Genomic DNA, 72,089 nt, shown 5'->3' with positions numbered 1-72,089 from the left:
ATAATATTCCTACCTCTTCTAGACTAGATTTCCCACAGACGGCGCCAATTGTAAGTGCACAGTTGCACCTGGCCCCAAGAACAGTTATGGGCTCAGGCCCAATGAGCCTTAAACAATATGAATTTGTAGAGTGTGGGCTTGAAACCCAGGTTAGAAGCGTGTGAGGATTAAATGACAAACTAAAGATTGCAAAGACTTGGAAACAACAAGGAGTATAGTAAATTAGCTTCCTCGGACATAAGCCGAGAATTGTTCTTATATTATCTCTCTCTTTGTTTCTTTTCTTTTTAGGTTACAAAAAGTCCGTCTCCCTTTTCTGTCTTCGATTGCTCTTTAAATACTACTCTTTTGAATACTTTGTACACGTGTTGCCTCACCTCCCCCTTAGCCTAGATATTTCTTTTCTCAGTGCCTTTGAATAGTAACCAGAAGTTTCTCTTCCACTGTTCAGGTGTCACTTCCCCATAAATGCGGCCAGGGTGGTAGGTGCAGGGTCTTTAATGTGGAGGTGGCAGCCTTTATCTTTGACATTTCTTCAACACCGGTGCTTCTGGGGCATTCTAAGGTTTACCCCTTTTAACCATTGGCCTTAACCGTGTCATCCCCTAATCTTTACTACGAAATCCCGAGTTCTTCGGTGTCCATCCGAGGGTAAGTTCACCCTCGGCTGGATCCTCGGATCCTCGGCGTATGGGCCGACCCATAGTATTAACAAATTCTAAACCCAGGAGCAGGTCGACCTTCCTTAACACGGCCTAAAAGGCCCACATTCTCATCAGGATCTTTTTGCCCCCCACACAAGGGATAGAAAATGAAGTTATAACATAAAAACACACCACAAATTTTACTTAAAAGTCATAGTAACTTTTAAGGAAAGATAGAGTGAGTTATATTACACACAACTCATTCTGTTAAGTGATGTGAAAAAAACAAGAGAGTAAAAGTGTAAAATCTTGCGCGTAAAAAATCAATCAATTGGCAAACATTTCTTGTTTCAGATCCAAAATAGGACAGTTTTGACTTGTTAGCTGTAGCCTACTAGCCAAGTATAAAGTGACAAAAATGTCATAATTTTGAAAATGAAACATGTATCATGTATGTATCTGGCATCATAGAATAAATAAAATGTACAAGTGGTCCAATATATAATTGAAACGTGATCTTCTACCAAATTCTGACGAGGATATCTTCAACATAAATTTGCATAATAGGAGAATGAGAAATGATATGTCCACAATATTTTTACAACAAATCCTAAGTGGCAAGTTGTTACTGGTTGTTATTGTTGGGACAAAAAAGTAATCTTAGTGTTATATTCAAATTTGAACCTATAACAACTAACCACCTATGATTTGTTGTAAAATTGTTGTAAAAATGTTGTGGACGTAGCACCTCTCAGAGGAGAATAGTATAAGGCCGCCATTAATGGCATATCCAGCTTGCATATAACTCTATATGACTATATATCCAGCTTGTACACAAATAATTTTTTTAGCCTATAGAGGACCTATATATAAGATAAAATATTAAAACTAGAAAGAAGGATTTCAGGTCAATTTTCCTAAAAAAAGAAAAAAAAGAAAAAGAAAAAAGATTTCAGGTCAATCTATCTGCCGGTATCTCGAGCTCGTTGTGCTATATTATCGGAGTTTCCAACTAATAATTTCCCAAGTGAGACCCACCTGTCTAATGCTGTTTATTATAAAATCTACAAGTAAACTTCGGGGTTCGACTCATTACTAAAGAAGCCTCGAGTAGCATATTATCGTCAACTCTTTTCCTTTTTTACTTTGTTACTTTATTTTATATTTAATTCATTAATGAATAGTATATATCTAAAAGCGCAACAAAAAAAAAAGTATTTATCTAAAAGAAATTCATTAATCAATATACATTGAATGGTTCAATACTCGCCATCTTTCATTAGGATAGTAACAGGTGGGGTAAGATTAGATTATGGGTGTCTAGTCTACTTTTCGAAGGAGAGAAAATTTGTACATAGTGGGAAAACATGGTTGTAGGTTGGGATGGTAGAGTGGATTGAAAATATTTTACCATTTTTAATGAAGTGGTTTCGACAAAAGAGATAAAAATAATGTTTAAAGAACGACATTAAAATATCTATAAAAAAATAAATTATAAATAGGATATATATAAAATATGTAATCAATTTATATTTATTTTAAATAATAGATATACAAGTAAAACTTGTCTTTGTTCTATCACTTCTTCAAGGTGAGAGAAACCCGCACATGATAGGATGAGTTAGATAGGGCAATGCATTCTTGACATCCTTAGTTAAGAACCATATTCGCAATGCAAGAGAAAATAAATGATCTTTTAAAGAATTTTAACCCTCATTTCTTATGGGGTATTTTTAAGTTTTTAACCCTCCGCAAATATGCCATTGGTACTACTGCATTATTTGAACAAATCTATAGGTTTATTACTATTATGTCAATCTAAGAGGGGAATTTGCCAAACTACAAGGGATATTAAATATAATGGTAATAGCATCATTTATGAAGCCTCATATTTATGAGTGGAATCTCACCTCCCCTTCTGCATAGGACCACAATCTACCCTCTCGTAATGCCTTATGAAAATCTTTTAAGGAACTGCCATCATTTATTAGTTATTATATTAATTTCACTAAATAATTGTTGATGAGGAAAATGATAAAGACTATTAAATTTTGCTTTAAAAGACTTACAAATTTTTATAAATATAAATTTATTTGGTATCACTTCAGCAATATAATAGTAAATAAATACATGCTTGAATTATTTTTTTCTTTTAGATGATTGGTGACACAAATTAGGTTGTAAAGTTTATGTAATAAAATTTGTAAAATTTGTAACATTATTTGTGAAATCATTTAATATACCTCGTGCATACATCTTTTTTTTACATAAAAGTGAAGCCCACATGTGAATCTAACATACACAACCCATATTTTTGTGAGAAGAATGCGTAATACATCGAATATACTAGAATAAAAATTACATGGAATGCATTATACTCTACTAATTACGACCTCTTCTATTTGTCTGATTTTCTTGTTTTTATTTTAAACTTTAATTAGTTTATAAAAAAGAAGGAATACAACCGTGATTAACGAAGTATAAAGTAAAATACTATAAAACAAAATAATTTTATTGAATAATTTATATCCTTGTGCTGATAATTCACAATTGTCAAGCTCTGATTGAGAATAAATGTGAATCATATCATAATTCAAAAGCAACTAAATGTGAGTTCAAAAAGTGACATCTGTCCCACAATTTGCCTCAATTTCTCACCTTCACCAGTTCACCTAACACACCACCTAAACTTTTGGCTTTTTAAGTGTCTTAATGTGCTGCCACCATTCATTATATATGAAAAAAAGTTAAAACGAGTTGCAAGTAAATCTTGCCCACGATTAATTTATATAAAAAAGACAGATCTTTGCCCGCAAGAAATTATCATTCAGCAGGATTTGAATAATGTTATTGTTTACATCAACATGTATTGGGACTTAAATTCGAATATAATTAGTCGAAGACTAAGCTAAGAAGACTTTTTAGGCCTTGATATATATGTGGTTTTCGTTACATAATATGATTTACAACTATTCTTTTCAACTCTTATTTATTTATTTGGTAGCAGAATTTATGTTAATACACCAGAAACAGTGTATTGAATCAGTCAGATCATCTTTATTTATTTTTTTTTTCTCTACCCCATCTGTTTTCTTACTTTCTTTATGGTGCTATATTGATTAATGGGTTCTAATGTAATAAATATAGTAAATATGATATGTCATACTCACTACAAAAAAGTTGTTTTCTTTCAGGGTCAAGTTTTCTGTAGTCACTAGATATCAATTTCAAACTACTTTCAACTTACAGTTATATGTACTATATATGCAAATAGAAGTAGGATTAGTTTCTTCAGGGTAATTTTAAAATCATCAAGCAAAGTTTAATTCTGTGGATGCTGCCAGTTCTTTTGTGGAATACCTTTTCTATTTACAAGAAATTAGATTTAGAACCTAAACAATTTTTTGAAAATAATCAAGTCTTGTTGTTTAATTGATGATACTGTCCATCTCTCCCAGGGAGAGAACTTGTACTCAAACCATAGGAAATTATTTATTTATTTTTTTAAAATAGTTATATTTTGTCAAAAAATTTGTAGTTCAATGATATATATAAACTTTATATATAAAGTTTTTATCTTTCTCTTGTTGTCATAACTATTAAATTATCAAAAGAAAAAGAAGAAGGGCACATTATTATCATAGTGTAGAATATATTTAAAAAAATATTTTTACAATCTAGGATGTCTTCTTCACGCTTAGAAAGCCACTTGTGACTAGACCTTGGTAAAGTTTTCCTACCAAAGAATGCAACCCAATAAATAAGATTAATTTGGATTTTGTGAATCTCCTTAAAACCTAAATTAATCACCAGAGCCATATGGTGCCCTTCAGTACCAATTCAATCCCAAGTGACCAATAATCAAAGTGAAAGGAAAGGGTTTTCTTATAAAACTTGGAAAACCAAAAGATAAAAGGACAACAAATTAAAAAGAAAAAGAAAACAAAAAAAACAAAAGGAGAACTTGGAAAAGGTGATTAATAATATTTTGGAATGGGGCCAGCTATATGGGCTCACTTTTAACATAGTGGAATCACATCAGAACATGTTAGTGGAGGAGTTGGTATTAAGGCTGTAAAAGCTAGCGATTCTTACTTTAAAATAAAATCATAGTAATAATATAAGATACTCATGTACACATGAATATACATAGTACAAAGATATTTCATCAAAATGGTTCTGTAAATTCGAGCATGCTCGGTTGGCAGGCTTGATTCGGAATCAACAAAAATGATAAAAATACAAAACAAGACAAAGAAGAAAGAGTATATCCCTTATTACAATGATAGGAAAAAAGAAAATTCTCCTAAGAAATTATCTAGCTCTACCAAAATATTTAGATTCTTAAATTAATTTGTTTGTATCTCTGAGAAAGTTAAAGAAGGAAATAAATAATCACTACAATTTGTTGTGCCTTGACAATCAATTTTTTATAATTAGAAGAATGCATGGTTGGAAAATTTGTGAAAAAAATTAAAATAAAGGATGCGTATATAAAAAAAGAAAAAAAGAAAATTGAGGAACAATATCATCCATAAATATCAAACATATTCTTGATTCAGTACCATGAAGTCAATTTGTCTAGAATAAATCTTTATTGGATTTCATTTCATTAAATAAAAAAAAAAATCTTGGAAATACCCTGAAATTTGCACATCACTCACTCCTTACAATCCTCCACTATTTTTTTTTTCCTTTTTCTTTGGGGGTTCCAACATGACGAACTTACAAGATTATTCAACAACATAATTAGAAATTAAGAACATGAAAAAAATAAAAATATAAAAGACTTAACCTTTTATTTTGTTATCAACAGCAATATATAGGAATTGCCAAATATATATTTATAGCCGTAATAATAGTTATATTAAAGCTGCCTCAACATTCTTGCCCGAAACCTTTTCAACAAAGAGTACGTACGTATGTACGTACATACCTATGTTGTAATATAGTACTTCAGTTTTGCTGCCTCAACTCCTTGTAAAACTTCTGTATAAACTCCTCGGCAGCTTTGTCCACATGGGAGTCTTCATCAATGTCCCTTAAAGGAAAGGGAGAGTCTGTAATCCTCAGCTGTCTCACCATGGGGCTTCGTCCGAAGCCCGGAAGCGCCGGGGAGGCTTCCACCACCGCTTCATTGTTCAGCATCTCTAACACCATGGCCTTCACCGCTTTAACCGAGGCCACATCATCATCTAGAGTAGCCGGAGCGTGAGCACATGTGAAGAAGTGGCTGTGGTGGTTGTTGTGGTGGTGATTGCGGCGTTTATTGTTGACGTGGAAGGCGTAGTTGGGGGTGTTGCTGCAGCTGAACTCGTACTCTCTCGGAGCCGAGAAGGATGTGTGGTGGTCGGGGTGATGGTGGAACATGAGGTTGCTAATGGCTTTTCCGGCGACCTTGCCACGTTTCATCATCATGTTGAGGTCTAGCATTAGCTTTCTTTTTGATATGCCTTTTCTCAGCATGAAAAAAGCTACACGTACTATGCTCCATATTCTCTTGGCAGCTATTACGGGTACATTAGCTTCCATTTCTTTCAATCTATTTTTTTGATTGGAGAGTGAGGTTTTTATTTTTTGTTTTTTATATATGTTGAGGGAGAGAGAGAGAGAGAGAGAGAGAGAGAGAGAGAGAGAGAGAGAGAGAGAGAGAGAGAGAGAAGAGAAGAGATTTGATTTGGTTATGAGAGTGAGGGGGGGAGGGGGTATTTAAAGGGAGTTGAGTGTGAGCGTGAAAGAGGAGGGTATAGAGTGTAATAGTTTTTTGATTCTTTTGAATATGCACTATTTTATTTTATTATTTTTGGTGATCAACTTTTGAATATGCACCAAAGCATGAGCAGTGGGCGCATAGATATTTAGGGTTGCTTTAAACTTTGTAGTAAATGGGTTCAATCAATAATTATTGTTCGATTGGTACTTGGGTGGGCTCAACCTCATGTAGCCTTTGGAATTTCAATGGTACAGATCGAAAGTCCGGAATGTGATTTTTTTTTTTTTTTTGGGTTCATTGATCACGTTTAAAATTGGAATCGTGTAGAAAGAAGAACATGAAAAAGATGTTAAAATATACTATTAGTATTTAAAGATACTAAGCGAGTCATTTTAGCTCTTAAAGTTTTAAATGAGCACTATTGGTCATTTTATTAATTGATTTTGGTCTCTTTATTTATGTAGTTAACTAAGTAATAATATTATATTTTCTAGGTGAAATGATAACATTTTTAATATTAGAAAACTCTGTGTTAGCATTGCGACAACAAAACCTGTGTCCTATCCCAAATCCAAACCAGTTAAAAATGGGTCTTTCCCAATTCAAGACCAAATTAATTTAATCTAAGCCCTAAATTGAAACGAGGTCTCACAATTTCTTCATCTTAAACATCATTTTCCACACAAGAACACGCTTAAGCAACTCAAACAAGTAATTAAGAACCATCATCTTCATGACCTAATAACTCAATTAACTTCAAAAATAGTGTCCAATTTGGGCATGTAACTAAAAATACTATTGTTTTAGTCATACCATCAGAATAGCTATCATACAAGATTGTGCAACCTTCTTTCTTCCACTCATCTCTATGTTTCTTGTAACAGTTATGTATATCACCTTTTACTTTCTTTAAAAGAGTAGATCTTAGTTTTCATAACTAGGGCCTAAATTTGTAGCCAACCCCACACTCTACTTTAGTATTTACCATTTTTGATATAATTGGATTTTTTTTATAATAAATGGATTTAGCAGCACTAAAAGGAATATAATTGTGAGCCTTCGTTTGAAAAGATTCTATTAATTTGGGTTTGAATTGGGGAAGACCCATTTCTAATGAATTTAAGTTTATATATATCTTTATAGCACAATGGGTTTTTTATTTATTTCTTTATTTATTTTTTTATATATGTGGCAATACTAAATTGGATTGATTTAATATTTAAAATGTTGTCATGTCACCTAAAAAAATAACATCATTGCTTCATTAGCCGCATTGGTAAGGAGACTAAGGGCAGTTAACAAAATAATTGGGCTTTTTTTTTTTGAAATTTCATGGACCAATAACTCATATTGAAAACTTCTAAGACCAAAATGCTCATTTGGTAGATTTCAGGGATTAATAATGTACTTTGGCTTAAAAGCTATTACAATATAATAACTAGCTAAAAAAAATAAAGACATTACAATTTTTTACAATTAGAAAAATTAACAAAACAATAAATCGAGAAGCTTAAACAACTTTCAAATGTATTTTTGGTATTTTTAAATTTTTGTTATAAAGCTAATAGAAGATAATAAAATATAAACAAATATTGTGTTTATTAATCCTTCAAATAGAAAAGCGTTTTTCATCAAAAGATTAAATTGCAATTTGTAACCTCAATATTTGGGATATTTTGATTTTTCTCCTTTAAATTTTTATAATTTAGATCCATATCCCTAACATCACGTAAAACTTGGAAAAAAAAAATCATTGGATAAAAACTTTACCCTTTATCAGATCTAGAATGGAAAAACCCCAGACATTTGTAGCAACTGATGGGTACCATCACTCCCTAACTTCACCCCGAAAGGATCCAAGGTCTCATTTTCCAGCCTAGTATCCATTGGGTAAAAGACATCATAGATTCAGATAGAAGCACATAAGCAATGGAATGGACAATTAGTTCAAAGCTTCTTTAATGAAGCATCAACTGATGACTTCCTAAACATTAATTCATTTGCCTAAAAATGAAGGTGAAGATTCTCAAGTTTTTATTTTTATTTTTTGTCAACAGAAAGGGTCACTTCACTTACAAATTAGTCTTCAAATTAATACAATAAGAATAAGTCTCTTCTGCCCATTATAATTCCAATGGCCTCGCTTCAAATAAATGGAATTAGTAATTGGGTCATATCACAATACATCAATTTGGGCTTATCTAGCTTTAAGTCTTGAACGGCCTCCCTCATATATTCATTAGGCTACAAACAAATCGGCCCATAACATAGAATTCCAAAGAAATCCAGACCCAGCAGCAATAAAAATACACAAATGACAAAACCAAAGCAAAAACCACTAACAGCGGCATTTCATTTATAATTTACTCAGTGCTATTGCTATTGCTTTACAATCTCTCAAGAATGGAGGGGCCTGGGCCAAAAGATTTGGAAGATTCTCTCTCTGAGTTCACTCTAGCTGAGGTATAGTCATCCTTCTATTTGTTTTACCACTTATGGGGCTGTCATTTTTCATCTTAATTAATCTGCAGGATATTTAGGGCAGGTTTGATATGTGTTTTTAAATAATTATTTTTAATTTTTTTTGAAAATACTTATAGATGAAAAAGTGTATAAAAATACGTGTAATATTATTTAAAAACTGAAAATATGTGTTTGAACACATGCACCAAATATGCCCTTTAACAACTTAGCCGTAAACACTAAACACCTTTCTAGCTTCAATTTTGCTGCCTCAACTCTTTGTAAAACCTCTGTATAAACTCCTCGGCGGCTTTGTCCACTTGGGAGTCCTCATCAATATCCCTCAAAGGAAAGGGAGAGTCTGTAATCCTCAACTGTCTCACCATGGGGCTTCGTCCAAAGCCCGGAAGCGCAGGGGATGCTTCATTGTTCAGCATCTCTAACACCATGGCCTTCACCGCATTAACCGTGGCCACATCATCATCAAGAGTAGCCGGCGCGTGAGCACGCGCGAAGAAGTGGCTGTGGTGGTGGTGGTGACGGCGTTTATTGTTGATGTGGAAGGCGTAGTTGGGGGTGTTGCTGCAGCTGAACTCGTACTCTCGTGGGGTAGAGAAGGACACGTGGCTTTCAGTGTGATGGTGGTGGTGGAACATGAGGTTGCTAATGGCTTTTCTGGCGATCTTGCCACGTTTCATCATCATGTTGAGGTTTAGCATTAGCTTTCGCTTTGATAGGCCTTTTCTCAGCATGAAAAAAGCTACACGTACTATGCTCCATATTCTCTTGGCAGCTAATACTGGTACATTAGGTTCCATTTCTTTCAATCTATTGTTTTGATTGAAGAGTGAGGTTTTTTTTTTTTTTTTTAAATGTTGAGAGAGAGAGAGAGAGAAGAGAAGAGATTTGATTTGGTTATGAGAGTGAGGGAGGAGGGGAATATATAAACGGAGGTGTGTGTGAGTGAAAGAGGAGGGTATAGTGTTTTGATTCTTTTGAATATGCATTTTTTTTTGGTGATAAACTTTTGAATATGCACTACTAAAGAAACAGGAGAGGGTGCATTGGTATTTAGGGTTGCTTTCCACTGAAGTAAATGGGTTCAATTAATCATTATTGGTCTATTGGTACCTGGGTGGGCTCAACCTCATGCTGCCTTTGGAATTTCAGTGGTACAGATCAAAAGTCCGGAAGGAAATTTTCTTGTTTTAGGGTTCATTGATCACGTTTTAAAATCATGACCGTCTAAGAAAAAACATGATAAAGATGGTAGAATATACTGTGTATCTGCCAACTGCCAAGCCTACCTAGTGAAAGCTTTTAGTTATTAAAGTTTTAAATGGACATTGTTGGTCATTTTATCAATTGACTTTAGTCTCCTTATTTAATATTTATGTAGTTTTTTTTTTTTTTTTTTTTTTTTTTAGAAAAAGGTAAGTAAATTTTATTAATTTAAATTTTGAAATAATGGAGGGTAATATGGGTTTCAGGGACTTAGCTTTGTTCAATGATTCTTTATTAGCGAAACAATTGTGGCGGCTTTTGCAAAATACAAATTCTTTGTTTTATAAAGTCATTATGGCGAGGTTCTATCCCAATTGCACAACAATGGAGGCTAGAAATTCAATAGCAAGTTCTTATGATTGGACTAGTATTTTATATGGCAGGGATGCCCTTTTAAAGGGTTGTAGATGGTGGATTGGGAATGACAAGTCAATTAGTATATGGCAAGATTTTTGGCTACCTCGAAGGCACACTCCTTAGGTTCGGTCCACTTTGATTGAGTCATTGGCTGATGCTAAGGTTGATATGTTAATTGACACTTCTAATCGGCAGTGGGATCATGGCCTTATTGATGAGATTATTACTCCGAAGGAAGCTGAGCTCATCAAACAGATTCCTTTGTCACAAGTTGAGGCGGTGGATTCTCTTTTTTGGCCTTTCACATCGAGAGGGGAGTATATGTGTAAATCAGGTTATAGGTTTTTGAAGGATGAAGCTGCTTTCGAGCTTAATGGCATACCTATTGACAATAATAAAGATTTATGGAGAGGAATTTAGTCTTTACACGTACTAAACAAAGTGAAGAATCTCATGTGGAGGGCTTGCCGAAATTCTTTTCTAACAAAACAGAACCTAGTGCGTCGAACAATTATTGAATGCCCCCTCTGTGATTGTTGCAAACAAGTTCCGGAATTTGCCTTGCATGCCTTTTGGACTTGTCAGGAGCTCGATGTTGTTTGGGAAAATTAAATGAAGATTTGTGGTTGTGTCGATGGAATAATTTTTTTATGGATTTTAAAGAATTACTGTCACAGCTCATTGTGGTGGGCCTTTCTTGTAATGTTGAGCTGAGCTGCCTCCTCCTGAATTGGGCCCGAATGTTCTGGATTTGAAAGTTGAGACCAATCTAATTGCAACCCATCTTGGTCCGGCTTGTGCACAAAATATGCCCCATTTTCAAAGCTTTAATCGCATGCCCACAGCAGGCGGAACTGTTATGGGAAGTTTTGGTAGACAGATATAATAAAGATAACAAAGGAAATGCGTTCACTATTTAAACAGAATAAATAAAAGGGGTAATAAAAGACACCTCATACATATAACAACTGGAAAGTGGGGGAAGAATAGTAATAGATTTATTGAATCAAAGAGGAGAATATCAGTCTACCATGCCAAACTACAACACAGGGCTGGAATCAAGAAGGGAACCATTTCCTCAATGCAAATAATCTCCCTTGAAAAAAAAAAATTAATTGCTTTGAGGGAACAGGGCTAAAAGGTCTATGCCTAGAAGAAGCCTTTTTTCCTTTAGTAGAGAACAGGGTCTTAGAGGGAGAGAGGGGATCAACCTATTTGGTGCATGTCTGTCATTCTATGCTCTCTATTTTTCTTTTCTTTCTAATTCTTCTTTCCTTTTTGTTTTCTTTTTCAGTGCTTGCTTCTTTGCTTTTGATTCTTTCCTAGAGGTTACTATTACTATGCTCGTGATTCTCCTCCCTTTTTATGTGCACGGCAAAGGTCCCTTATATAATGCCTACCGTGGCTGACTTTTACCATTTTAACTTTTAACCACCTTTGTCTGGTGTGGGTGTCCTTGCCGACCATTTAGTTAGTTGTCTAGCCAGCTCTACTTACCTATGCTGGTTGTGCCACTCCACATCACTAGACAAAGAGGATTATTTTGTTTGTTTGCTTGTCGTGACATTATTACCTGCCACGGTGTGGGTGCTCTTTCTCTCCATCCCTCATGGTATGCATATAATGGTTTCAACTCATCCTTACTTCTTTTGGATGGTATGTTATCCCAGCTGGACATTTCCCCCAAAAGAGCCTGAGCAAGAACCGCAGAATAAGTTTTCCCATCTCCCCATCGCCAGACCATGCCCTCTTACCTCTAGCTTATGACCCACCACTTCTTGTATTGGCAGGGTACATGCTAGTGGTGTCTAGGCTTTGCGCGTGATTCACTTCTATGTTCATCCAAAACTTGCCTGCTGTTCATGTGTTCGCCGCAGTTTAGAGGCTCGTCTGCACATTCTACTGTCCAACCTTGACTTCTTATGGCGTGAGCTGTTTTCTGATTTCTCATACTTTATTGGCTTGCTCCTTTTAGGGGCTGAGTTTTGCTTGATTGTGGGCTTTTCTTCCCTCAGGCCACTCTTTTGCTCTTTCCTGCAGTCTTGCTATCATTTCCTACTGCATCACTCTGCTATTCCTGTTGTGATGCTATTTGACCCAAACCTGCTGGGCCTCTTTGGGTCAGCAGCTTACCCTTCTTTTAATGACTCAATATGATTATTAAGCCTTTTACTGCATTACTTGTGGGCTCCTGTGTCCCATTTATTTCCTTTTAGGCATCCTTGGCCCATTTACTTGAGCATCCTTGGCTCTTTCTAATTCTGTGTTCTCCATGGGCTTTTACTAACCCCTTGGGCTTCCCTAGCCCAATTACTCTATCTTTCATCCTTGGGGCTTATGGACTTTCCATCAACCCCTTACTTTCTTTACTTGCATTACTTTGGGCCTGCTGTGACCCATTCTCACTTTTCTACATCACACACTGCCCATGAATTTGCTACTTCTCTCTCTCCGGGCTCTTTTAGGCCTGTTTGCTTCCTCAAAGTCCATTTGTTTGTTTTATGGACCTATGATCCATTATTCCTACTGCTTGGGCTTAATGGTTTTTCTATCCAATTACTAACTATTTTCTACCCATGTTGCTTGGCTTCTTCTTTCTACTGGGCTTCCCAAAATGAGCATCAAAACTCATTAATCATCAACAGAATGTGGAGTTATTCTCTATCACAGCATGGTCCGTGTGGACTTAACGAAACCAAGTTCATTTAAATCAACTGAACTGTAGCTCCCATTTGATAGCTTTTTTGGAGAAAGAGCATCTTGAAGAATTTCTTGTTGTACAACCTCTCCCACGGCCTCACCCTATAGTTGTTCGATCTCAATGGCAACCTCCTTCACTAGGCTTGGTTAAAATTAATTTTTACGGTGCCGTTTTTAGTAAGGAGCATAAATCGGGCATTGGGGTGATGATACGTGACAATTATGGTTCGGTAATGGCTTCACTATCAAAGCAGCTTCCTTAGATTCACGGTCCTTTGGAGATTAAGGCATTGGCAACGTCAGCAACACTTCGGTTTGCCTCAGACTTAGGCTTCACTCAGGCCATTTTAGAGGGTGATTGCCAGGTACTCATGTCGGCTTTAGTTAATGATAGTTTGTTCTTATCCTCGGATGGTTTGCTTATGGATGATATCAAATTTGGGGCTAGGTGTTTTCCATCAATTGCATTACTCTTATGTTAAGAGAGAAGATAATAAGGTTGCTCATAATTTAGCTAGACATGCTTTATGTATTTTAGACATTGTTGTGTAGATGGAGGATGTTCCACTGCCTTTTCTTTCTTTTGCCCAAGCTGACATTGTTAGTTTTTCTTAATATTATGCATTTATGTCCGCTCAAAAAAAAAAAAAAAAATTGAAATACAGTCTCAAAATTAGACAGTAGCTTTGCTGCCCAAACATCTAAACCTATAGATGAAATTGCTCTTCTATCAAGGGTATGGGCTAAACAATTGCCCTTCCTTTTAACATGCCTAAAATTGAACCATTGTAAAGAACTCGCTAGTAATTTAGTCTCTTCAACAGTGTGACCATACAAGGTAAATGAGGGTTTGCTATCTTGCAGTGTAGAAATGACCAACAAAGAGTCACCCACTAGCAGCCAACCTTCAACTTTTCAACCGAATGGGGGAGAGGAATTTTTTGGTTCATAGCAACGATGATATTGCATAGGTGACATGATTTTTTTAATATTAAAAACTCCACATTGTATTAAAAAAATAAAAAACTCCACATTGGTATTGCCACAACAAAAACCTATGACTTAACAAAATTTCAAATCCAAACTAGTTAAAAATGGGTCTTTCTCAATTCAAAACCAAATAAATTCAATCTACGCCTTAAATTGAAACAAGTCCATCTTTCAACAACATTTTCCACTCCAACTTTTAGAAGAACACGCACCATCGTTTTCATGACTTGATACGTCAACCAACTTAAAAAATAATGTCCTCTTTGGGCGTGTAACTGGAAAACACTATAATCGTTTTAGTCCTACTATTAGAGCTGCTATCTCATAAGATTGTATAACTTGTTTTCTTCCACTCCTCTCTATATTTCTTGCAACAGTCATGGATACCACCTTTCAATTTTTACAAAATAGTAGATCTTAGTTTTCACAACTTAGGGCTTTGTAGCCAACCCTTCACTCCACTATAACATTTATCAATGCCTAATAATACATGGTTTTAGCAGCTTTGAAAGGAATAGAATTGTAAGTCCTTGTTTCAATTTAGGGCTTAGATTAAATTAATTCGGCTTTGAACTAAGGAAGACCCATTTCTAATGGATTTGGGTTTGAGTCTTTATTGGGTCATGATGTTTTTGATCTGACAATACTAAATTGGATTTATTTAATATTTAAATTGTTATCATGTTATGTAAAAAAAAGCTATATCACTGCTTTGTTAGCCACATAGGTAGGGAGACTAACAATAGTTAGCAAAATGATTAATATTGCTCTTTTTAAAAATCCATAGGTCAATCGCACTCATGAAAATTCAAAGATTGGCCTAAAAAATATTACAATGACAAGCTAAAATTAAAATTTTAAAAATTAGTCACTAGCCTGTGCGATGCATGGAAATAACTACTGGATGAGTTTCAAGGGAAAAAAAGAAGTAATTTTTATTTATTAGCTTTTTGTAGGAATGAATAAGAGACATAATTATATATATATATATATATATATATATAGACACACACACACACACTAAAATGTGCCTATTGAAAGGTCATAACTATTCAAATTGAATATATCAAAAGGTGCCTATCAAGGTTTTCAGACCTGGACCGTTCAATGAACCGTAAAAGAAAGAGGTTCAAGATTTTTAAGGTCGAACCAAGGTCGAACCGTGATAACGTCATAATTAATTTAATAATTATTTAAATATAAATAAATATATTAAATTAGTATAAATAGAAAATTTAACTAAAATAATCCAATTAAATATAAATATCTATATTTCAAATATATAATTTCATACCATAATTTTTACAAGACAAATAAGAAATATCAAATCCTAAGCAAATTTAAATACAATATCTATTTATTTATTTATATATTGATTAGTTAAACTTGTAATAATAATAATTAGAGCAATAATAGTACTATAACATTTTATTCAAATTTTGACACAATTTGTCACGTGACGAGATATGAATAGTAGAGATGTAGACCTATAATTTTTTTTTTCATTACTCACACTTTGCCATATGTCAAATTATAGCAAAAAATTGTGTAAAATATTGTTATACAACATTACTCTTAAAAAAGTAATGCTATATATACAAATTATTTTACAACATTTTTATAGACTGTTGATGTGACTTTAGTATTTTCTAAATAGTTATTGCAAGTAAAAATGTAATATTAATGATAAATTCATATTAGAACTAGTAAGAATTTGCCACATCAATAATTTGTAAAAATTTTATAAAATAATTTGTGTTTATAGAATTTCTTTTCTTGGAAATACTTAATTTATTTAATGCACCTACCAATGCATCTATCAATGCATGTCAAGTCAGATCACGTTGGGCAGCTGAAAATTGAAAGGGGGATGTAAATCTAAGGGCTGAAATTTGTTTGCTTTTATTAAAAAATTAATACCTTTCTTCCGCTCCGTTTGTTTCAATGAAAAACTTTGTATAAAGACAGTTTTTCTTATTTTCTAATGTTTGGTAGCATAAAAAAATATGAGTCAAAGGAAAACTATCTTTGGTCAATATAAAAAGTATGCCTTATTTTTAGAGATTGTTTTCCATTAATTTTTTTTGGAAAACAATTCTATCTCACAGCAAGCTAAATAAGGGAAGTTAGGAGGTTGTTTTTCAACTTATTTAAAGTTGCTACCAAACATTGGAAAATGAGATAGTTTTATAAAAAATAATTTTTAAAAAATGACTCATTTTCTAGAAAACATCATTATTGAAACAAACAGAGCGTTCATTCCCAATGTTAGCCACTTGAGGGACTTAAGGAATTCAAAAGGTAACAAAAATCTAGAGAAAGAAAGAGAAACATAGTTCAGCAAAAAAAGAGGCAATTACAGAGCTCCATTAACGGAAAAAAGAAAGAGAAGAAAAAAAAAGAAGAAAGAAGAAGAAGTAGTAGCAGCAGGAGACAAAGGCATGATCGGCGTTGGCAACCTGCTGACTGCTGCTTCAACTAGACGCAGACCCTGCTTCGTTGTGTGTGTGTGTGTGTGTTTTTTTTTTTTTGAGGAACTTGTCTTCTTCTTTTCTTGTTCTTTTTTTTTCCCTTACAAATCCCTTTGTTCAAGACCTGAAATTATCAGATCTCCTTTCAATCTTTGTTCTTCTTCGTGTTCTTTCATTTCTTCTAGATTTGATCATAACTTCATACCGATTTATTGGCCCAAAACTCACCGGAAAAGCTGGAACAAAAAGAAACCGTACGAACCTCAAAAACCGGTCACGGTTCTTAGAACCGAACGGTTTGACCACGGTTCGCACGGGTCTTTGCTTTTTTCTATAGAGCGGTTCTTGATGCTAAAAAAACCGCAAAACGGAGGGGTTTGCGGTTTTTCTGGTTGGACCGTACGGTCCGGTCCGAGTTTCAAAACTATGGTAGCTATTGAAAAGTCATAATTCTTCATATTTGATATATATTAAAGGTGCTTATTGGCAAAAAATGTGTCTATTAAATGAGAATATGTCAATTGACCGAAAATGTGGCTATTGAATGAAAATATGGATGTTGAGGGTTATAATATTTTGGGAATAAATAGCGGTTCATATTCATTTTGTAACTTCTTTTCAATTTATTCTCCTTCATATTTCATAGAAACACAAGAGACCTATGGGTCTTCTTCAAAACTTCTATTTGTAAGTCAATTTTCTTTGTTAAATAGTGAAAACGTCCATGAATCAAGCCACACCAATGGTGGCAGCAGTAATACTGAACTATTTCTTTATTTGGTTACTTTTTCTTAACTTTTTATCTTCAATCTTTCTTAGAAACACACAAAACATGTGAATTTTTTTCAAAATTGCTATTTGTAAGTCGTTTTTTTTTTTTTTGTTAAATAATGAAATGGTCTAGGAATCAAGCCACACCAATGGCAGCAACAATAATATTAAACAATTTCTTTACACACCTTATGAATCCTATTCTTCTTCGATTCCTAATTCTCTTCCCTAAGAATCAAAACAATCCAAAAGTATTTAAATATATTATACCATGACAACTAATAAAGAATCAACCAAATTCAGGTAATATATTATAACAATGATTGTTATATATATCATACAATTACAACAGTTATATAAAATGTCAATTTAGTGGGCCATTGATAATAACCGAACATTAACGAAATCTTTCAAAAAGTTTATCAAATAGTGTAATAAGTTATTGCTATATATAAATATATAGTTTATTCCAAATCCAAACGGTGTGGGCAGTTAGTTTAGAAAAGAAAAAATTAAGGTTGAAAACAAAACTCCCTTTACGTGTCACTACAAGAAATCTGGGTTTAGGCGACGTTTGTAAAACGTCACTAAAACCCCAAAAAACGTCACTATAGACACAAATGGTCTACAGCGACGTTTTTTTTTGCGACGTTCAAAAACGTTGCTATAGAGCAGTCACTATAGCTCTATTGCGACGTTTTGCAAAACGTCACTATATGTGACTCTTTAGTGGCGTACAAAAACTTTTAGTGACGTTTTCTAAAACGTCACTAAATAATATAACATTTTCGTATATAATATTGGAAAATAGATTTAGCGACATTTTTAAAACGCCGCAAATAATAACACTAATAGTTTACAGACATCACAAAAGCATTTGTCCTCTTGCTTCTTGTTTTTTTTGTTTGTCAAAAATCCTCATCTAATGGAAGAATCTCCTTGTAGACATTAGTGGGCAGTGGGTTCTTTTTAAAAATTAATTTCAAGCTAGCTAAACCACAAAACCAATAACAAAAAAAAAAAAAAAAATTGAAATCTACCAACTATAGAAAAATTAATAGTAGAAATAAAAGAAATACAAGATTTACAAACTTGTACATAAACTTACAATCATTTGGCCCTTGATCCTCAGGTCCTTTTGCTCAAAAAGCCAAATTTGAATAAAAGCTTTATGTACCAATTTCCAACGAAAACAAAAAAAAGCACAAATTAGCACAAAAATTCCATGACCCATTAAAGAAAAGCCAAATCAAAGCAAACCCATAAGTCAAAAACAAGGATTTACACTCTAAAGAAACTTGAACAACAAAAACTTTCCAACCAAAACAGAAAAAGAGCAAAAATTAGCACAAAAGCTCCATGACCATCAAAGAAAAACCAGATCAAAGCAAACTCATAAGCCAAAAACAAAGACTTACACTTTAAAGAAATGGTGGGTCAGCGGTGGCTTGGAGTTGCTACAGTAGTGGCTAGGGGTGGCAAGGGAGGAGAGAAGATGTGTGGCGGCTTGAGGGAGAAGAGGTGTGGCTGCTTTGGAATGGGAGAGGAGAGACTATAGAACTAAGAGAAGTGAGAGTGTGGGGCACGAAGTGAACAAAAGAAAAAGAAAGAAAAACAAAAGAAGGGAAGTGGGAGTGTGGGACACGGTGAACAAAAGAAAAGAAAGAAAAACAAAGTTAAAAAAAAAGGGGGGAAAAAAGTGTGGGAAATGAATGAGTTTGTGTGGAAAAGTCAAAAAAGGGGGGCAAAAGTTTGTGTGGAAAAGTCAAAAATGGGGGCAAGAGTTTTTTTTCTTTTGCTGGCAAAGTTTGTGCGGTTCTTTAATACCTACAGCGACGTTTTCTTAAAACGTCGCTATAAACCAGAAAAATGCTACTAAAACTATCCTTATTGTGGCGTTTTAAAAAACATCACTATTGTTTTGAGTTATAGCGATGTTTTTTTGAAAACGTCGCTAAACACTCACTCTTTAGCGGCGTTTTTCAAAAACGTCACAGTATACCGCTTATAGCAGCGAATTTAAAAACGTCGCTAAAAAAAACGCCGCCTAAACCAAGATTTTTTGTAGTGTGTAAACACGATTTTATTTATGCAAATCGCAATCACCATTAGTAGAACTTATATAATTATCCCAATTCAATCACAAAATAACTTCTCAAAACTTATTTAGTGCACACATAGAAACTTTCCACGGAAATCACAAAAATAAATTGAGGAAAATTTGTCTTAAGATTGTTAGATATTATTACACAAATAATTTACTTTTATAATTTTGTGAATAAGATCAATATACAATATATGTACAAATCTGTGTGTGAATGTATAAGAGAAATAAAATAAAACTTACAAACTAAACGAATACAAAATGTTTGATATAAAACCGACCAAGATACAATGATCAACAACATGTAGAAGAAGCACTATAATCTCTAAGCACAACGAATAGAATTGTGTGTGTGTGTCTCTCTCTAAAGATTCTTATGAATAAATGAAAAAACTAACTTTTTAAAATGAAATGAGGGATGCCTTTTTATAAGAACATTGACACCAGTTCAGAATAGGTGTAGTCGTGAATAGACATATTGAAAAGACATAATTATTCGGTATTTTTAAATGTATACGTGGCATAAATTTGTGTAGCCATGTGGCACAATAAGAAGTGGTTAACAAAAAGTTAAACGTTTCGACTATTAATTATTACTAGTTGTTAACCCGTGCAATGCACAAGGAAGTTTGATAAAAACTATTTAAAATTTCATTTTGCTTAAAGTTATGATCACTTGGAAAAAAGGAAAAGAAAATATACATAAGAGATTACTACTACTAACAAAGCAAACTTGTTGTTTCTCTCAATCTTATGCTTGCAAATACTTGAATTAACTGCTTACTAATAAAGAAAATATATTTGGTGAGACCATGGACCTTATCCACCCGCCCTAAAAGTTCTTATATAGAAATCTCACAAAAATAGATAAAGTGTAGGGAACACTCAAAATTTATAAAGCAACAAATGAACTATATCAATGGATATACCAACATATTATCCCATATAACATCCCAAGTCTCAAGTGCAGCAAGTTCATCATTGGTTGTTCAATCAAATTAGCAAAATGCAAAAACGCCATTTGTCTTTCTTGGATATTTATTAGAATTAAAAAATAAAATTAATCTTAAAATTTTTAGACAATATCGTTTTCTTTCTACATCAAATTAAAACTGACAAATAAGAAGTATAATAAGGAATGATTACATAAATGGTCATCTTTGGCTATGGTCCTTCATCAATTGCCTTGGAAGCAACAACAACTTCTCAATTTATGTCTTTAGCATCCGCTTCAATATATATATATATATATATATATATATATATATATATATATTTTTTTTTTTTGGTTATGTACTTTCAACAACATGGGCATCACATCCCTGCCCTGGGATCCAATGTCAAAAAAGTTTTGCCTAAGGTCAAATGTAGTCATAGCATAACTTGCAATAGACAATTAGTTTTGAATGCTAGGAGTACCTTCCATTCATCCATATGGAAGGAGGAATTTCCATTTGAGTAAGAATTTTTTTTGGATTGAGAAAATGATATATATATCTGTCAAAACTGAAAATCCAACGAAAAATAAAAAACTAAATTGCTAGTCTTCCAATGAGAGTAAGAATGAGAAAAGAAGGTACCCATATATATTGGTGGTGACTGTGTGGCAAGCCTTGAAATTACTTCATTTCGTTGTGTCATAATTTAATCTCACGGATCCAAAACCACAAACACAATCAAAATTGACAGTAAAATTGGTCTTCCAACTTAGAACCCAACAAATAAAAATAAAGCTATGAACTGCAGAATTATAAAATAGAGAGGTATGAGTATACAGACAATTATGGGGTGAACAAAAGCATAATTAGAATAAACATTATATATTAGAACGAAAGGCATAATTAGAATATACATATATAACAACCCATCCTTCTGTGCTTTTATTTCTTAAGCATAATTAGAATATACATAACAACAAATTTTATGATTCTATTCCTTTGGTTAGCAAAAGCTGGCTACTCCCTTAAACAAATACAAATCCATCTTACAATTATTTGTGCATAAGAAAAATTCTACACAGACAAATCAAAAAGTGATGCTCTTCTCAACTATATCATAAAATTCTTCATCACAAGTTCAAGTATGCAATTTTAGGATTTAATGGAACTCACTGCAATATAATATAGGCCGAATCTTGTTCCTTCGTTGCCAGAGTGCCCGTGATAGCATGGTAGTGAGTTTGCATGTTTTTTGGTCCCTATCCCAAGCCCAGTGCATGAGATCAGTGAAAGAAGGCTAGCTATTGAACACGCATTCCATCATGTCATGCTACCAGACTGACTGAATTTTGGAACACCCCAGATGGCAGGAAGAACATCTTCCACCTCGACCCCACAAAATCAGCTACAACTACAACATTCTGCTTGAAAAAAGTTGAGCAAGTTGTTTACAATTCATTCATAGCCCTCAAAACAATTTGGGTGCAAGTTACCGCTACATTGGTTGGGATTTCAAATGGTGTTATTTGGTAAGTTTCAATTTTGAGTGAGACTTTTTGTCAAACATGTGGTGTGCATGTTCTAAATGGGAATGAAAAGAATATTTTACTTCATGAATACACCCAAAAAAAATGCCGAACTACAATCGAACATTGACAAAAGTGAAGAAAAAACTTCAAAATGATCTATAACGAAAATTGAACTGGTTTCAAATTTTACTGTACCATTTAGTTTGGGTTGACCGTGCAATATCTCGCTAAAATGCGAAATCCATTTGCTTTCCAAAAGCAATTAAATGTCTTCAAAAAACAATGGTGGAAAAAAAGGGGGCCAGCTTTTTCAAATTACACTATATCATATCCAGCAAATTTAATCAAACAATTAACAGGAACATAAATTTATAATATGAAGAGGAAAGAAAACCTTGAATTTGTTGTGCAACCGCTATTCGTTGGAGGACTCGTACTCAGCGTTGCAGGAAATTAGACGAATCCCATCTTGTAGTTTCTGAATTGTTCAAAATGGTTATTCAAATATCTATTTCTATCACCAACAAAGCCCATCATCAGAATTCCTCTACCTACCCAAAAAAATAAATAAAGCAATAGAAATTCTGTTTGTTTCAAAGTTTTTTACTTTGCCTCAATAGTTTTGATCAAAATTAAATCTTTTTTTATCACGGTAAAAACTATTAGAAAATACCTAAAAAAATCAAAGAAAAAGTGACATCCTTACATAGATAAGCAGTGTTCACGCCATTGTCTTTGTAATTGGGTCATAGCAGAACAAATACTTGAGATTACATTATAATATCACAGATTAGAGAGGGTTTTGACTAAATAGTTGAAGTATTGGAGAGGTTTGTAATCTTTAAGAGTCATAAGGAATATAAGGAAGACAGAGGTTGCAGTCTTGCCGTTTAAGGTCTAATGTGATGGTTGTGATAGTGATGTAGGGAAGAAAGGGGTTGCAAATTTAGGAATAGAAGGGAGAGACCGAAGGTTTAACGTAAAAGAACAGAATATGACCCTAGAAGTTATTGTGGACTTTTCTTGTCATAATAAGAGAAGGAATTGCTTGCCCCTTGAGTAATTCATATTGCAAATCCGTAAAGAAAAGGAATTAGTTCCTAAAAAATTCTTATTGCAAATATGACTTAACAGTCTAAACTTGTTGTGGGATTTGTTTCAAGGTTGTCACAGGAAATAGAAAATAAGGCATATAGAGAGGGAGAGAAGGTACAAGAAAAAGAGGAGGAAGAATGAATAAATAACTTCTCTGGAACGGTGAAAAATTGGTAACTACCTAGTGGAATGGTGCAACTGAACACCAACAGTAGTAAAAATTGTACTCAAACGGTTTGCTTAGACAACCAAATGAACAGATACATTTTTATGTGTTTTTAGATACAGAGGTAGCAGAAATTTATGTAGCCACGTGGCACAATAAGGAGAGGTCAACAAAAAGTCGAGGTCAACAAAAAATCAAACATTTCGACTATTAGTTATTATATAGATTAGCAAAATTAGCTTAAACAACTGTCAAATGTATTTTTGGTATTTTTACATTTTTTTTATAAAGCTAATAGAAAATAATAAACCATAAAAAAATATTGTATTTATTAATCCTTCAAATAAAAAAGAATTTTAATCTGAAGATTAAATTGCAATTTACGACCTTAATATTTGGGATATTTTAAACTTTTTTCTTTTTATAAATTTCAAAATTTAGAACCATACCTCTACTGTCATCATGGTTTTCAGACTCAGACTAGACCGTACGGTTCAACTCGGCTAACCAAGAATCTCTCACTAATATGGTTCTTTTAACCTTGGAAATTGTTCTATGAAGAAAAAAAAATGAAACCGTTTAAACCGCGGTTCAACCGCTCGGATTTGAAAACTATGGACCGTTCTCACGGTTCAATTTCAGAGCATTTTTTTGAAAATAAAATTTGGTATATGTATTACAACAGGACTTAGAACATCAACATTCAGAGATGCAAAAATAAATCTATTGGTCATCCTTTATATTGTCGCAATATGCTTAAACAAAATTTTAATGTGTGGGGGCTCTTATAAGAGGGTTTGGATTGTGTTTAGTACTTTAGAGCACAAGATGTAACATGAACATGATACATGTCCTATAAAAGCTGTGTTGCTCCTGTATATTGTCTAGTGCACAAAATCATTGAATCAAAACTTTACCCTTTATCAGATCTAGAATGGAAGAACAACATTTTTAGCAACTGATGGGTACAATCACTCCCTACTTCACCCCGAAAGGATTCAAGGTCTCATTTGCCAGCCTAATATCCATTGGGTAAAAGACATCATAGAAGCTCATAAGCAATGGAATGGAAAATTAGTTCAAAGCTCCTCTAATGATGCATCAACTGATGACTACCTAAACATTAATTCATTTGCCTAAAAATGAAGGTGAAGATTCTCAAGTTTTTTTTGTCAACAAAAAGGGCCACTTCACTTACAAATTAGTCTTCAAATTAATACAACAAGAATAAGTCTCTTCTGCCCATTATAATTCCAATGGCCTCGCTTCCAATGAATGGAATTAGTAATTGGGTCAAATCACAATACATCAACTTGGGCTTATGATCTAGCTTTAAGTCTTGCACTGCCTCCCTCATATTCATTAGGCTACAAACAAATCGGCCCATAATATAGTATTCCACAGAAATCCAGACCCCAGCAGCAATAAAAATACACATATGACAAAACCAAAGCAAAAACCACTAACAGTGGCATTTCATTTACAATCTCTCAACAACGGAGGGGCCTGGGCCAAACTCTCTGAATTCACTCTAGCGGAGGTATAGTCATCCTTCACTTTGTTTTCCCACTTATGGGTCTCTCATTTTTCATCCTAATTAATCAGCAGGACATTTAATAACTTAGCCGTAAACACCTTCCTATCTTCAGTTTTGCTGCCTCAACTCCTTGTAAAACCTCTGTATAAATTCCTCGGCAGCTTTGTCCACATTGGAGTCCTCATCAATATCCCTCAAAGGAAAGGGAGAGTCTGTAATCCTCAACTGTCTCACCATGGGGCTTCGTCCGAAGCCCGGAAGCGCCGGGGATGCTTCCACCACCGCTTCATTGTTCAGCATCTCTAACACCATGGCCTTCACCGCATTTACCGTGGCCACATCATCATCTAGAGTAGCCGGCGCGTGAGCACATGTGAAGAAGTAGCTGTGGTGGTTGTTGTGGGGGTGGTGAAGACGGCGTTTATTGTTGATGTGGAAGGTGTAGTTGGGGGTGTTGCTGCAGCTGAACTTTCGTGGGGCAGAGAAGGACACGTGGCGGTTGGGGTGGTGGTGGCGGTGGTGGAACATGAGGTTGCTAATGGCTTTTCCGGCGATCTTGCTACGTTTCATCATCATGTTGAGGTTTAGCATTAGCTTTCGCTTTGATAGGCCTTTTCTCAGCATGAAAAAAGCTACACGTGCTATGCTCCATATTCTCTTGGCAGCTATTACTGGTACATTAGGTTCCATTTCTTTCAATCTATTTTTTTGATTGAAGAGTGAGGTTTTTTTTTTTTTTTAAATGTTGAGAGAGAGAGAGAGAGAGAGAGAGAGAGAGAGAGAGAAGAGAATTGATTTGGTTATGAGAGTGAGGGGGAGGGGGATATATAAACGGAGGTGTGTGAGTGAAAGAGGATGGTTTTTTTTTTTTTTGGTGATAAACTTTTGAATATGCACTGAAGAATGAGGAGTGGGTGCATTGATATTTGGGGTTGCTTTGCACTGAAGTAAATGGGTTTAATCAATCATTATTGGTCGATTGGTACCTGGGTGGGCTCAACCTCATGCAGCCTTTGGAATTTCAATGGTACAGGTCAAAAGTCCGGAAGGTAATTTTTTTATGTTTTTGGGTTCATTGATCACGTTTTAAAATCATGACCGTCTAAGAAAAAACATGATAAAGATAGCAGAATATACTGTATATCTGCCAACTGTCAAGCCCACCTAGTGAAAGCTTTTAGTTCTTACAATTTTAAATAAGCATTATTGATCACTTTATGAATTGACTTTAATCTTATTATTTAATATTTATATATATATATATATATTTTTGTTGAGAAAAAGGTAAGTAAATTTTATTAATTTAAATTTTGAAATAATAGAGGGTGGTATGGTTTCAGAGACTTGGATTTGTTCAATGATTCTTTATTAGCAAAATAACCGTGGTGGCTTTTGCAAAATACAAATTCTTTGTTTTATAAAGTCTTTAAGGCAAGGTTCATTCCCAATTGCACAATAATGGAGACCAGAGATTCAAGAGCAAGTTCTTATGCTTGGACTAGCATTTTACATGGCAGGGATGTCATTTTAAAGGGTTGTAGATGGCGGATTGGGAATGACAAATCAGTCAGTATATGGCAAGATTTTTCACTACCTCAGGCACACTTCTCAGGTTTGGTCCACTTTGATTGAGTTATTGGTTGATGCTAAGGTTGATATGTTAATTGACGCTTCTAATTGGCAGTGGGATCATGGCCTTATCGATGGGATTTTTACTCCAGAGGAAGTTGAGGTCATCAAACAAATTCCTTTGTCACAGGTTGAGGCGGTGGATTCTCTGTTTTGGCCTTTCACACAGAGAGGGGAGTGTACGTGTAAATCGGGTTATAGGTTTTTGAAGGATGAAGCTGCTTTCAAGTTTTAATGGCATACTTGTTGACAATGATAAAGATTTATGAAGAGGAATTTAGTCTTTACACATACCAAACAAAGTGAAGAATCTCATGTGGATGGCTTGCTGAAATTCTCTGCAACAAAACAGAACCTAGTGCGTTGAACAATTATTGAATGCCCCCTTTGTGATCGTTGCAAACAAGTTTCGGAATCTGCCTTGCACGCCCTTTAGACTTGTCAAGAGCTTGATGTTGCTTGGGAGGATGAAGATTTGTGGTCGTGTCGATGGAATAATGTTTTTATGGATTTTAAAGAATTATTGTCATGGCTCGTCAAGCACCAGCAGAATGTGGAGTTATTCTTTATCACGACATGGTCTATGTGGACTCAACAAAACCAAGTTCGTCTGAATAAACCGAGCTGCAGCTCCCATTTGCTAGCTTCTATGGCAAAAGAGCGTCTTGAAGAATTTCTTGCTGTACAACCTCCCCCACGAACTCGCCCCATGGTTATTCGTTCTCAATGGCAACCTCCTTCACTGGGCTTGGTTAAAATTAATTTTGATGGTGCCATTTTCAGTAAGGAGAACAAATCGAGCATTGGGGTGGTGATAAGTGACGATTATGGTTCGGTAATGGCTTTGCTAGTAAAGCAGCTTCCTCGAGTTCACAGTCCTTTGGAGATTAAGGCATTGATAGTGTCAACAACACTTCAGTTTGCCTCAGACTTAGGCTGTTTTAGAGGGTGATTGCCAGGTTGCTTATGTTGGCTTTAATTAATGATAGTTTGTTTTTATCCTCAGATTGTTTGCTTGTGGATGATATCAAATTTGGGGTTAGGTGTTTTCATCAATTACGTTACTCTTATGTTAAGAGAAAAGGTAATGAGGTTACTCATAATTTAGCTAGACATGATTTATGTATTTTAGACTTTGTTGTGTAGATAGAGGATGCTCCACCACCTTTTCTTTTTTTTTTGTCCAAGCTAACATTGTTGGTTTTTCTTAATACTATGCATTTTTCTCTTAAAATAATTTAAAATTTTGAAATAAAGTCTCCAAATATCTTGTAAAGTTGTGATTTTCAACTATATTGTATTAGCTTTAATAGTGTGCCAAATTTGATTATAATTTCTTCAATCATTTTTCCTGTATGTATGTGAGTTTATTTTTAAGGGATGAGTGTGAGAGATTGGTGAAGAATCAAGTTTCAAAAGTTGAATCAGTGGATTTCGTGTCTAGCTTGCGAGTAGCTTGCGAGAAACAAGCCGCGAAAATGCCATGTGTGGAGCACATGACTGGAAGATGAAGAGTCATGTCAAGCTATCATTTTCATGACTGTCTCGCAGGAAGAGCCAACCCGCGAAGGACTCGCAAAAGTTGCTGTTTGGCAAAAAGTTGTATTTTGCTTTACCTTTTCTTTTCCCACACTATATATATATCATCATTATCCACGAATTGTAAAGAGTACTTTTCAGAGAGAAACCCTAGAAAATACACTTGAGAATTAGAGATTGTTATACCCACAATCATCTACACATTTCTTTGTGGTTTTCCTCAAGTCCTACTCTCCATCTCTAGATCTTTGAGAGGTTGCAAGCCCAAACACTTACCACACCTATTTTGAATGTAAACTGAGATTTTGGTGCTGCTGGGAAGCGTTGGAAGGAGTCATTCATTGGTGGATGCAATCGTGCTAAATTGCAGAATCCGGAAAGTTAGAGAAGACAAGGCTCCGAGAAGTTAGTTGGTAGCAAGAGCTTGGAGGGATCAAATACACGGGGTAGACTAAGCTTAGAGGGTCGTGGAGAGGTTTTTCGCCGAATTCTTCAATTTCCTCTTCGATAACACGTCTCAGTATTATCTTGTGTTTGCATCTCTCTTCCCTACTCTTTAAGCTTTCATTTTATTGTTGATGATGGATGAATATGGCTTAGGGTAGTGTTATTGGTTCATTGTGCTTATTTACTCTTATTCCACACTTAGTCTAAGTTAGAGTAAAAGTAATCTAGTCGTAATTTTTAATTGGGGGTCTGAACAAGCTCTTGTATTTTAGCAAAAATCTGAGATTTCACATCTAAACCTATAGATGAAATTGCTCTTCAGTCAGGGGCATGGGCTAAACAATTGCCCTCCCTTTTAACATGCCCAAAATTGAACCATTGTAAAGAACTTGCTAGTAATTTAGTCTCTTCAACAATGTGACCATACACGGTAAATGAGGGTCTACTATTTTGCAGTGTAGAAATGACCAACAAAGAGTCACCCTCGAATTCATACTTGTGAAAATTGAGATTCTTGGCAAACTGGACTACAGCACTAGCAGTCAAAGCTTCAACCTCTTCAACCAAATGGGGAGAGGAATTTTCTGACTCATAGCAACGATGATATTGCATTTTCTAGGTGACATGATTTTTTAATATTAGAAAACTCCACATTAGTATTGCCATAACAGAAACCTAGGACTTGACCAAATCCCAAATCCAAACTAGTTAAAAATGGGTCTTTCTCAATTCAAAGCCAAATCAATTGAATCTAAGCCTTAAATTGAAACAAGTTCATCTTTCAACAATATTTTCCACTTTAACTTTTACAAGAACACACGCCATCGTTTTCATGACTTGATACGTCAACCAACTTAAAAAATAATGTTCTCTTTGGGCATGTAACTAAAAAACACTATATTCGTTTTAGTCCTACTATTAGAATAGCTATCTCATAAGATTATGTAACCTGTTTTCTTCCACTCATCTCTATATTTCTTGTAACAGTCATGAATATCACCTTTCACTTTTTCCAAATAGTAGATCTTAGTTTTCATAACTTAGGGCTTTGTAGCCAACCCTTCACTCCACTATAACATTTATCATTTCCTAATAATACGTGGTTTAAGCAGCTTTGAGAGGAATAGGATTGTAAGTCCTTGTTTCAATTTAGGGCTCAGATTCAATTAATTCGGCTTTGAGCTAAGGAAGACCCATTTCTAATGTATTTGGGTTTGAGTCTTTATTGGGTCATGATGTTTTTGATGTGACAATACTAAATTAGATTTATTTAATACTTAAATTGTTATCATGTTACGTAAAATAGCCATATCACTTCTTTGTTAGCCATATAAGTAGGGATACTAACAATAGTTAACAAAAGGAATAATATTGCTCTTTTTGAAACTTCATAGGCCAATTGCACTCATTAAAAATTCAAAGATTGGCCTAAAAAAATATTACAATGACTAGTTAAAACTAAATTTTAGTAATTAGCAAAATTAGCTTAAACAACTGTGAAATGTATTTTTGGTATTTTTACATTTTTTTAATAAAGCTAATAGCAAATAATAAACCATAAACAAATATTGTATTTATTAATCCTTCAAATAAAAAAGAATTTTGATCTAAAGATTAAATTGCAATTTACAACCTTAATATTTGGGATATTTTAAACTTTATTCTTTTTATAAATTTCAAAATTTAGATCCATACCCCTACTGTCATCATGGTTTTCAGACCTAGACCGGACCATACGGTTCAACCCGGCTAACCAGGAACCTCTCACTAATACGGTTCTTTTAACCTTGGAAATTGTTCTATGAAAAAAAAACATGAAATTGTTTGAATTGCGGTTGAACCGCCCGGATTTGAAAACTGTGGATAGTTCTCATGGTTCAATTACAAAGCATTTTTTGAAAATAAAATTTGGTATATGCATTACAGTAGGACTTAGAACATCAACATCTAGGGATGCAAAAATAAATCTATTGGTCATCCTGTATTTTGTGGCAATATGCTTAACTCAAACAAAATTTTAATGTTTGGTGGCTCTTATAAGAGAGTTTGGATTGTGTTTAGTACTTTAGAGCACTAGATGTAACATGAATATGATGATACATGTCCTATAAAAGCTATGTGTTGCTCCTGTATATTGCTAGTGCACAAAATCATTGAATCAAAACTTTACCCTTTATCAGATCTAGAATGGAAGAACAACTGACATTTTTAGCAACTGATGGGTACCATCACTCCCTAACTTCACCCCGAAAGGATTCAAGGTCTCATTTTCCAGCTTGGGTAAAAGACATCATAGATTCATATAGAAGCTCATAAGCAATGGAATGGACAATTAGTTCAAAGCTCCTTTGATGAAGCATCAACCTATGACTTCCTAAACATTAATTCATTTGCCTAAAAATGAAGGTGAAGATTTTCAAGTCTTTTTTGTCAACAAAAAGGGTCACTTCACTTACAAATTAGTCTTCAAATTAATACAATAAGAATAAGTCTTCTGCCCATTATAATTCCAATGACCTCGCTTCAAATGAATGGAATTAGTAATTGGGTCATATCATAATCTTAGTAGCCACTACAAAATTTCGAAACTCCCCATCCTACCACTGGACACGTATTGTAGTAAACCTTTAAAACTTCGGAGAGCTAAAGCTTGCTTAACGTGCCATTTTTTCACCTCACCACATCACTCCAAGTCCAAGCCATTATTAATGACATTAACTTGGGCTTATCTAGATTTACGTCTTGCACTGCCTTCCTCATTTTCATTCGGCTACAAACAAATCGGTCCATAATATGGTATTCCACAGAAATCCAGACCCCAGCAGCATTAAAATACACAAATGACAAAACCAAAGCAAAAACCACTAACAGTGGCATTTCATTTACAATCTCTCAACAATGGAGGGGCCTGGGCCTAAAGATTTGGAAGATTCTCTCTCTGAATTCACTCTAGCTGAGGTATATTCATCCTTCTCTTCGTTTTCCCACTTATGGGTGAATGGGTCTGTCATTTTTTATCTTAATGTGCAGGACATTTTAACAACTTAGCCGTGAACACCTTCCTACCTTCAGTTTTGCTGCCTCAACTCCTTGTAAAACCTCTGTATAAATTCCTCGGCAGCTTTGTCCACATGGGAGTCCTCATCAATATCCCTCAAAGGAAAGGGAGAGTCTGTAATCCTCAACTGTCTCGCCATGGGGCTTCGTCCGAAGCCCGGAAGCGCCGGGGAGGCTTCCACCACCGCTTCATTGTTCAGCATCTCTAACACCATGGCCTTCACCGCATTAACCGTGGCCACATCATCATCTAGAGTAGCCGGCGCGTGAGAACACGCGAAGAAGTGGCTGTGGTGGTGACGGCGCTTGTTGTTGATGTGGAGGGCGTAGTTGGGGGTGTTGCTGCAGCTGAACTCGTACTCTCGTGGGGCCGAAAGGGACATGCGGCGGTCGGGGTGATGGTGGTGGTGGTGGAACATGAGGTTGCTAATGGCTTTTCCGGCGATCTTGCCACGTTTCATCATCATGTTGAGGTTTAGCATTAGCTTTCGCTTTGATAGGCCTTTTCTCAGCATGAAAAAAGCTACACGTACTATGCTCCATATTCTCTTGGCAGCTATTACTGGTACATTAGGTTCCATTTCTTTCAATCTTTTTTATTTTTATTTTTATTGGAGAGTGAGGTTTTTGTTTTTGGTTTTTTATATATGTTGAGAGAGAGAGAGAGAGAGAGAGAGAGAGAGAGAGAGAGAGAGAGAGAGAGAGAGAGAGAGAGAGAGAGAGAGAGAGAAGAGAAGAGATTTAATTTGGTTATGAGAGTGAGGGGGGAGGGGGGATATATAAAGGGAGGTGTGTGTGTGTGAGTGTGAAAGAGGAGGGTATGGTGTTTTGATTCTTTTGAATATGCACTTTTTTTTTTTTTTGTTGAGAGAAGATAAGCAAACTTTCTTAATTTAAATTATTTTGGAATACAACTGTAAGTGTACAATTGCACCTGGCTCTAAGAACAGTTACGGACTCAGACCCAATGAGCCTTAAACAATGTAATTTGTAGAGTGTGGGCTTGAAACCTAGGTTAGAAGTGTTTGAGGATTAAATGACAAGCCAAAGATTATAAATACTTGAAAACAACAAGGAATACTGTAAGTCAACCTACTCGGACGTAAGCCGAGAACTGTTCTTATATTATTTCTCTCTCTTTTTTTCTCTTTCCTTTAGGTTACAAAGAAGGGATCTCCATTTCTGTTCTAAGTTCCTCCTTAAATACTCCTCTTTTTGATACTTTATACACGTGTTGCCCCTACTCCCCCTTAGCCTAGATATTTCTTTTCTCAGTGCCTTTGAATAGTAACCAGAAGTTTCCCTTCCACTGTTCAGGTGTCATTTCCCCATTAATGCGGCCAGGGTGGTAGGTGCAGGGTCTTTAATGTGGAGGTGACAGCCTTTATCCTTGGTGTTTCTATTACATCGGTGCTTCTAGGGCATTCAAGGGTTTACCCCTTTTATCCACTGGTTTTAACCATGTCATTGCCTAACGTTTAACATGAAGTCCCAGGTTCTCTGGTGTCCGTCCGAAGAGAAATTCACCCTCGGATGGATCCTCGGATCCTCGGCGTATGGGCCTACCCGTAGTACTAACAAGTTCTAAACTCAAGAGCAGGTCGGCCTTCTTTGGCACGGCCCAAAGGCCCATATCTCCATCAGGGTCCTTTTACTCCCCACAACAACTTTCAAATCAGATGGTAACTCTTCTTCCCAAACATCTAAAGTTGCAGATGAAATTGCTTTTCTAGCAAAGGCATGAGTTAAACAATTACCATGCCCTTTAACATGCCTAAAATTGAACCATGGTAAAGAACTCGCTAGTAATATAGTCTCCTCAATAGTGTGACCATACAAAGTAAATGAGGCTCTGCTATCTCGTAGTGCAGAAATGTCCAACAAAGAGTCACCCTTTAATTCAATCTTGTGAATACAAAGATCCTTGGCAAACTGGATTGCAGTACTAGCAGCCAAAGCTTCAACCTCTTCAACCGAATGGGGGAGGGGAATTTTCTGAGTCATAGCAACGATGATATTGCATTTTCTAGGTGACATGATTTTTTTAATATTAGAAAACTCCACATTAGTACTGCCACAACAAAAACCTATGACTTAACAAAATCCCAAATCTAAACTTGTTAGAAATGGGTCTTTCTCAATTTAAAACCAAATGAATTCAATCTAAGCCTTAAATTGAAACAAGTTCATCTTTCAACAACATTTCCCACTTCAACTTTTAGAAGAGCATGCATCATCATTTTCATGACCTAATAGATCAACCAACTTAAAAAATAATGTCTTCTTTGGGTATGTAACTGAAAATACTATAATTGTTTTAGTCCTACTATTAGAACAACTATCACATAAGATTATGTAACTTGTTTTCTTCCACTCATCTCTATATTTTTTTTAACAATCATGGATATCACCTTTAACTTTTTGAAAATAGTAAATCTCAGTTTTCTTAACTTAGGGCTTTGTAGCCTATTGTGAAATTTTAAAGTACTCACAAGTGTACGAACTGTATCGAAGTATAGTTTGACAAGAATGAGGTCGAACCCACAAAAACTTGAATGAACGTAAGAAAATTAATCAAATCTTAACCAAATTAATCTTAATCTAGTTTAATAAAAATTGGTTGTTTGAAATTAAATATACAAAGCAAATAATTAAACTAAGCAAATATATAATATAAAGTAGTAAAGAGATGTAAACAATCTAGAGAAAGGAATTAAGGTTTTGGAATCTGCATTGTTAATTCATATCAGCATATAGTTATGATAATTAATTTTTTCCAACTATTGCATGATAATCTAGAAATCATTCTTGCTATCATGGAAAATATTTTCATTAAAACTTCTATTTAAATATATAAAGCATGCTCTTCTTCGCTTCCTAGGTATAAAATCAAATCATCAATTGTATCTGTAGCTAAACAAATCATAAGAGATATCCAATTTTAAAATCAAGAATTAATAAACCAAGCATTCAATTAATTAAGATAAATCATAAATCATGAGAAAAAAAAATGATTGAACTCATATCTAGAATCTCATCTTAGTCAATTGATATGAAGCAAGAACAATTTAAATCATTAAAGAACAACTATTGTGGGAAAAATCAAATCACATAAATATTACTGATAATCCTTAACAAGGTTTCATCCTCAACCTTAATTATAAATTTAGCTACTCATGGTAATTGAAATAAAATATAAGAATAAAATACTACACATTAAACTAGACAAATAAAATAAAGAAAGAAATAGTCACAATGCTATCATAGAGGAAAGCTACAGAGAAGCCACATGCGGCACTGCCTCTTGCTCCAATTTTCTGTTTTGCATCTCAGCCCTAGCACTAGCCTCCTTGAATTTTGCCTTAAAGAGCCTTTAAATAGGTCAAGGAATCTTATTACAAGTTGAATTCATGTTTGGAGGAAATCTCAGATTTTTAGGCTTCACTTAACGAACAATTTTGGCCTATTTAACTTTAGAATTCGGACTTCAAAGTTGTAGCCCTTCAAGTTAACTTTCCAACCTAACTTGAATCATCTCAATTGGATGGAAAGTTATGCCAAAATACTAACTAATGTGCAAGCTAGAATCCTAATCTAAATTGGACTTGGATTTGATGCAAATTTCCTTTAATTCCTTACTCCAATTGGACTTGAATTTAATTGGGTTGGCCTTCTTTAACTTCATCATGGCCCTTGTAAAAGTAAAGTCTATTAGCTTTCTTCTTTGCACAAATCCATTTATTTTATATCATTCACCTACAAAAAATAAATTCACGAAATAAAATTTAATTAAGCACAAAATTGATTATTCAGCGTTATTCCAAAACCAAATATAAAATGCATGGATTCACTCAAAATAATTATGATAATGCTTTCTAATAATGATACAAGTATGCAAAATTAAACTATCATCAATGCACATCATAGTCAACCCTTCACTCCACTATAGCATTTACCATTTCAAAATAATACATGGTTTTAGCAGCATTGAAAGGAATAGAATTGTGAGTCCTTGTTTCAATTTAGGGCTCAGATTCAATTAATTTGGCTTTGAACTAACTATAAGTGTACAATTGTACCTAGACCCAAAGACAACTACGGGCTCAGGCCCAATGAGCCTTAAACAATGAAATTTGTAGAGTGTGGGCTTGAAACCTAGGTTAGAAGTACCGAGAACTTGATAACAGGCTAAAAGTTACAAACACTTGTAAATAGTAAACGATAATTGCAAATAGACCTCCTCGGACGTAAGCCGATGACTCTCCCTGTATTATTTCTCTTTCTTTCTTAAAGATTACAATTCTTAATTTTTTCTTTGTTTCTTGCCCCCTTCCTTTTCTTTGGCGTCCATCCTCCTTAAATACTTCTTTCCCTGATGCTTTATCCACGTGTTACTCCAACCCCCTCCCCCCTAGATATTTCTTTTCTTAGTGCCTTTGAATAGTGACCAGAAGTTTCAGTTCTACTGTTCAGGGGTCACTTCCCTATTAATGCGACCAGGGAGGTAGGTGTAGAGTCTTTAATGTGGAGGTGGCAGCCTTTGCTTTTGGTATTTTTCCCACACCGGTGTACCTCGAAGGCTCAGGGTTTCCCCCTTTTAGCCAACAGTTCTTCCAGAATTCTGCCTTGCCCTTCGTAGTGAATCTCCAAGTTCTCTCGGATCTGTCCGAGGAGAAACACACCCTCGGCTGTATCCTCAGACCCTCAGCGTATGGGCCGATTCGTAGTACTAACCAATTCTTAACTCAAGAGCAGATCGGCACTCCTTGCTAGAGCCCAAAGGCCTAAATACTCGCTTGGGTCATTTTACTCCCACATTAACAATATACTTAACGAAATGATTAATAGTGATCTTTTTTGAAACTTCATAGGCCAATAGCACTCATTGAAAATTCAAAGACCAACAGTATTTTGGCCTAAAAAATATTACAATAACCAGTTAAAATTAAAATTTCAAAAATTAGCAGCTCAAACAACTATCAAATGTATTTTTGGTATTTTTACATTTTTTTGTTAAAGCTAATAGAAAATAATAAACCATAAACAAATATCTTGTTTATTAATCCTTCAAATAAAAAGCATTTTAATTTAAAGATTAAATTACAATTTATGACCTTAATATTTGGGATATTTTAAATTTTTTACCTTTTAAAATTTTCAAAATTTAGATACATAGCCCCTACCATAATGTAACATTTGAAAAAAAAGAAGTGATTTTGTGTTTGTTCATAGAAAAATGTTTGATACAAACACGTTCTTGCAGCCAAGTTAGGATGGGTAGTCTTAAAGCCTGAGACGGAGCTAGGATTTTTTGTTTAGGTGGCCAAATTTGGGTACTATAGTAGTCACGAGTCAAGATAAATCATCACATACATGCGCACATATACATATATAAACAATTATATTTTGATACTAGAGCAGGTCATAGTTTATAAAATATACTGTATATAAAATTAACAACTTTTGCATATGTATCTTCACAAGATAATTTTTAACGGAACTTGTCATCTTTTAAGTTCGAATGAGAATATAAAAGCTGTCTAGTTTGATATTAAAAATGTAAAAAAAAAGAATTTGTGACAACAAAAACTACCTTGTTTCTATAATTACTAAATCGATTGACAAATTCTATTGGTTTTTATGAGCATCATTGGACTAACTCAAACATTTGGGGGGCCAAATTCTATTCTTGTAGCTAAATATTTAAAGTTTTTAGTACATACACATAATATAAATGTATTTTTTAAAATTTTTGGGGGGTGGGGGGGGGGGGGGGAAGCATTGCTATAGCTCCGCCCCTGCTTAAAGCCACCTACCAAAACATTGGGGTCAAGCCATAAAAGCCTTGTACTTGAAAGAAAAACACCTACCAAAACTTTGGGTTCAAGCCATAAAAGCTAAGTACTTGAAAGAAAAATCCCTATTCAAAGCCAATCCCCTAGAAAATATCTCTTGGACTTGCCGCAATATACTTAAACAATATTGTAATGTGTGGTTGCTCTTATTAGAGGGTTTGCATGTTGCGCGGTGAGCACAGAGCCTACTAAAAAGATGGTTTGCACAGTGTCCATGTCCGTGTCCGTGTCCCTAGGGCTGTAAATGAACCAAGTCGTTCATAAACAGCTCGGGTTTGGTTCGATAAAAAACTCGTTCATGTTTGTTTATTTATAAACAAGCTAAACTTGAGATTTAGTTTTTGGCTTGTTTAATAAACGAACCGAGCCCGAGTAAAAACAATTGTTCATGAACAAGCTCGTGAACACTAAGGCTCGATATAAAAGTAACAAAACAAGCTGAGTTTAGGCTTATTTATGAGTTTGGTAATGAAATTGATATGAGCTTGACAAGTAAACTCATATCCTTCTAAGGCTTTAATTAATTATAAGTTGAGACCACTCATCCAAACCAAATAGGCTAGATAATAAACTTGATATAGGCTTGATAATATACTTGTGTTGGATTTCAAGCTCAAAATATGATATTGAGCTTGAGTTTGGGCTTGATATAGAGCTCGAGCTTGGCTTGACTAATGAACCAAACCAAGCCGAGCTCAAGCTTTTATACTTTATAACAAGCTCAAGCTTAAACATTATTTATAGGCTTGTGTCAAGCTCAAGCCAAACTTGAACATTCTGCTTTTATTGTTGAGCCGAGTTAGAACATTCACTACTCGACAAAACTCGATTCGTTTACAGCCCTATGTCCCCTACTTTAGCGTATTATATGTGACATAAACATGATACATGTCCTTTAAAATATATTTGTCTCTCATTTATTTTTTCTATTGCACAAAAACCCTAGATAGAAACTTTACCCTTTATCAGATTAAGAATGGAAGAGCACAAAAAAATTAGAAGCTCATAAGGAAGCTCATAATATCCTTTGGGTAAAAGACATCATAATAGAAGCTCATAAGGAATGAAATGGACAATTAGTTCAAAGATCCTTTAATGAAGCATCAACTATGAATTCCTAAACATTCATTTGCCTCAAAAATTTTTTTTTTTTAATTTTTTAGATATAGTTTGAACTTATAATGTTCGTTTCTAATGATTGTTTTTTATCATCAAAGTAAGACACAAAATAATTTTTAGTGTAAGCAGGGGATCAAACTCCAAATTTATTATTTGACAACAAAAAAACTCTACAAATTGAGCTAATTAAAACCTACTATTTGCCTCAAAATAAAGGTGAAGATTATTATTATTTTTTTTTTTGTCAGCAAAAAAGGTCACTTCACTTACAAATTAGTTTTCAAATTAATACAATAAGAATAAGTCTCTTTTGCCCATTATAATTCCAATGGCCTCACTTTAAATGAATGGAATTGGTTTTTCAAAACAAAAAAAAAAAAAGGAATTAATAATTGGGTCATATCATAATCTTAGTAGCCACTACAAAATTTCAAAACTCCCCATGCTACAATTGGACATGTATTGTAGTACATCTTTAAAACTTAGGAGAAGTTAAGGTTATGTTTGGTAATATTTTTTATTTTCTGTTTTTAAAAACTTGTTTTTTGAGAATAATAGAAAAAATAATTTTCTTGTATTTTTGAAATAAAAAATATGTTTGGCTAGTTGAAATTTAAAAAAAATAGTTTTTTGAAGGAAAAAAAAAAGAAAATAATAAAATATATTATGATCAGGATTTGAACTCTAATACTAACTCATTAAATGAGACAGATTCATCAAATCAAATGTATGTTTTCATTGACTTTTAAAAATAATAAATTAAAAATAGCATTTTACATATTCTTAGCTTCCTTTACAAATTAAGTTTTGAGAACACTTTTTATTTTTTGTCTATTTTAAGTTGCCAAACAAATTTTTTAATTTCAAAAATTAAAAATTATTTTTAAAAACAAAAAATAAGAAGAAAAAACCGTTGCCAAATATACTCCCCTCAAAAGAAGGAAAAAAGAAAAAAGGAGAAGACAAAGCTTGCTTAATGGGCCATTCTTTCATCTCACGATATCACTCCAAGTCCAAGCCATTATTAATAACATTAACTTGGGTTTATTTACCTTTAAGTCTTGCACAGACTCCCCCATATTCATTGGGCTACAAACAAATCGGCCCATAATATGGTATTCATATTCCACAGAAATCCAGACCCCAGCAGCAATAAAATACGCGAGGGTCTTGCACACGGATGCTGCAGTGTTGCCAAAAAGTATTAGCTTGCAAAAGCTATTTTATTTATTTTATCACTTTACTTTACAAAATATTCAATATTAATGGTTTTATTTTAACATTCAACAAATTAAAATAATATAAATAACACCATATGATAGTATATCCACTGCAATAAATAATAAATAACGGCCACAACCACAACTACCACCACAACCACATAAAGTATATTATGTTGCTTTACCATTTGAACTACAGTGCATAGCCAGATGAGTTAAATTTTTTACCATTACCACCACTAATGTAGCACACTTTTTGTATATTGATCTGCTAAAAATAGAATTTTAACAATTTCACACCACCAATGTGGATGCTCCAATGTGGTCTAAATTATAATTTAAAAAAAATGTTATTATGACACCTCAAAAAGCTACTTTTTTATTTTAATACACCATTTTATAATACACCCTACATCACATATTCTATTATTTTGCCACTTTATGTAATTTTTTTTTCCTAGAGATGTGCTATGTCCACAATATTTTTACAGTATTTTCACAAGAAGCCATAGATGGTTAGTTGTTATTAATTCTAATTTGAACTTACCACTGAAATTACTTTTCTACCCCACCAATAACAATTTGTAACAACTTTCTATATAGAATCTGTTGTGAAAATATTGTAGACATATCATTTCTCTTATTTTATTTTATTACCTTACCACATCACTTTACAATACATTCTACATCAAATATTCTTTCTTTACCCCCTTTAAGTTAAGGAGAGAGAGATAATTAAAAAACACAGAAAAAAATACAACATCTCACTGAACAATTCTATTACTAGAATTGTACTGTTCATGAGGTGTAGGATTTGGTGTTTGGTGTGTGATGCATGTGTCAAATCAAGTTATTTTGCAATCGGAGCAAAATGCCCTTTAATTTTATCTCAAAACACACACACACACACACACATATATATATTACATAAATAAAATTAGTGGTGATGGTAATCAACAACAAGTAGTCTATGTCCATAATGATCGTCCAAGACCAATAACGTCCAAAACAATCTTCAGAAATGAAAAAAGAGAAATATGCACCACATACATAAAATAAGGGCGTCTAAGCATGTCACTAGTCATTCAAAGAGAATCTGGCCATCCAAAGAGAACTTGGTTGTCTGTACCATGAGAGGGTATGGATGACCACTAAACACTTAGTAAATTTCTGAATATTTTCCACACTCTCAAAGAATTAGACCACGAACCCTCGTCATGGAACATGGGGTGAATTCCCCGAAATTAGCTTCATTTGCCCTCTTAAGTCCATACATCTCTCACGATGTTAGTGACACCTAACAAGTAGACCCACTCTAAACTTTTTATAAAAGGGATTAAGTCTCACCTCGCTAAGGTACGTTTTACTATTCATCCACTCACTATATTTGCCTTTTAGAGAGAAAATTGACTTAATCGTCGGAGTACTCTTGGCCAATTCACCCCAGTCACCTTCAATAGTCTTTTTCTTCCTCTTCAAGTCATTCAACTGTTGTTGCAGGTTGGAGCATTCAGCCTATTGATTTTCAAGCATCATTAAGTGGCATTGTCAAAAATGTTTTTCAAAGAAACTTATATAATTAATCTCTTGTAAACATTTATGGCTTCGTTAATTGGATTCAGGGATGAACCCAAGTGGGGGCATAAGGGGGACTGGGCACCCCTGGGTTCAAAATTTTTATTTTTTTTATAGTTACTATATATTTTAGTTAGTAGTAGAGCCCCCTTGCAAAACTTTAGGCTCCTTTTCTTCTCAATAAGTCTAGCTAGCTTCATCTAAATAACAATTATCCAACCCAAAGCTTAACAAAAACAATAAAAATATTCACAATAGTGATTATATTTAGCAAAAAAACAGCTATTTTACCACCAAAGAACCAAAAAATCATGTGTTATTGGACAAGTTAAAGCTAAATTTTTTGCAACTATAGTAATTTGGTATAAATACCAGTTGGCTGTAGCAAGTTGTTAAAAATAAAATAAAATATTTTATTTTAGATTATATTTCTTCCTTCAATTAAAAAACTTATATCCTCTCTCTTCCTTTAATATTTTAATGAGTTGTTTATATTATTTTAAATGAAGTGATAAAAAAAAAATAGAACATTTGATATTGGTTGTATTGTAAAGTGAAGTAGTAAAATAGATAAAGTAATTTTTTAAGGTGCTAAAAGTTAAAATTTTTAGCAATGCCACTGTGAATGCTTTAACTTCAACAAAAAAAAAAAAAAAAAAAAAAATCCTAGCCAACCTAGTATTAATTTTGTTTTTGTTTTTGTTGGTAAATACTTGTATCTTAATGTATTTAGAAACAAGGATTTTGTGTATATATAATTTTTTGATACTATATGGACACCTATTTGGAGTTTTATTTATTTATTTATACTCTAACTCTCGCTAGCTTAAAATCCTGGGTCCATCCTTTATTAGATTGGATCCAGGGATTGTATTTATATATGTTTAATCTCTTGTAAAAGTTGGACTCTAAAATAGCAACAACAAAATAGAAAGAAAAAAAAAGGTTTTATATAAAAAAAAAAAAATCTCTATAATGATAAAGTAGAACATGTCACAAACTTTTAACCATAAAAATCATAGCATATTGCATTCAAAAGAGAAAAAATCATAGTCAAGCACTTAATTTTTTTTTTAATTCTTAAATTTTGAAACAGAAAAACCTTTTTCTTTCCATTGTGTTTATGTTATTATAGAGTCCAACCTTTCAAGAGATTAAACATATATAAGTACAATCTCGAGGTCCCATCCAATTAGCAAAGTCATAAATGTTTACAAGAGATTAAATATATAAGTTTTTTGAAAAATTGATTTTTTTTACTATGCCACTACTTTTATCTATGTAATGTTTCAATCTCATTAAAATTTGAATTCAAGAGTCCAAATATTTTTCAAAAGAGCTTTTTTGGAGGCTAAAGCATGAAAAAAACATAAATTAAATTATATTTAAAACTATGGTCCCATCAAGATATCAATAGCTATGAAAGAGAAGGTAAGAGATGAGAGAAAAAATGCTAAATTAAATTACACCCCTAGAATTTAGGGGTATTTAGATTTTATACTTTGAAATTTCAGATTTTGAATTTTACCTCCTGAAATTTGGGGTGTTTAGATTTTACACCATAATATTTTAGAATTTGAATTTTACCTTCTAAAATTTGGGGGTGTTTGAATTTTATACCCAAAAATTTTGAAATATCAAGAAGTAAAATCTAAATACTCCCAAATTTTAGAATTTAAAATCTAAACATCTCTAAAATTTAAAAGATATCATTCAAATTCTAAAATGTTAAAGTGTAAAATTTAAATACCTCAAAATTTTAGGATGTAAAATTTAAATTCTAAAATTTGAAGATGTAAAATTTAAACGCCCGGAAATAAAAATAAAGATGAACGTTAAAAACATAGGATGGAAAGAGATAAATCATCGCAAGGAAGATGGTAAAAATGGATTAAAGGGTATTGAAGTAATATGATGCCATATACGTTGTTGCCTATGCCGCCTGACACACATAAGTGTTGTTTCCCTATGCAAAAACCACTATAACAGTGTCATTTTTCATTTACAACATTTAACTCTCTGTTTCTGCTTTACAAATCTCTCAACAATGGAGTGGTCTGGTTCAAAAGATTTGGAAGATTCTCTCTCTGAATTCACTCTTGCTGAGGTAGAGTCATCCTTCTCTTTGTTTTATCAGTGATGGGTCTGTCATTTTTCATCTTAATCTGCTGGAAATTTAACAACTTAGCCGTAAACACCTTCCTAGCTTCCCTTTTATATGATACGAATGGTTGCTTTTTTTTTTTCTTTTAAATTTTTTTTATATACTGGGGTGCTTTGTATTATGATATTTGAGTGTTTTACTTGGCTGCCCAATTCAACTTTGTATCTCAACCATCTAAGCTTCCTGGTTTGCATATTGCTACCAAACGTTGAACTTTAGCATCACCAAGCCTGTTAACAAATTTTAATGAAAGACCCTCTTTTTTTTTGGTGGGTGATTGGCTAGGTGGTTTGATATTAGTTTATATGAAGATGGGTTTTGATTTAGGCCTTCCCTACTAGGCTGAGGAGGCTTTATAAGCTTGGGTAGGTGGCAAGTGGCAACCTTTAAAGGAAGAACAATCATAGGGGATGTGTTTTTAGGTATAGTATACACTAATCTAAGATTTTCAAGTGGTCAATTATGCTGCAGCATATCAAGGTTAAAGGTTGAAACTATTATTTTGTTTGAGAGGAAGAGGGCGTTTTTCTAGCATTAATGTACTTGCAACTCTAAAGAAGAAAAGGGAAATTTTCTTGAAACAAATGAAGGAAGATTCCGGGATAGGACTTGCCGTTTAGCTCAACTGGTTGGCACCTTATAGTGTTTTCAATGGAGAGATCAGGTTCAAATCATCCCTCCCCAACTATCAAATTATTAGGGGGGGGGGGGGGGAAGATTATCAGTTAGGGACTCAGTAGGTAGATGCACTAATTTTTTTTTTTAGTTACAGGCTTGCATGGTACAACAAAATATGACTTTTGTTTGTACATTGGACATCAATGGGCAAGTGCAACACTAAAGAGGATCCTTACTCTTTAAAGGATATTAGTTACCATGTGGTACATATGTTTGTATTGATTAGTCTGACACTCCTATCAGAAGGGAAATTAATTGTAGTTTACGGACTTTACTTTCCACTTTCACTAGCATCAAAGTTTTGATGGCTAGCTAATTATTTTAACAAAGGGGGAAGAGACGATCTTTCTTCCAAAAAATTGATGATTTAGTAATTCTGTTACATTTTTTGGTGGAAATTTATATAGATGATTATAAACTTCTTTTTTGAGCAATACATGTTTCTGTGTCAGAGCATCGTGTAAGATTTGCATAAATAACTGAAAGACTGAAATCTTATATTTTAGCATTGGTATGATTTGTTCATTATACTGATCAATATATGGTTAAATGGTTAAATTGTGTGACCTTCCTTCATACATATTATGTTGCTTCTGGTGGTGATGAGATTAGTTTTCCAGCTGATACTTTCTAAAACAAAGAGGATGTGGTGTGGATTAATTTTTGGTTGATCAAAGCTTGCTAAAACATCACAATTATCAGAGTGTGCAAAACTCTTCCTATACGGGCTAAATGAGCATGTTCCTTTGTTTTTGCAAAGAAATTGGCACCCTTAGATCAAATGTTGAGATTAGTTGAACCCGAGTAGTTGGAATAGATTATGAGGGGTGGAGCTAGGGGGGGGGGGGGGGCAATTTGAACCCCAGTGGTTGGAATAGATTATGACATTATGTTCATTTAATTTGCATTTTTATATTAAATATTACCATTACACTGCTCTCTTTTTGTTTAACTTCTAATATTATTTTTTGTTCTTTCAAAGATCAAAGAAATGGGGAAAATATTCAAGGATGTAGGGGAACAATCACTGGGTCAGGAGTTTTGCCAAGATATTGCAACCAGCTTTAGGTGAACTTCCATTTCACTCATATCTTAACTAAAGCCTAATTCAATGAAACACCCTTATGTGCTTCCTTATAAAAGGGTTTAACTAATCTTCATATCATATATTTTTCTTGGCTTGCTTTATCATTGCAGTCACTCAGCCAGTCGTAAGGGAAAATCTGCCATAAAATGGGAGCAGGTTTTTAATTCAAACTCTACCAATTTTCTTTGTTTTTGAAACTCTTATAACTATATCGTTCTCATTGTGTTGTAGGTGCAGAGTTGGTTCCTGAACAAACAAGAACAGTTGCAAGATAAAGCTACTCCCTCATCTGGTGCCCTGAAATTATTTATTGATCATTCAGATGCACCTATTTCAAGCAATGCCCCTCAAAGTTCAACTTCTAAAGGTCAATTTGTTTGTCAGCACGGGTGGAACTGTTGACAAGATAGTCATGATAATTATTATGTTCAATACTTGTTCTATGGGATTTGAGATTCAATGCTCAAATAGTGATTACATATAAAAAAATTATCAGGAAAAATAAGTTGTTTGATTTATCACAAAACTATATTTTGGTTTGATTACTGCAATATCAACAGAAAATATCACTCGCTGTTGAGTAAAAATTAGTTCTCTCTATGCTGTCATATCACCGAATTCATAACAAAGATTAGAAGAAAAGCTAATCACAAAACAAAAATGTTGTAATCTGATAAATCACTTGATGTGGATTCATCTGCCTAAAGCTTGACAAAAGTTGTCATAGTATGTTAATTCAGGTGTGGCATGTAAACGTAGGGTGGTTTAGGGTTCATTCTCAATAGTGCCCATGCCTTAATTGATAGATTGTAATATTTGAAAATTTGTGCTGATACATGGTCACGTATAATTGCCTGGTGCTTCAACAACCTAAACTGAGTACCTTACCAACATGTTGGCCCCAACTTGGGAACTATTGTTTAGCTTATGAAAAGGAGCTCACAAGTTTACTCTGGCCCTTTTCTAAGTATTTTGAGTACCAATCTCTTAATGCACTGATTAAGTTGGTTCTGCGGTTGTATAAGTGATGTTGCATTTTTGCAAATTGATTTAATTGGTTCAAATTCGAATATATTTTATTTGTATTATAATCATCTTAATTAACTGTGTAAGTGCTATATAATTTTCCTTTTCTTTTTATCTTAGTAAAAATACACTATTTTGTTTGTTTTAAGTATTCTTCCTATTTCTCCATGTCTTATCCAGTATTTTGTATTTATTATTTCTGCTACTGTTTATCACTCAACAACCATCTGGGAGGGATTATTTTTGGCAATACCTAGTGCAACATATTTTTGGCCACTTTAATTGTTGTGTTAATGTTGTATGTTATCCTCATGTCAAGCCATGGAGGTCTACTATGGTTTAAAATGCATTTTCAATAAACTAATTTGTTTATAGTGGTAAAATTGGAATATTTCATGTAATTTAATGCAATTATACTTTTCTAGAGAAGCTTATGATAACAATTTTTATTGCAGTTAAAAAGGCCTCAGATCTTTCAGAGTTGAGGTATGAAGCTAAATCATCGAAAGATAATGCATGGTGAGAATGCATCTTTTCATTGAGAAATTCAAAACCTTATCTTGAAATGTATACATTATATTAGCTATATGAAATATGTACTATGTGTTATACATAGCATATAACTTCTAAAACACTTGTACATCTTCATGCATAGGATTTGGCATTATATATACTTTTCATTATACAAAGCAATATAGCATATAAAATTTAAAATACTCGTGCATAGGGTTTGGCATCATTATATGCCTTTTATTATACAGGAACCAGTTTAGAAACATAAATCAACGGCATTAAATCGTTACTTCAGTGTGCCTTTTGATTGTAATGGCTTTTGCTGGAGAACTTTGTGTTTTTTTTTTTTTTTTGATGAGTAAGAAAGATGTATATTCAAAAAACTGCTTTATGCAAAGAAGCACAATACTTATGTGTTCCTTCACTTTCTGTTTATGTATGTAATGCTTGTAATTCTGTGGGATTTCCAGATCCCGAGGAGGTTAGATGCATGAAGAATGTAAGTTTAGCTATTAAGGGTTTGGGCATATTATGGTAGTGACAGGTAGTCCAATCTGATTTCAATTAAAATTGAAAAAAGAAGAAGAGTGTATCATGTTCATTAATCAGGTTACAGCCTAAATTAGTAATATTTAAATATGTTGAGAAGTGTTTCTTGATTTTTTTCCTTCTAATGTGCCCAACTTGAAATCATCGAATTTAGGTAGGTTGGTCATTGGATTTACATGGGTAATTTGTCTGCTATAATTGAGGGCATCATAGACCACTTGCTGTTTATAAGAAATGATAAACAGGATAATATTCTCGGAACATTTGCTCAGGTTACCCCAAGATATATCAGTTAAAATATGAACATTAAACTTCACAAATCTGGATTGCAAATTCAATATCCTTATACGCTATTGTTCTCTGTGAGTAGTTATACTTGTTTTTAAAACCTATAATTGTTGTTATCATTGTAGTCAAAGGCGAGCTGGGCACTCGCCTAGTCACCCAGGCTAGGCAAGGCACCACTAAGGCACCTTAAAGGCTCTAAGGTGAGGTGCCTTTAGTGAAGCACTTGCCCTTACAGCCTAGGCAAGTAAGGCGATGACTTAAGCCATGAAAAAGGCACTAAGGCAAGAGCCTTAGGTGTTTTTTTATTTTAAATTTTTTATAGAAGGTTGTTGCAAAACTTATTGTTAGATTAATTAATTTATATAGAAGCTTGTTGTAAAACTTATTGTTAGAATAACTAATAGAGTCTAAATCATGTCAATCCTATTTTGAAATAATTTGATAGACATAATTTCTTCGTGCAACACATTGAAAAACACTTCATTACAATATTTCAATACACTATGTATGTATGATTTAAATTCTATATGTATAATAAATATATTAAGAATTTGGCGCCTTGCTTTACTCGAACTAGCGCCTTTTTGTCGCCTCACGTCTCGGGCAATACAAGGCCTTGGCGCCTTAAGGTCACCTTTTGCCTTTGACTACCTTGGTTGTAATGGAGTCCCACTAAAGCAGTAGCCCCTCCTGTTCCGACTTTGCCTCTTAAAGACACCTGAAATTGCTCAAAATCAAGTATAGTAGGTATGTCAATATGAAATGATAACTGGAATTAACTACTGCTATTTACATAATATAAAGTTTGTCTTCCTCCTTCCAAGAAATTCAAATTAGGTAAGAGAATAAAACAAATTTCGCATTACCTTCTTATGTGTATATTTCATATATAGATTATATAAAATTATAGAATATTATGCTTGTTCCATGTGTTAACATAATTACAAAGCTCAAACTTCATGCTGATACTATTTCTTTATATTTTGACATTAAAGATTTCATGATGATGTGTACAATATGTTTCTAAAGGTGAAATATGAGCACTTGATGCTGTAACAATGAGTTGCACTTTGCCGTTAGTTCAGAACTTGGAAAATATAAACTATAAAATGTATTGTAAAAGTAAAAAGAAGTTGTGAAAGTAAGATAACATTAAGAAAGAAATGGTTTTGGTTAAACATTACATTTGTGGACAAGTGAAGGTTTGTTAAGGATTTATAATATCTTGTAAAATGACATGGAGCTTTTGCTTGAATATTCTTTATTTCAATCACTGGTATGAGTTTATAGGTATGTTATAACCTTTAAATATTTACCCTTTTTTTAATGCATGCTTGCTTATATGTATGTTATTACCTTTAAATATTTCTAAATCATTACCAGCTTCAATCTCTATTTCCCTTATCCCCAAACTTTGAAGCATGAATCCATTCTTCCTACCTTGCTTGGAGTTGAATTGACATCACTTAGCATACTTTGTGTATGAATTCACGACTTAATAGGCCAACAGATCTTCTAAGATAGTTTATTGTTTGCACTTGCAACGTTTTTTCTAGGATTTCATGCTGAAAGCTAATTAATTCAGAATAAAGCATAGATTCTTTCTTTGATACAACTCCGTTAAAAAACTTGAAAAGTTCAAAAAGATTCAAGTAGTAGTGGTTCCCAGAATTCTAGTTTCCATGATGTTATAATGTAAACTCAAGAAAATCACAATTATTTTTACAGCTAGGATGGAATCAATTTCAAAATATATAATCTTGGTTGTGAATGTTGTAATCTCCTTTGAATTGATATAGTAACCGTAGCTAACATTTTTATGGCTTTCCAGGTATGATGTTGCTTCGTTCCTCAGTTATAGGGTTCTTCATACAGGCGAACTTGTAAGATTCATCATCATCTTTGTTGTTATATATTTTAGGGATACTAAAACTTTTCTTAAAATAGGTCCCTTTCAATGATTAATATCTTTGGAAGAAGAAAAAAAAAAAAAAAACTCTTCCATATCTATGTGCTAAATAAAACAGGCTGCTTTGTAGTGTGTTGCATAAATATGCTTCATGAGCTACAGACACTTGGATTATTTCAAGCAAGAGCTAGTCTGGAATCCTCATTGGTATTTAACCTGATTTGAATTTAGGATAATATGAGTGAGGCTAATCTAGAGATAAATTTATTCAATTTGGTTCTTGTTGCATTTGTCTGTTTTCTACTTCTTCTTCTTCTTCGAATTTGATTCTTGTTGCATTTAGCATAACTAACTTCTCTCTTCAAGAGGGAAAAGAAAGAGGTGTTTGTATAACTGTATATCTTACTAGCTGATATTGATAAGCTATCCTGTTGGTGCAAAAGAATGATGATTACCTGTGGGAAATAGGAATCCAATTGTCAGGGGTCTCTTATGTTGTGGTTCAGATTGTAAAATTATCAAGGTTTTTTTTTTCTCGGAATATTTACTGTTCTCTCTTGCACATACAATTTATCTGGATAAGTGTTAGTAAAACAAAAAATCAGGTTGGAATAACAAAAAATAGCTTCATTCTTCAATTAGGTTATAGCATAGATACTCAATGCAAAAAGGTACACTTGTTGAACTCCCATCTTGTGTGGGATTAATCATGTCCTCACAAAATTAATATCTGTCAAATAATTGCATGCAATTCTATAGTGATATGATATACTGTGGAACAAATCAAGATCATAAAGCAGGATATTGGCTAATCTATGTAAAGGTGTGAAATTGTGTTATATATCACAGGAAGTTCGTGTACGATATGCTGGCTTTGGTAAGGAGGATGATGAATGGGTGAATGTAAAAAACAGAGTGCGAGAGCGGTCTATTCCTTTAGAAGCCTCTGACTGTCATAAGGTGAAGGTTGGAGATCTTGTGCTATGCTTCCAGGTAATCTTTTCCGTATGCTTTTTTATTTGATTTTGTTTGTTGGATATGATCCATAAGATGTGTTACAAACTTACAATCATGGGTCCTCATGTCGAAACAAGCGTGATGCTTTCAAAATGATGAGCTCTTAGATATTGATGCAGGGAGCATTAAAATAATTTAAGATTTTATGTTTGAATGTGAAATTAATTTTGTTTATGAGTTTAAATTTTGAATGGGGTTTTAATGTTAAGGGTTTTAAGGGATTTGATTGGGTATTTTCTATATTAGTGCAATCCCTAAACCCTGTTTAACTAGTATTCCTGTAATGGTGAAAAGGGGATATGATATTGAATAGAATTATTATAATGAGTTGAGAATTTGTCTCCTCCTTTGTTCTCTTTGTTTAGAGGGGATGCTAATGCCCCCAGGTGGTGAAGCCTAGGATTTATTCTTTTGTTACTTTTTTCATTTCCTATATCCCATTTGTGTTCTGCATCAGATATTCAAATGTCTAGAACAACAAAGTTTCATAATTATCAGTCCTACTTAACTTGGGAAGGAAATAATGGAGGGAGCTTGTTAGTTAGTCAAAAACTTTCCCCAGATTTTACAGATATCTTCTCTTTTTGCCTCAACGGCTTGTTCACAGGAAAGAGAACATCATGCGGTTTACTGTGATGCCTATATTGTTAAAATCAAAAGGATGCCACATGAAAATGACAGTAAGGGCTGCAGGTGCATCTTCGTTGTCCGCTATGACCATGATCACACTGAGGTAATATATGGCAAGTTACATTGTTTAAATTTCTCTCCCTCTCTCACTTATGTGTGTGCATGTGTGTGAAACTTTCAATAAGTATTTTTGTATCTGATCATTGCCATAGATTTTTGGTTGTGTGAAAACTATATATGTTAATTCTGCCTGAATCCATTTGCCTCAAACCAGGAAAAAGTTGAGCTTGGGAGGATATGTAGCAGGCCAACACATTATTCACGGTCCCCTATGGATATTGAAGCAGGGTCTACACAATATTATTCACAGCCCATCATTGAATTACAAGAAGGAATGAAATTTCCTTTTTAACTTGTGTACATCTTTTATGCGGTTATGGAACCAAATGAATGGGGCGGTGCTAGTGTGGGAGGTTGATGTGCATAATCATCTAAGACTATTTGAATATTACTTATTGTAAGCCTCTATACTAACAGAATAGGCAAATTAACTACTAACCCTTTTTTTTTTCTTTTAAATTTTTCTGATCAAAACTAGGGAGTTATTTTGTTCCACATGTGTATGAATCTGCTATTGTCATGGACCTCTTAGACCATGCTATCGACCTAGATCAATGTCTAGAAGAGGGCTAGAAACTATTTTCTAGGCTTTTGGCTCTTCAATTGTGACCAAGTTAGATGGCTCATTATCATTGAACCATGGTGATGCCTCAATTTCATCAGTGGCTGCCTCCTATCCCAAAGTTCGTACTCGTACCAGGCCAATTTAGGTACTTGGTTACAATTGAAGTCTAGTGATTATTCTGATTAAAGGATCTAATTAGTAGTTACTCTTTTGCCTTGGCTAGCTCCATGAGACACTAGGTGATGTTTAAACTCAATACAACCAACCAAGTACTTACGTTATCTATATTGAACAACTTTTGTTACCTGGCCAATTTTCCTGGTTAAACAATAGCAAGTGACATTTCTTTGTTAGTGTATGTTGAGGTACAATTTTTCAGGTCCTAATTTCATTGGCCCGCTTACAAAAGCACCCATACAAGTTCATAAACTATTTTGGGACTCAAATATTTCCAACATTTTATCCAAATACTTCCCAAATATTTCCCCATGTTATTACCCAACTTGGGCCCTCACAAATATTACCTATTATTTCTCACATGTTACCCAACTTGGGCTCTTACAAATATTTCCTATATTACCCAACTTGGGCCTACATAAATACTTCTCATACCATTATCAAAATTAGGCCACAAAATTATGCCATCTCTATAAACACCCAAACTCATTTACCTTGTGGGCAAAATAAAAAAATGCCTAACAAAATTCTCTTTAAAGCCCGTTGCTACACAACACCTTAAAGCCTGCTGCTATACGGCACCTTAAAGCCCTGTGCTACATAGTACTTGTAAAGCCCGTTGTTACACGGCATCTTAAAGGCCATTGTTACACGAAACCTCTAAAGCTTGTTGCTACATGACACCCTAAAGTTTGTTGCTACACGATATTCTTACAAAGCCCGTTGCTACACGACAATATTTTTACAAAATCTCAAACTATTTATAAAAAGCCTAAATACTATTTTGATAACTATTTCCAAAAAGTCCAAATACTATTTTGGCAACTATTTATAAAAAGCTCAAATACTATTTTGGCAAATATTTACAAAAGTTCAATATTATTTTGGCAACTATTTACAAAAATCCAATATTATTTTGGCAATTATCTACAAAAGCCCAATATTTTTTTGGCAACTATTTACAAAAAAGCTCAAATACTATTTTGACACATTCTATCCAAAAAACCCATAACTATTGGGCAAACAATTACTCTAACAAAGCGCAAATATTATTTGACAAAAGAATTATATTATGCTCAAAGCTATTCTTTGGCAAAAACATATTTTGCCATATTAAATTCCCTAACTCATGGGAAACATAAATTACCTATGACATATTACCCATATTTCAAAACTATGTCTTCTACAAAATTTATGGGAACTATGCTTATTTCTTCTATAAGAAACTCTAAAAGCCCATGTGTATTACCCATGACAAAACCACTCATTTTGTAGGGATGAACAAGCCCAAAGAAGCCCAACAACAAGGCCCAGCCAAAACAGCCCAGCCCATCTGCTAATCTCAATAACCAAGGCTTTGTTTGGCAACATGTAAAATAATTTCCATGTAAAATATTTTCAATTGAAAATATTTTATGGAAAGACAAACATTTTCATCTGTTTGGTTGTGTTCTAGGAAATACGTCGGAAAAGTATTTCTGGTGTTTGGTTCTCCAATGTAAAACATTTTCTAGAGAAAATGTCAAAAAATAACTTTAATACAATTTAATTATAATTTTCAATGGATTGATTGATCAAATCAATGGATCAGTTACAATTCTCAATTTTTGGCATACAAAAACAAATCAATTGCAACCCAAGAACAGATTTTTGTTATTACCTCAACCAAATCATGAAAAGAAAAAAAAAAAAACACTACACTACAAATGGGAACAACCCATAAAACCCAGGTCTCAACTAGAGAATGTGGGTCTTGAGTAAAAAGAAAGGAGGAAGATGGGTTGGTGGAGTTGGGTTGCAGGCACGATGGCGGTAGTGCTTGCAGGCATGATGGCGGGGCCGTGGGTCAATGGCTGGTTCTGGGCTTCACCAGTGGTACTTCTCTCATTCCTTCAGCTTGGGCATGGTGTGCGTGATGAGAGTGTGAGTGAGGAGAGGATTTTTGCGAGGAGTGGAAATGCTTTGAAGGTAATTTCAAAGTGTAAAACATTTTACACTTTAAGGGGGAGTATTTTATGGCCAACTGAATGTATTTTCAGTTTGACCGTAATTTCTTGAGACACCAAACACCATCAATGGTGTAAAATTTTTTCCAAATATCAATTACTGCTAAATCAAACACAGCCCAAAGCTCACTTAAATAACTAAAGTGGTTAGACTAGCCACTAGTCAAGTTTTAGCACAAATAAGTTGACAGCTGGGGCCCATTACCATCATTTTCAATTTGTCAAATTAGATTAGAAGGGGACACGTGTCCAGCTAAGCTTACACCCTTCCTTGGCAAGCTGATTTTCATGATTACTGATGTGGCATAAAGTTGTACTGACAAGACATAAAGCTGTGAGACTGAAGCTAGCCATGCTCTTTCTCTTCTCGAACACAATCGGTCGTGGAACAAGGGGCAGCCATGAATAGACCATGGAAGCTTCTGGAATCACTTATAAACAGCTTATCACCGTGCCAAAAATGTATATTTTTGGTTCATGAACCAAGCACATGAACCCTAATAGGGAAACTTAGGAAAATGTGGTTTGGAGGGCACAAAGGAGATCTCAAGCAGAGTTTCTAGCAGAGGGCTCCAAGATTGACACCTGATTTAGGGTGACATAATCTGCCCTAGGAAGCCTTGATATTAGCAGCAGACAACCAAGATCATTAGCCTAATTCATACTCTAATCCCATTGGCTGAGGACAATCTAGCATTTAATGTTAAGTCGAAACTCCAGCTGCTATTGTCCAAAACAACAAAAACACTCTAAAGCTAAATATACCATTCTTGGCCAAATCCTAGGAATGATTTTCTAAGGATTCTCTGAAGATTGAGAATGATTTTGGCAGAAATTATTTGCTAAACCCCCCCCCTTAAACTCAACTATAAATAGAGCTCTCCACCAACACCTTAAGACACACCAATAGAAAAAAACAACTCTCTCATAAACTTCTCTATTTTCCTCTCTCTTTAATTTTCTTAAGCTTTTAGTGAGGTTTTTGAGCTTCTGAGTTCTTAGTTTCAAAATTAGAAACTAAGTTCTTTAGCCCCTAGCTCACAAATACCCCTCACACCTCTACTCATAAGCTCTAATTCATCCCCCAGCAGAAAGTCCCAACAACTTTGCTAAATATTCTCTCTCACTACTTATACTTCCAAAATGACCCTCACTACTCACTACATATACTATCTTCATGAGCATACCCTGGCATGATAATGATCTTGCTACGCTAGCTAGAATCTGTCTCCCCCGTCATCTTACACTAAGCTTTCTCCATTACTTGCTATAATGGAACCCATAGTGTTTGTTTACTCCTTTACTATTGAAGGCTACAATGTAATTGCTACTATAGAGTTTTTCCCTCATATTGTTATATTGGAGGACTTTTCTCGCTAGAACCTATGGATGATGATTTTGGAGATGTAGACACTCTCCTTAATTTAAGAAATAATTAATGGTTGGAGGTTTATTCAGTTCTGTCCCATTTTACAGCTTAAATACTTAACCGCTAGAATATTTTATTACTAGGCTATTTTTTATTGCAGTAGGCTTTGTTGTGGTAACGTGTTTGTTGTAGGATATGTTTTAGGCTATTCCATAATCCTTGCCAGTCCTAACCTAGGCCCAAGGCATAATATAAGGCGAAATTCTCAAAAGCTTCATCGATAGTTTTTGGGCCATGCTTCAAGCCCATTGTCGAGTTTTGGTTTAGGCCCCTAATCCAATACAAACTCATTTATTGAAAGGAAAACTTTTTCCGCCCCTGACGGAGTAAAACAACAAAGTTGACTATATGTATAAATCATTGATTGATGGAATGATGAGTGATGACAACTTCAAAATTTCTTACAAATGTAAACGAAAAATTGGTATATAAGAGTCAAAATTAAAGCGGCCAAGGCTTGTTGACCCAATGAAATGGTCTTGTCCTTGTTGGTTCTAGAGTGGCTGGTGGTGGTGGTGGAACTTGGAGGGGAGCAGAGAAAAGCCATTGATATTGTGTCCCCTTTCTCATCTTGATAGATTGGCCTGCCTATCACATGCTTGTAATGCCCACCACTTAATGCCTGTGAGAGGAACATAAATATGATTACTAAAATAGAAATATCCATGTTAATTTACAGTGGGAAAGATTCATATAAATTGTCATCATTTTCCCCACTAGTTAAAAAATCTTTCCTATGTTATGATTAGCCCATGTCCATATAGTATCCAGAAAAGTTTAAGATAATAAAATGGCTGTAAAACAAGGTTTGTTTTTTAGTCATGATGATGGGTTGGGGGTTACCACTAATTATAACCGTAATAATAGTAGTAAGAAGTGAACAACGTGACATGGTTAGTATTTTTAATACCATTATAGACTTATAGTACAGCATGATGAAAGAAGCTGTACAAATAAAGCATCAAATAATGAAAGGGCGGATCTGTCAGCAGTAGCAGTGTATTTTCAATTTTCATCATGTTCCATCAAATGGCCTTCTAGGCTGCAATCTAAGAATTGTGCAATGAATTTATGCTATGTCAACGGCTCAAATGATGTCTTTTCATGCTCTAGCTAGCTCTTATGGCCAAGATAAATTTATTATTTACAAGCTTTTGTTGCTTGGTAGGCCTACCTTGGTTTGTGTCTCCAAACTAAAGTTCCACTCATTCTAATAACCCAAATGTACAGCCAAAAAATTTACCTGGATTTGGTCTCCAACTGTGATAATGAGGGCATCTTTTTCTGGGGTAAAAGAGACCCAACCTTTCTTGGAGTAAACATGAAACTCTGAAGACCCCTCACATAAATGCAAGCACAAGGCATGAGAGTAATCAGTGCCCTTTATCAGCATCCTAATCACATCATACCACCGATCAGATGGAACATTTCTGCTATGCTTGTAGAGACAACAAACTGATCCAACTTCTTGCTCTTGTGTCATTTCATTTCCATACTCTGATTTTCTTAGAGAGTTTTCCCAAAGGGCTAGTAGAATTTTCTCGGCAACCTTCTCTATATCCAGTAAAAGTGTTTCCATTTTCTGGCTGCAGATTACAAAAAAGCTTGGCATAATAAGACATTGTTCCACAATTTGCATGCGTCAAGTAATAATTATGTGCATGCGTCAGTGTTAAGAAAATGAATGGCAAACATCCTTATTGCATGGGCCCTTGTATTTAGATAAAGGGCTGTGTTTGTTATACAGAGTGTGTTTTACACACACCGTGTAGAACAGGATTTTCTCTTAGATATATGTAAATCATAGTGGGGTTAAACCAATTGCAAAATCATTATGGCTTGTATTGCTTCACTTTTTCAGCTTGCACCTCAAAATCACTTTCGCTTTATGCAATTACTACTCCTCTTTTTTTTTGTCCCCATTTGTATTAAGAAATTTCATAATTAAAACTCTAGTATGATTAAAGGCTTCATCATTTTGTCATATTAGACACCGGTCCATCAGCCAAATTCGATTCTAACATGTAGAATGAATATTATTTACTTAACATCATACAAAAATTGAACTTCTTGCAGGGGTTAATGCAATTCTTGCAGCCGCATGAGAGAGAAGAATGCACAACTTGTGCCAACTTCTTGAGGTACCTTATCTTTCCAATTGATTGCAAATGCACAAACAATAGGCAAAGTATGCAATTTGAAAACTATTTCTTCAAAATCTAATTATCTAACAACAAATTTGTAAATTTTTGTTTGTCACAATTGGAGGGTGGGGGGGGGGGGGGGGGAATAAATGAAATCTTAAAATGAATGAATGAAGATTTGAATATTGGATCTTCTAATAAAAGTGATCAAACAATGCTATTGAACTATAAAACTCTTGGCGTGATAGGCCTTATTCATTTATACGCATTAACTGTGTCTTATTTTTTAGATTTAGATAATTAATGAGATGAGATGTATTTAAGAAATAGAGCCAAAAATAATGACCAGAAATGCCAAACTCCACTAAGAAAAAGCAGTTATTACCTGAAATTTGAATACCCAACTGGCCAAATTCCCTCCATTTCCAACTTCAAACCTTCATCTCTACACCACACAAACTCTTCACTCAAATCACTCTCACCCTCCTCTCCATGACCCTCCTCAAACCCATAAGGCCTTTCCAACGACCTCGTCACCGCCACCTTCTTCTCCGGCGGGACCCAAAAAACCCCGGTGGCAGCCGCCAATGCTGCACGTATAGTTTCACCTGGAATTCCATGATTCACTAGCTGAAAGCACCCAATTCCAGCTAGTGAATCCAAAATCTTTGGTATTGAATCACTTTCCTTGGAAACCAAGGATTGGAGATCAATAACAGGGGGGCTTTCGATGAACTTTTGGCGGGGAAAGGCCTTGTCAGGCAAGACAAGGTCCGGGACACGTAGCGAGTGCTCGAGGAATTCAGTGAGGATGTCTTCATTTGTGACGGTAGATCTTCGGCCACTGGCAATGGGAGAAGGTGGCGGGGCACGGAAATCAATTGGGTTTTCGGACATATGTTCAGGTGACATTGCCATAAGGACTAAGGAGGGTGGTGGTGAGTGAAGCTAATTAAGCAGTAGTATATATGACAATGTTTCAAGTTTCAAGTTTGTGAGTTTGTGTATGTTATTTGGTTATATGATTTTGTGTGTATTTGTTAAAGGGAAAAAAGCATAAGGGAGAAGCAATGATGGCATGTCTTAAACGTCGCCGACATGACGAGAATCATCAAGGTAATGTTTGCTTTTTCCTAATATGCTTTTGTTTTTTATTTTCTGCTCAATTCCTTTACAGCACAAGTGTCATTCATCATCTCCATCATGGCAAAGAATTGGCCAGGTTAGTGAGGGGTCACGACTTTTACTTACAGCTGTGATTAAAAAAAAAAAAAAAATGAGACTTGAAGACTAAAATCTTGCTTTATTCCTTTATCATATATGGCCATGGAAGTCACAATCAACATTGCAGAAACAATTTTTTTTTTCTTTCTTTCTTCTTGTGTGTGTTTTCTACCAATTTTTACATCAGGTAACTTATAACTAATGTTTCTTGGAAATTCGAGTGAAGTAATAAATAAAATTTGTCATTGGTCAAGATAAAATGAACTCACCCGATTAAATTTGCATGCTAGACATGTCAATGACTTCTTGGTGTGGATATAAGATGTTCTTCCACATGTTAATGGTGTAATTTTAGCCAATTTAGCCAAAATCTGTCAATAAAATTTGCAGCCTTTTTTAATAACAAGAAAATTAGCAACAACTTTTATTGTTATTTGTTTGTTTGTTTTTGGTATGTGTGTTTTCTACCACTTTTTAAATTAAGTTATAACTAATATTTCATAGAAATTTGAACAAAGTAATAAAGAAAGTTTGTCACTCGTCCAAAAAAAATGAATCACACAAGCAAATTAAATTTGAAATTAGCAATGACCTCTCTCTCTCTCTCTCTCTCTCTCTCTTTGAAGAGGTAAACTTAATGATATTTGTTTCATTATAATGCACTTTACTTTTATGTGAAGATATTAATAAATATCCTTTTAGTGTAAATGAGATTTGAACTACATATCTTATACATCTATAAAAATTTGTACTAGTTTAACTAAACTAAACTTAAAACTTATATGACTATATCATATTTAATTAAAGTTATTCCGGTTGGTGAAGGTTATTTATAAAAATGCTATTTCGTATAAGTTAAAATATCAAATGGACCGAAAAATGAGAGAAGACATTCTTTATATTAATGATAGCATTTTTTTAACAACGTTATTGCTTCATTTTTAATTTTTTAATTTTGCCGCATATATTTTATATATTAAAATATTCCTTTCTTATTTAAATTAAAAGGCCAAAGCCACCTTTGATTATTAAATATATATTTTTATATATTTTTTGATAAGATAAATATTTTTGTCCTTTTGCTTCTGTTGTAAAAGGGTCCTATTGTCCTATGCTATTTTCTTCCCTTTTTCTTTATTTCGGATTTGGGGTCCTTCGTCATCATTTCTATCTCACCTCACGTGATGCTGAAAGTTTTAGTGGGCCTGCTTGAGAGTCTCTGGGCCTACCTTCTTTTATAATTTATTTAATTTGGCTCTGGGCCTACCTTGGGTCACTTTGTCTTAATATTTGATCCATCATGGGGTGTGTATACATGTACATATAGGTTGGTAACTAAATCGATCATGAACAACTCGAACTTGACTCGATAAAAAATTTGTTCATATTTATTTGTTTATAAATAAACAAAGTTTTAGTTTTAGTTTTAGTTTTAGTTTTAGACTCGTTTAATAAATAAGTCGAGCTTAAACAAAAAAATTTATTCACAAACAAGCTCGTGAATTATTAGGCTTAATATACAACAATTCAAACATATACTCATTTATAAGTTTATATGTGTTAGCTAAATATACTCATTACACATATCTTAATAATGACATGGCAAACATGAGACTACTACCTATATTACCTTAATTTTTTTTCCTTCCCTTTAAACTGATCAAAAGCCACTTTAAACTATAATTACATTTAAAAATGAATAAATAATTAAATAGGCCACATATGATCCTTCACTATCAATCATCTAAAGTAAAGTTATGAAACATGTTAGAATATTCTCATTCATAATAGTTACAAACATGTATTTTTCTAGTCCTTTACATGAATGTAAAAATTGTATTTTGAATAATTACTGAAGCTGTAGACAAGGAATGACAAATGAATGAATTTAATTATGTAAATTATTAATTTGAATAATGGTTAATTATAAGTAGGACTAGATGCATGATAAAAGGATTATATTATTTTCTTTTTCTTTTTTCTTAATTTTAGAGTTTTAAGCATTTAATAATGTAATATTTTTAGATCTTAAGCTCAAAAACTTGACCTGAGCTCAAGTTTGAGCTTGATGTTAAGCTTGAGTTTGGCTTGACTAATTAATTAAGCCAAGCCAAGTTCAAGTTTTAGCTTTTTGACTTTCTCACGTGCTCAAGCTCAAACATTATTTTTAGGCTTGTCACAAGGTCAAGTCAAACTCGAGCTTTTGATTTTTTTTGACGAGCCAAGTTTGAACATGCATTACTCAACAAAACTTGGGTTGTTTACAGCCCCATGTACACACAATAAACTCACTTTTTTTTTTCATTAAAATAAAAAAGGAGGAAAAAAAAAAAAGTTTAGAAGCTTGTGTCTTGTGAATCAGTAGTGTTACTTAATTTTCATAAAAGAGAAAGCTTCTATTCAAATTTAAGTTGACATTTTTTGGTGTTTTCAATAAATACATTCAATAACGCTCCTTTAAACATCAAATTGAAAAAGGTCCTGGATTTAGGTGTAATCTATATAGAAAATTTGAATGACAATTACATTGTAAGGCCTCTCTTTTTTCCCTCAATCTTGCCCAAAGTTGCGGGAGGATCCTTTACGTTGAGGTTCGTGATGAGATTCACTTCTATGTAAAAGTGGCAGGTGAATGTTTTCTCTAATTTTGCACGTGTACTTTTATAGGACTATAAATTTAAAAGACCTGAAAAATAATAGTAGTTTGTGCTAACTCATGACCCCCCTAAAAAAAAAAAAAAAAAAATAGTGTCTGAAACGCCTTGGTGACATTTTTGTCAGTAATTAGAACATTACAACAATTCTACCTACAGATTTAATGCCGTAAAGCCTACCCTAATTTCAACACAATGTATTTGAGTTTTAATTTTTACTTATACTTTTGTTTTGGGGTCGAAGGTGGGAATTTTATGGTTCAAACCCAAAAACTACCTAGCCCAAGTCTACTAGAATAGATGGAGCCCAGACAAGAACTACACTTCAGGGCCTGGGCCTCTTACTTGGTCAAAGAGTAGATTTTGGGCTTTAGGGCTTTCACTTTTAAGAGTAGTAGAGTGGACTGGGAATATTAGTATCGTCTCAGACCCAAAAAAGAAAAAAAGAAAAGAAAAGAAAAGAAAAGAAAAGTGAAGAAGAAGAAAGTGACAAAATAGCATGTTTCAGGGCTCATTGATTTTTGTTTCTTTCTTCTTCTTCTTCTTTTTCCTCTTTTTTTTTTTTTTTTTTATTAGTAAAATTGAAAATATTATATAGTGTTTATCTTTAATAAGTGAGTTTCTCCAAAAAGGTTAGAAAAATGAGAAAGGAGATTCATTTCATCAGCTTCATGAGACGTAAACCTTGGTCAATATAGATAATGTTTTTTTTGGGGGAGGGTGGGTTAGACCAAGAGAGAGGCCTATCAGACTCAAATATTTTATGCAAGAGCTAAATCATTAATCTTTATAGTTTTTATTTTATTTTATTTATTTTCATACAAGATAGAAATTCTACTCTAACCTAATTTAAAAATATATGTGTGTGAAGTTTCCTCTTGGAGATTTGAACCCTAGCCATTGTGGCCCTCACACTCCACAAACATTTATACTTATGGAGTGACCATCACATCAAAAATATGCGGTGTTTAATCTTTATAGTTAGAACTCAATCAATAGTTTTGCCAATAGTCTTTAACTTAACTAGCCTTTCTTGGTTTTTCAAAAAAAAAAAAAAAATAGTACCTCATGGTATTACAATAAATATGTTCTAGATTTGAATCATTCATCTTCCAACAACCAAATCAAAAAAAAAAAAAAAAAACTCAACCAATAGTTTTGGAAAACATATCTATTATTAATGTTTGCTATTGGAATGTGACTGGGTAAACTTACCGAATCTCATATGAAAAGGGTGAAGTCAAAATTTGAACAAGTAAAATCACTTAAAGGTCAAATTTTAGACGTTTATATCACAACACAAGGTTAAGTTTTGACATCCGCAATATGTCGCTGTCAATTTTGAGTTGTGACACTGTCAAATCAACATCTAGTTTACTTTTAATTTTGACATAGTAATTAGTTCATAATCAAATCTATGACGAATTTTGGTAGGTTCAACCATTTCCGCACAGATTTCCCATCCCTGTTCGGCGTTCACAGTTCACACAAATAAAATGCATGAATTTGGTGGTCTAATTCAAAGAGAGTGAAAGTCGGTTCATATGAAACAAAGAAGATAACATTCGAGACTATTCTTTCCATATGACTGGAAGTAAATATGAACTCTTCTAGAACGTGTTAGAAGTTAAAACTTAAAACTCATTTATAACGTTGAAATTGTTGTGTGATTGTGTGTAATGCTTGAAAGATGAGGAGGGAAGAAAGATGAAAGAGAAATCATACACAAAAGATTCATATGGTTTGACTTAATTGCCTACATACATGGTGTTTATAACGTCGAAATTGTTGTGTGATTGTGTGTAATGCTTGAAAGATGAGGAGAGAAGAAACATGAAAGAGAAATCATACACAAAAGATTCATATGGTTTGACTTAATTGCCTACATATATGGTGTTTATAACGTCGAAATTGTTGTGTGATTGTGTGTAATGCTTGAAAGATGAGGAGAGAAGAAACATGAAAGAGAAATCATACACAAAAGATTCATATGGTTTGACTTAATTGCCTACATACATGGTGTTTATAACGTCGAAATTGTTGTGTGATTGTGTGTAATGCTTGAAAGATGAGGAGAGAAGAAACATGAAAGAGAAATCATACACAAAAGATTCATATGGTTTGACTTAATTGCCTACATACATGGTGTGAGAGTTTTTTAACGACTATATCTTGATATTAAGCAATTGTGTTAGAAATACAAAGAACCCAATGTAGGATTTATATACTAGAAAATATTTGACTAATGTCTCTAGGGTTAATATGCTTGTTCTACAAGCCCTTAGAACAAGCAAGGGCGAGACTAGAAATTCTTGATTGGGCCTAAGACTAAGTCATCATATTGATTTACGATTAAAAAAAAAAGCGTGCACACATACATATATGTATGTATGTCTTCGTGTATTAGTTTATAAAAAAAAGTTAATTTTTTTACTTCTCGACTAAGTCATAACAAATATATTTGTTGTAAACAAAACTTACATGCCCACAAAATTATCTTAAATGTAAGTGTTAAATCTTTTTATATTCTACTAGGCATACAAAAATTCTGTAGTTTTCCATGGACATGTATACCAAATATTTAAACAATGACTTGGTATTTTCCTTGAAAGTTATGCTTGACACTAGTTTTTTTTTTTTTTTTAGAATACAATTCATCGTGGAATAATTTAGCAATTTCTTTTCTTCTTCTTGATTTTTTTCTTTCTAGGAAGATAAATTTGTTGTGGAGAAAAGCAAGTGAAGATAAATTTGTGGGGAAAAAAATTAAGTCTAAATATTGTCTTGATTGTGATTATTTTTTTTTGCCTATATTTTTTTTTCTATTTTTACATCTCACATAAGTGAGAATTTTGTGTATATTCCCATCATTCACCTGTAATTAGCAAAACAAGGAATTCATTGCACTTTAGTACGGTTTCTGACATTTTTCTTACCATTACCGCATGATAAATTGATAGTAGTATGTACCAATTTTGATGTTTGATTAAATTGCCTTCAAGCATTTCAATTCCATTTTATAAATAAGATATATTATGACCCAAGTGGCTTAACCCAACTGTAGGGTCATGTACTTACATACATAGGCGGAACTACACCCAAATGTTTTTAAAATTCTTCTATATTACATAAAATTGTGAATCCCTATCTGATTTTGTAAGGGCTGGCCCCTCCAAGAATAAATTTTGGCTCGCATTTTCAAGCTTGATTTGTAAACTACTTGAAGCCACACTATTAACTATTAAGTCATTACAAAATTCCCACATCTATGAGATGCAAAAATTGAGAAAAATGTACACAAAAAAAAATAATCACACACAAGATAATATTTACGTGGTTTGGTAATTTGCTTACGTTCACGGAGTTGCAAAGATTTCACTATTTTCAGGAAAAAAAAAAATTCAAGATGCGGTAGTTCAGTTTTTCTCTCTAAAAAAAACTTAAAACCCTAATCTTCAAAACAATAGTTTTTATATTGGCTCAAGCCTTCGCTCCATAGACTAAGCTTTAGAAAATCTCCCATTAAAAATTCTAACAATATTATTTCGGGTTGAGTCATAATCCGGATTAAATATAATTAGGCTCCACAAAGCCCAATTATGTGCTTATGTTCAAATAAAATTCCGACCACACTATCATAATCAAGGACTTTGATATTTAATATTGGGAATTACAGTTTGATGACTTGCTTATGTACTATTCTTCAAAGTGCTCTCAAAAATCAATTGATTATATCATTATAATTCTTTGTTTGTTTTGTGTTAATGTTTTTCTAGAAAATAAGTCATTTTTTAATAAGTATTTTTTATAAAATTATCTTTCAAAAAAATGTTTGGCAGCAATCTTAAATAAGTTGAAAAACAAATTCCCAACTTTTTTATATTTAGTTTACCGTGAGATGGAGTTACTTTTCAAAAAAATTTGGTGGAAAACAATCTCTTAAAAATAAGCCATAATTTTTTTTTTTTTGTTGATAAAAAAATAATTTCCCTTTAATTCATTTTTTCAGATATCACTAAATACTAAAAAACGTGAAAAACTATCTTCACACAATTTTTCATTGAAATAAAATAGCTTAATATCTATATTTTATTTATGGCAAGATAGCGCTAATACTTCAGAAAAAAGAAAAAAAGATAGCAATATTGGATTTAAAAATCTAAGCTTAAAAAAAAAAAAAAATCACTCCTAACTGAATATATCTACAAAAAAAAAAAAAAAAAGGTACTCTTAACTGAATATGATGGTTATTAACATAAAACGGTGAAATGTAAACCAATTCTTCATCATCGACTTTTATTTAAAAAATAAAAAGATTAGTTAATTTTAGTGTCAGATAAAATCAATGAGAATTGAGGACCCAAAACGTTTTTCACCACAAAGGGGGATTTTTTGTTCCCTTAATGAAAATGCATTTATTGTGACAAGAAAAATTGGAACTTAAATGAACAAAATTTTTCTCCAAACTAATTTGGAGATAAACCCTTAAAATTCTTCATATATCTTTATATTGAATATAAAATTTAAAAATCTAACTGTAGGATTGCATGTTCTTATTATATCTTTAATACTTGCAAAATTTCAAGAAAATCAAGGATCAATTGCTATGTCATCAAACAAATGTAAAAATTTTAAGTTTTTATGATTTGAACTTGTGTATAAAAAATAAGTTTATTTATCAAATAGTAAATAACATCCAATATTAGCCAAATTTGATATGTATGTTAAAAACATAAGGAACATAAAATTCAACGATTAGATTTTCAAAATTCACACTAAAAAAATAAAATATATTAGAAGTTTGAAATTTTTTTCTTTAAACTAGTTGGGTGAGAAACTTTATTCACCTTAAACTTCTCTAGCTTTTGCAGAGACAACACTCTCAGGGAGATCCAAGAAGTTAAGGGAACCAAAGGCCCACTTAGCCAAATTATGGATAACAAATCTATCATCAAATTTGGGAGATATTTTCCAAGCAGACAGGTTTGAATGGTCCTTAAGGAGTAGTAAACTGCTGGCTGCTTTCCCTTCAAAAACAATCTCCTTTTGGGATTGGATTTGTTTTGTCCAGGTGAGAGAGATTTTCTTGTTTTTTTTTTAACCTTTACAGACAGCTACTAAGACCACAAAAGACTCTTCAACAACTACATCAAAAATAATTTTGATATAACATGGAGGTGGGGGACCATTTAGCAAGATTGAGGGTATGTCCTATCTTATCTTCATTTCCTTGCTTATCCATGAGTTGGGATTCTCTCTCCAAGTTGAATTTTATTTATTTATTTATTGCTGAATCTCCAAGTAGATTGGTGTAACAGCCAGTTTTAATTGAGAATTTTCCACTAAAGTTAGGAGCTCAAAGAGTGTGGCCCTCTTTAGGTGAAATGGTGTATAAATGTTGAGGATATTGGAGATAGTAGTCAACATTGTTTTAAAGGACATGCTTTCTCTTTCTTTTATTTATTTATTTATTTTGAAACTTACAGGCTCTGCTTCTTCTTCATGAAAAGTGACTTTAAATATGTTTAGTTGGGATGAAAATTGGTGGAGGAGGGTGGGGTTAGAAAATGAGGGAGAGAAAAGTATGGAGAAAATGGTATGGGAGAGTGTTTGGTGGAAATGGGAAAATATGAGAGAAAATGGTAGAGCTACGGTGTTTTTTTCTTGAACCCACTAAAATCATGTCCCAAAACTGAGGAGGAAATTGGGGGCAAAGATGGACTTTACCCGTCTATCCTCTCTTCCCTCCACACATATCCAAACATTGGTTTTTTTTTTTTTTTTTTTTTGAACAATAAATTTTTTAATGAACTATTAATTTTTTTTTTATGTAATAGAGGTATGAGAGTAAATTTGTACAAATTACATTTTTTTTTTCATATTGCTTTCTTCAATTAATTTGTTTATTTAAATTTAGAGATAATTACTTAGGTGTTGTGAGCTTGCACCATAAGTTTCCATTTTCAAAACATAGATGTATTGATCAATACAATAATAACACAAAAGGCTTCTCTAATAATAATTAAATTCAATTATGTGATTTATTATAATTACATAGTTAAATTTAAGTGGGAATCAATGGTACAACACCTAACGAATGAATTAAAACTTATCTACAATTTCTTAGTTATTGTACCTTAACTTATTTAATTGAATTCAAGAAATTGTTTATATATATATATATATATATATATATATATATCTTTTTTTGAGATAATGTAGACAGAAAACACATGGAATGAGTAAGGAGAGAGGGGGAGGATAAGATTTACAACACTTGTACTTACAAAATGGCACACACACACACATGTAAGTTATGCCTAATATATATTATCTTAGATGTAAGTTGTGCCTAATATATATTATCTTAAATGTAAGTTTTAAATCTTTCTATATTCTACCAAGTATACACACGTTCTGTATTTTTCTACAGGTATGTATACCAAATATTTAAACAATGACTTGGTATCTTCCTTGAAAGTTATGCTTGACAATAGTTTTTTATAGAATACAATTCATCGTGAAAAATTTTAGCAATTTATTTTCTTTGTCTTGACTATTTTTCTTTCTTTCTCGGAAGATAAGTTTGTTGTGGAAAAAAAGCAAGTGTAAATGCAACTTAATAAATTGCAATGACTTGTGGCTTCAAGTTTACAAATGAAGCTTGAAACTGCGAGCCAAAATTTATTCTTGGAGGGACCAGCCCTTACAAACTTGGATAGTGATTCTCACTTTTATGTAATTTAGAAGAATTTTAAAAACATTTGGGTGTAGTTCCACCTCTGTTTATAAGTACATGAGCTTACAATTGGTTTAGACTACTTGTGTCATAATATGTCTTATATATAAAATGAAATTGAAATGGTTGAAGGCAATTTAATCAAACATCGAAATTGGTATATACTACTATCAATTTATCATGCGGTAGTGGTAAGAAAAATGTTAGAAACCGTACTAACATGCAATGAATTTCTTGTTTTGCTAATTGCAGGCGAATACTTTCAGATGATCACTCCAAAAATACAAAAAAAAAGTGTTTACGTTCAACTAAAATTCCAACCACACTATCATAATCAAGGACTTCGATACTTAATATTGGGAATTACAGTTTGACGACTTGCTCATGTACTATTATTCAAAGTGCTCGCAAAAAGTATTTTTTTTTATCCAATTATCTAATTTTCTTATGTTTGACAGCAATCTTAAATGAGTTGAAAAATAAATTCTCAAATTTTTTTTATTTAACTTGTAGTAAGATAGAGTTGTTTTTTTAAAAAAAAAAATTTAGTGGAAAAAAATCTCTTAAAAATAAGTTCTATTTTTTTGTTGATAAAAAATTATTTTCGTTTAACTCATTTTTTCTGACGTTACTAAATACAGAAAAATGTAAAAAAAAGTATCTTCACATAGTTTTTCATCGAAACAAAATAGCTTAATATCTGTTTTTTTTTTTTCAAATTATTTATGTCAAGATAGCACTATTACTTCAAAAAAAAAAAGCAAAAAGGATAGCAATATTGGATTTATAAAACTAAGCTAAAAAAGAAATAAAAAACACTCCTATGTCCTATCTGAATATCTCAAAAAAAAAAAAAAGCACTCTTAAGTCTTAACTGAATATGATGGTTATTAACATAATCCCGTGAAATGTAAACCAAGTAAGATTAGTCAATTTTAGTGTCAGATAAAATCAATGAGAATCGGGGACCTAAAACAAATTTCACCGCAAAGGGGGATTTTTTTTCCCTGAATGAAAATTCATTTATTGTGACAAGAAAAATGGGACCTTAAAACTTCTTTAGCTTCTGCAAAGACAACACTCTCAGGCAGCTCCAAGAGTTTAAAGGAACCAAATGCCCACTTAGCCAATTATGGGTAACAAATCTATCATCAAATTTGGGAGATACTGTTCAAGCAGACAGGTTTGAATTGTCCTTATGGGGTACTAAAATGCTGGCTACATCCCCTTCAAAGACAATCACCTTTTGGGATTGGATTTGTTTTGTCCAGGTGTGAGAGATTTTCCTGTTTTTATTTATTTATTTATTTATTATTTCACCTTTACAAACAGCTACTAAGACCACATAAGACTATTCAATTACTACATCAAAAATAATTTTTGATCCAACATGGAGGTGGGGGACCATTTACCAAGATTGAGGGTGATGCCTTGTCTTACCTTCATTTCCTTGCCTATCCATGAGTTGGGAGTCTCTCTCCAAGTTGATTAATGAAATAGCCAGCTTTAATTGAGAATCTTCCACTAAAGCTAGGAGCTTAAATAGGTTGGCCCTCTTAGGTTGAAATGGTGTATATATGTTGAGGATATTGGAGATAGTAGCCAACATTATTTTAGAGGACATGCTTCCTCTTTTATTTATTTATTTTGAAAGTTAAAAGGCCCTACTTCTTCTCCATAAAAATTGACTTTAAATGCGTTTGGTTCGGATGAAAAATTGGGGAAGGGGGTTAGAAAATGTGGAAGAGAAAATGGTATGAGAGGGTGTTTGGTTGAAATGGGAAAATTTGAGCGAAAATGGAGGAGCTCGAGTGTTTTCTTCTTAGGCCCACTAAAATCATATCCCCCAAATTGGGGGAGGGGGAGAGAGACTTTACTAGTTTACCCATCTACCGCCTCTTCCCTCCACACATGTCCAAACATTAGGGTTTTTTTTTTTAACAATAAATTTTTTTATGAACTACTATTTTTTTTTTTTATGTAATAAAGGTATGATAATAAATTTATACAAATTACATTTTTTTCCCATTTCATTTTTCTTCTCAACCAAATAAAAGAGTTTTCTATTTTTCTATTTTTCTATCCTCCCAACCAAACACATAAGAGATAAACTAAATCTTTCAATTTCCGACAATTTTCTATCTTTTCACTTTTCTATACCCTAATCGAATAGACTAATAGAGCATAATTTCTCTCAAAAAATGAAAACTTAATTGACCCATATTAAAAACAAAGCATATTCTTGGATGCTTAGGAAAATATTGCCATCGAATTAAATGTTATGTAATTTTTATAACAGTGCCGTCTTTGTTGACAATACTACTCAAATTCAATCATGTTGTCTTTTAAATAATGAAACCACTTAAATAAAGTTTAATTAAGAAATCTAAAGTACATCACCTAACCATCCTTCTGTTTCTAAATTTCATCCTTACGTTTATATAATAGTCTAAATCTCACTAATATCTGTACAAGAGTCCTAACATTTTGGTAAATGACAGAATCAAAATGCTTGGCCAGTAATCAATGGAAGAGTTGAGAGGGACTATAGAAAAAGTAAGAATTGAATGAACTGATTGGGGTTGGGGTAGGTATAGTTGTACCCCAATATTATATGTTTGATTGTTTGTACTCTATAGTATGGTCTAGTTTGTCGTCCTATATTGACGTTCTCCGATATATATATATCATGCATGCCCTGACTTCGGTGGCTTGACCACCACCAACCCCAGCAACAGTCACTTTGACCATGTCCACCAGACCAGCTCACCATTTCTTTTTCTTTTTTCCTACCCCTGTTCAGTGTTTTTTTATTAGTTATATGCGTCTTTCAAATTAATAAAAACCTTTTTTGGTAGAGAGAGAAGCAAAACAAGCCATAAACAAAGAAGGGAAATAGAAAAAAGAAAAACCAGAATGAATAATGTGACAAGCAAAATTTTGAACACATATATGTATATCCTTCTTTTGCTTATTTTGGGAAAATCAAGCATGTCTTTCCAGTAGAGGCTACTTTAATTGCCAGGGTTCAACGGCACGTATGATCAATTGGCACTTTTTAATACTTTTAAAAAAGCTAAAAAGCAAAACTTATCCGCTAAGTTTACAATTATTAATTAGATTTTTTAAATTTAAATATTTGAAGAAAAAGTTTAAAAATTTGGAACATTTAACAAAATTTGATAGAGAGTTCTTAATCAAACAGACTTAAAACTTAGAGTACTGAAATAAACGAAAGTAAAGTTAGATAAATAAAATGAATACTAGTGAAATAAGAGTGAGTTTTGCATTTTAACCAAAAAAATATAATGAAACACACTATAATTTTCAAATTATTTCTAGATTTCTTGAATTTATTGAACCTTTTTAGTTTTTTTTTTAAACAAATAAACCACACATGTACCTTTATAACCTCATCATTAAAATATTTATTTCTGATTATTATGTTAAAATCAAGTTACGCAATAGATTTTTTTAGTTTTATTTTTTTAGATTTTCTAATTTAAGTTGTCATGAGTCATGACTTCTCAAATAATTTTCAAATTACATTTTTTTTTAGTTTGATTTTCAAATTACTTATAACGTGAAATTTTAACACATTTTTCTCATTCAGATCGCAAACTGAAAAAAATATTAGTCAATTACTAATGCATAAATATATTGTTCGAAGGGTGTGGCTTGTGTCCAGTGGAAGTTTCCACTGGACACGTTGGATGGTGGACACGTGTCCGAATCCGGACGTGTCCAGTGGAAATTTCCACTGGACAGAAGCCTTACCTTTGTTCGAAAGTCAACAGTCCTCGACAACCTTATCTTTTGATATGACAACATCGGTCCTTGTTCGTCTCTTGATTACGTTTTGTTTTGTTTTTGTTTTTGTTTTTGTTTTTTTTTATTGTTTCTATTTTTAAATTGCGCTCAAGATAAAAAAGTTATAACAATTAACAAAACTCCCATTTATGAGTAA

General features: G+C 33.4%; 6 protein-coding genes and 1 long non-coding RNA gene across 9 annotated transcripts in view; 2 read left to right on the top strand and 5 right to left on the bottom strand.

Moving 5' to 3' along the window:
* The window catches only part of LOC142634825 (uncharacterized), an 8,834-nt gene extending 8,497 nt beyond the window's left edge, over positions 1–337 (top strand). The window contains exon 4 of the mRNA XM_075809077.1: positions 292–337. Coding sequence (XP_075665192.1) covers positions 292–337 — 46 coding nt within the window. The remainder of the gene's footprint in view (positions 1–291) is intronic.
* Positions 338–5,220: 4,883 nt separating this feature from the next.
* LOC142636648 (uncharacterized) lies at positions 5,221–6,275 on the bottom strand. Its single transcript, XM_075810921.1, has one exon. The coding sequence runs from the start codon at positions 6,174–6,176 to the stop codon at positions 5,601–5,603; it is 576 nt and encodes a 191-aa protein (XP_075667036.1). The 5' UTR covers positions 6,177–6,275; the 3' UTR covers positions 5,221–5,600.
* A 2,802-nt stretch (positions 6,276–9,077) lies between these two features.
* LOC142634824 (uncharacterized) lies at positions 9,078–9,638 on the bottom strand. Its single transcript, XM_075809076.1, has one exon. The coding sequence runs from the start codon at positions 9,636–9,638 to the stop codon at positions 9,078–9,080; it is 561 nt and encodes a 186-aa protein (XP_075665191.1).
* An 11,714-nt stretch (positions 9,639–21,352) lies between these two features.
* On the bottom strand, positions 21,353–23,169 carry LOC142636748 (uncharacterized). Of its 2 annotated transcripts, none has more exons than XR_012844379.1 (3): positions 22,671–23,169; positions 22,359–22,478; positions 21,353–21,856 (listed from the first exon to the last, which is right to left on the bottom strand). It is a non-coding gene; the product is annotated as an uncharacterized LOC142636748 (long non-coding RNA). The 2 variants fall into 2 exon arrangements; XR_012844380.1 differs by having other exon boundaries at positions 22,359–22,442; positions 22,671–23,164.
* A 1,701-nt stretch (positions 23,170–24,870) lies between these two features.
* Positions 24,871–25,452, bottom strand: LOC142634823 (uncharacterized). The gene has a single exon (XM_075809075.1). It carries the CDS (start codon positions 25,450–25,452, stop codon positions 24,871–24,873), a length of 582 nt encoding a protein of 193 aa, XP_075665190.1.
* A 17,649-nt stretch (positions 25,453–43,101) lies between these two features.
* Positions 43,102–51,797, top strand: LOC142633592 (protein SAWADEE HOMEODOMAIN HOMOLOG 1-like). Of its 2 annotated transcripts, none has more exons than XM_075807837.1 (9): positions 43,102–43,310; positions 45,028–45,113; positions 45,243–45,288; positions 45,364–45,499; positions 46,614–46,677; positions 49,340–49,391; positions 50,267–50,410; positions 51,042–51,167; positions 51,339–51,797. In XM_075807837.1, exons 1-9 carry the CDS (start codon positions 43,251–43,253, stop codon positions 51,474–51,476), a joined length of 852 nt encoding a protein of 283 aa, XP_075663952.1. In that variant the 5' UTR covers positions 43,102–43,250; the 3' UTR covers positions 51,477–51,797. The 2 variants fall into 2 exon arrangements, with proteins under 2 accessions (XP_075663952.1, XP_075663953.1); XM_075807838.1 differs by having other exon boundaries at positions 43,129–43,310; positions 46,614–46,644.
* Positions 51,798–55,555: 3,758 nt separating this feature from the next.
* Positions 55,556–58,513, bottom strand: LOC142637072 (1-aminocyclopropane-1-carboxylate oxidase). Its single transcript, XM_075811363.1, has 3 exons — positions 57,891–58,513; positions 56,605–56,947; positions 55,556–55,983 (listed from the first exon to the last, which is right to left on the bottom strand). The coding sequence occupies exons 1-3, from the start codon at positions 58,421–58,423 to the stop codon at positions 55,753–55,755; spliced, it is 1,107 nt and encodes a 368-aa protein (XP_075667478.1). The 5' UTR covers positions 58,424–58,513; the 3' UTR covers positions 55,556–55,752.
* Positions 58,514–72,089: the final 13,576 nt, after the last annotated feature.

The sequence above is a fragment of the Castanea sativa genome, chromosome 5 (assembly GCF_040712315.1).
Source record: "Castanea sativa cultivar Marrone di Chiusa Pesio chromosome 5, ASM4071231v1".
Classification (NCBI taxonomy): domain Eukaryota; kingdom Viridiplantae; phylum Streptophyta; class Magnoliopsida; order Fagales; family Fagaceae; genus Castanea; species Castanea sativa.
This window is presented reverse-complemented; position numbering and strand designations above follow the sequence as displayed.

Coding starts and splice junctions, on each gene's coding strand:
- LOC142636648 (XM_075810921.1), bottom strand. CDS start 6,176: ATGGAAGCTAATGTACCCGTAATAGCTGCCAAGAGAATATGGAGCATA.
- LOC142634824 (XM_075809076.1), bottom strand. CDS start 9,638: ATGGAACCTAATGTACCAGTATTAGCTGCCAAGAGAATATGGAGCATA.
- LOC142634823 (XM_075809075.1), bottom strand. CDS start 25,452: ATGGAACCTAATGTACCAGTAATAGCTGCCAAGAGAATATGGAGCATA.
- LOC142633592 (XM_075807837.1), top strand. CDS start 43,251: ATGGAGTGGTCTGGTTCAAAAGATTTGGAAGATTCTCTCTCTGAATTC. Junction 45,500..46,613: donor TCAAAGTTCAACTTCTAAAG/GTCAATTTGTTT, acceptor TTTTTATTGCAG/TTAAAAAGGCCTCAGATCTT. Junction 50,411..51,041: donor ATCTTGTGCTATGCTTCCAG/GTAATCTTTTCC, acceptor GCTTGTTCACAG/GAAAGAGAACATCATGCGGT.
- LOC142637072 (XM_075811363.1), bottom strand. CDS start 58,423: ATGGCAATGTCACCTGAACATATGTCCGAAAACCCAATTGATTTCCGT. Junction 56,948..57,890: donor GTTGGGTATTCAAATTTCAG/GTAATAACTGCT, acceptor TGTAATCTGCAG/CCAGAAAATGGAAACACTTT. Junction 55,984..56,604: donor CAGTTGGAGACCAAATCCAG/GTAAATTTTTTG, acceptor TTCCTCTCACAG/GCATTAAGTGGTGGGCATTA.